Genomic DNA, 72,089 nt, shown 5'->3' with positions numbered 1-72,089 from the left:
AATATATTAAAATGTGTGTGCGTGTTGCTACACATATGTTAATAATGGTGCTGTCAGGTGAGAGCAAGAGGTTGCCAACCACCATTAAATGTGAAGAAGAAAAAGAAAAAAAAAAACAAGAGAAACTGGCGGAGCAACGACACCGAAATTAATTAATTAATTAATTTAAGCTACCATATGAAAATACTGATGTGGATTCTGATCACAGAATTTCCAGTTTGGCATGAAGATGCTGTTGCTATGGTAAGCTTTGACAAGTCGACCACACCCTTTGTCTGCGTAACATTTTTACCAAACTATGTCAATATGTTTGATGTTGCTGACATTAATGAGCAAAGCTGTGTTCACGCTCGAATGTGATTCCATCCAGTAGGCACATTTTTTTGTCCCTTAGCAAAAAGTAGTATACTTAAAGTTCATTTTATTAAGTATGCTTCAGTATAAGTATAGCAAGTATACTACAGACCGTGTACTGTTAGTATACTAGAAAGTACACAAATTTAATACTTTTTCAGACTAAATTGGAACATTTCAAGTTTATAAAAGTATATTTTAAAGTTTGCTTTAAGTTTGCAAAAGTACACTTTAAAGTATACAACAAGTACACTCATCTATATACTATCAATGTACTTGGTATAGCCCTCTTGTATGCTTAAAGTATACCACACGTACACTTATCAGTGTACTTGATATATCCCTCTCCTATGCTTAAAGTATACCACAAGTGCACTTATCGATATACTGCCATTGTACTAGTTGTATACTTTGAGTCCCTATTTTTAGTTTATTATCGTATACTTAAAGTATACTGTTATATACATTGGTTATTTCACTATTTTACTTTTTATACTTTAATTTTGCTTGGCATATTACTTGTAGCTTACTATTTATATACTGAAAATATACTCCTTAAAGTATTCTTAAAGTTTACTCATACTGTATGTACACAAGAGTATGATGCATTTAAAAAATCACAAGACATAATGTTGAAAACAAGTTTGATATATTTTCAAACATTTAAAAATCAAAGACCTATGAAATCAAGTCCTTCCTTTGTGGAAGGACCGAAATCCATCTGAATCTTTCGAATGGTTTCCAACTGGCTGTCTCTAACAGTTTCTGAAAAAAAATTCATGGAGCAAAGCGGCAGCCTCTCAGCCATTTCACTGACAATAAAAATCCGACGAGGGGGGTGGACCAGTGCTCACTCAAAGCCTGCCCACAGGCGAATGAGGCAACCGACAGGCGTGAAAAAACTCACGCATGCGCACGAAGGTTCAAGCTTGTCTGATGCAAGTGCACATGATTCAAATCCATATAGTTTTTGAAAAAAATAAAAAGGTCGGATACTTTTCTCACAGACCTCGTAAAACTGGAATTAAATAATAGATAGACTGTGTGGCTAGGGATGCTGACAAAATTTTGCAACAGGACTGCAAATAAGCATACTGCTGCCACACTAACACTAACATTGCGCTAGAATGTTTCAAAACCAATTCTTAACCTTGTTCCGGAGTCTGTATTTAAAGGAAAACATCACTTTGGTGTTGAAGCCACAAGTGAAAATAAGCCGGAATGCAGCGGTATGCCATACGCGCTCATAAATGGGATCACTCAGACTGGGGGAGCGCTGAGACTGTCTGTCGTCCTCTATACCTCCAAAGAGCAACGTTCACCCCTACACACAATGTCAATTTTCAAGTGAATTTCTCAGAAAAAAATGTAAATCTGATGAATACATAAAAATCATCAACAGAATGTGCCGCCCGTGACGTCTTGTAGAAGTAGATTTTAGTGTGCTGGCTGCAGGACCCTAGAAGCAATCAAAAAGCCTGCACTAACATTACTCTGTGCCACCAGCAGGTGGCAGTGCATTTTTCCTTTCTCTGTTATTTTTTAAAAAAGAACGTAGTGTTGCATTGTTTGATGATGTTAAAGTTCTGTTGTTGTTGTTCCAATGTTATTTCCCAGAAAATTATGTTTGCACTTTACCTGAAAATAAATTACGTTACGTGTCTAACATCATGCACTGAAGGACGTGCACAGAATTTAAGAATCTCAACATCAGAAACGAGCCGTCTTTAATATCTTTGATATGATGCAAATGCGTGAGAAAAAAAATTGTTGAGTAGCACAGTTCTGCAAGAATTTAATCTTACTGAATGAACTGGGATTGCAGTATTTTTGATTTTCTTGTTTTGCATAGCTACAGTCACCGCTGGGTTTGGACATTACTAACACATATGTTGCTTGTTTTTCGAACATATCTGTGAAATAAACTTGCACTGGATTGTGAAGTAGAGCAGAGGTCATTGGTAAATACGTGCAGCATTGTCAATCCTGCAGCTGTGTAGCTGGGAGAGAAAATCTGAGTGCACAGCTGCAGACTGAGGCCTCAGCTTCTCATATTGCTCCTGCCTTAGTTTCCTGCCCTCTATACCGACCAGGCCAAGGCCGGCCCTTATTAGACCCACCCCCACTTTGATAATCCATGATGTCACCTCAACATCCCTTTTCTGGTTTTTATTCTCTTTTCTCCTCCATGCCTACACCTGGTTCTGTCACTATTGCTTGCTAAACATTAACAGGTGCAACCCATTTAGCAAGGTTCTCCCGTTCCTGTCAGTCTGTCTATCCGTCTGTCTATCCGTCCATCTACCGCTATCGCTACATCTGCTTCAGCTTCGACTTCCCCTGGTTTGTTTGTCCATCTGTATTTGTGTTTCTTCCCCCTCCTTTCCCGCTGTCCCCCTTCAGCCGAGGGAGGCCGAGCAATGATCATTCGGGCTTTGATGCCGCTGGCCCCTGCCCCGGCTTTCCACAGCACATGAGCTCAAGCAATTACAAAAGTACTCCTAGGCGGCTGCTATTACTCTGTAACACTCTAGTCTGGAGCAGGAGGAATAGAAAGGGGAGGAGGAGGAGGAGAGAGGGAAGGAAGCAAGAAGGGCAAAGAGGAGAGAAACAATAGCACAAAGAGAGGCATTAGCCGAATGGAAAAGGTTTGCAATTGCATGTAATCTCTTAGTACACAAAGTGCAAGCGCGGAGTTATCGTGAGCTGCTTTTTCATTGGTGTGGTGCAGCACACCCTCGCTGAGGCATTTCCACTGTGCCCTCCCACCCGTGAAACTGTGACCCTGTTAGAGGTCGGAACAAACCGTGACTGTGTCCACCCTCAACCAACCGCGCTCCGACTGAGTCAAATATCTCACATCTTCCTTGTTGAAAGAAAAAAGAATACGAAGAAGAAGGCGTCTCACATTTAATGGTGAGAAACGTGTATTTAGGTTTGTGTTAGGGGTAGAATAACAATAATAATAATGCTATGACAAATTGAATTTTTATTTATTTATTTATTTATTTATTTATTTATTTATTTATTTATTTTGCGGTTGGAAAATCCATGATCTTGTTTTGGGTGATGTCATCAGAGCTTCCCAGCTGTAGGAGATGTTCTAACCTTTATGCATTACGTTTTGTATGTTTCGCTACAGGTTTTGTGAGGATAAACAGGTGGCTACTCAGAGACTCAGATTAGGATTATCACTCACATGGTGAGGAAATACCATTAATGGTATTTTGTGCATATAGCATCTTTCTCTGTGCCTGATCCTGCATGTGGGTTTTGAGAACAGCAGCAAATGGAAAAGGACAAGTGGGCACCCGAGCCAAAGCAGCAAGAAGGCTACTTTTAAGACACGGAAATAGATTCTGCTGTCTGTCTGGGCGGTTGCCATCCAGGGCCGTGGGTGGTTCCGTAGTGTGGTGGGTATGGTCACATGCTGCATCAGTGCATGCTCCCAGACCTGGCCTACAACATGTGATGAGGGGAAGCATATAGACACCACTTCCAGATGCATGGGAAACTATTCAATCAGTACAGTGAATGCAGGTGATGGGAACAGTTGTTCACTTTATGGTACAACTGGGGTGCTTATGGCAAAGCAACAGCTGACATGCCATATATATATATATATATATATATATATATATATATATATATATATATATATATATATATGTGTGTGTGTGTGTGTGTGTGTGTGTGTGTGTGTGTGTGTGTGTATTAAAAAATAAATAAACCAACTCATTAACATACACTGACATGGATTTCCATTATGCATTCAAATCCGGATGATGGTACTTTCAGAACAGCAGTTGTCAAGATGTAGATGATTTTAAATTTGTGCCATACAACAGGGTGCTGACATCCAATGGAGGCTGGTCATCAATGTTTCTGGTGAAGCAACCACCACATCAGCAGTAGCTTCAGCAAAATACTGTAGTAATTAAAGGACAGAATTCAAAATAACTCAGCTTTTGGTTATTAGAGGTCATGTGATGATAGACCTTTATTAATTTGTGCACTGCTGTGAACAGGCTGTAACCCTACGTCAATCAAAACAAGCATCTACAGAAACTGCTGAAAGCAAAAAACTCATTAGTACTCATTTTTCTGAGTGTTTCTGACTGTTTTTTTTTTACATAATTCTGAGCAAACGACCCAGCACATTTTTAAAAACTAGATAAACTGCTGCTAATGTTAAGAATGGAGCCGCGGATTAACTGCAAAGGTTAATCTACAGGAGAGACACAGCTTCATGCACACTCATAAGTGTGACATCATGTCATGATGACTCATTTTTAAAGTGATACCTGTTAAGAGCCAATATTTTTAAAGTTCAGGGAGGTTTGCATTAGGGTGTGATTCAAGCCAACTTGGATTTCAATGAAACTTGGCTCAGAGACGGAACTTACCAAGAAATGAACTTTCCCCAAAAAATTTTGACCAAAAACCAAATGGTGACCTTGCCAGGGGTCATCAAAGTTCAAGGCAAAAATATGCAAAAACTGATATTTCATTAGGGAGGCCTATATTCAGGGCCATTGATCCCCCAACCTAATATGTATATAAGATGAAAGAGTTTGCCTCCCTGTGTCATTTGATAATTAAACTGGCTTGGGGACTTGATGGCACTGAATGTTACACCAGTTGAAAGATGGGAATTTAATGAAATATCAGTTTTTGCATATTTTTGCCTTGAACCTTGATGACTCCTGGCAAGGTCACCATTTGGTTTTTGGTCAAAAATTTTTGGGAAAGTTCATTTGTTGGTAGGTTCCATCTCTGAGCCATGTTTTGTTGAAATCCGAGTCGGGTTGAATCACAGCCGCCTAATTCTTAAAAAAATTGGCTCTTTAATTGCAATGTAATCATGGTAACAGCAGTAGCTGCTCTCCACTGTGGAGACACAGGCTGCGCCATGTACGTTGAGCAGCCATGAACGCAGCAACCACAGTCTCCATGAGACACACAGCTTTGTGCACACTCATAAGTGTGATTTTGCGTCATGATGACTCATTTTTAAAGTGATAACTGTTCATTTCAATGTAGTCAGCAACAGCAACACCCACTCTGCACTGTGAGGATACAGGCTGCGCCGTGTATGTCGAGCAGTCATGGACACAGCAACCACAGTCTCCACAAGACACACAGCTTCCCAATGGCAAGTATAACTGGATTAAAACAGCATCCTGTACAGACACCAGACCCTGTACACATCTGAAACCACAATCTGACAGAATCTCTCAAAAAATTAAAAGTGTCTCCTCTCTGTACGGGCAGTGTGCGTGACACTCGCGCATGTCTGCAAGCCAGTAGAAAGTCCTGAAAGGCCTGAAATGAATGTTTTCCTGACTTTTTCCAAACATTTGCTCACAGGTCCATCTGAGTGAATGCTGAGGCATCATTTTAGTATGAATGGTCATTAATTTCATGATCTGTTTGATATTGTGCTGTTTCCGCATTTGTTTGTGGGAGGTTTAATTAGCAGTAAAGTACATTAGCAAGCACTGATCATGACCACATGTGCACAGATACACTTACAATCATGAATACTGTGATGTGTTGTTGAATGGCACATTAAATAACATGTGACATGTCCTTTAATCAATTATTCAAAACAACTTTTATGTTAGCCGTGTCCACCACTGGCTCTTACTTTTATTTCATTATTTTGTCTCCGAATGAGTTCCATGGTTCTGTAATATGTTGTTGCACATCGCTGTGTGCAGAATGTGTGTGAGTTGTGATCCTGTCAAGTTGTGGCTCCTCTTTATATACCAGAGAAAGACTGTGCTGGACTTTATACCTACTCTGGGCTGGTTTTTGGTGCAAATGCTATCTGCATCCTCACAATCACATTCCGACCTCAGTGCACCCCAGTGCACCTTATTTTTAGACAAACACTCCCATAAGTGCACAGACAACTGAAAGTTTGATATTTAAAGACTGTGAGCACAGAGCACGAAAACCATAACTGCTTTGGGTGGAAACACGGAATGATGACATTTTTGACATTTATGTTCCCGGGAAGCATAAATGTCATTGCTGAGGTAAATACACAACCTGGTCTCATGGCAAGTCGTGATTCAGCAGCACGAAATATACATTAATCTATTGGTTTGTGATATTGTGATGAAAAGCGCCTCATTTTCATCACAGCACAAATTTATTCTAATACATTCTGTGATGGCTGCAAGAAATGAAAGTGAAGCGGGGGGGGGGGGGGGGATGGTTATGGTTTAGGGTTGGGGGTAGGAGCAGGGTTAGGAATAGTGAGTTTAAAAAATAAACCTGTCACGAAAATTTGACTCATTTTGTGATGGGAGCACGAAAAAAAAATGTAAGACTGGGCTGAAATACAAGAGAAATCACAATGTTCTTGTACATTTGGGTATTTTTAGAATTACCAATCATACTCATAAATGGTAACTGGACTGCATTTACAGTATATCGCAGTATACAGTATATTTCAATGATGCCTCACATTCACCAGTTCACACAGACATACTCACTCACCGATGTCAGGGTGCTGCCATGCAAGGCACTCGCTACACACTGAGAGCAACTTGGGGTTTTAAAGACCTTGCTCAAGGGACCGTAGTGATTGTCCGCCCAGATTGGGGTTTGAACTTAGGATCCCCTCGTCTGAATCCCACCGCTTAACCACTAGACCATCACCTCCCCACTCATCAGTCTAAATCAGGGGTATTCAACTCGTTCCAGAAAGGGCCGAGAGGGTGCAGGTTTTATTTGCAACTACCAACTCCACCAGGTGATTTCACTGATTATCATCACTTTGAGCAGATGGAATCAGTTAATCAGTGAAATCATCTGGTGGAGTTAGTAGTTGCAAAGAAAACCTGCACTCTCTCTGCCCTTTCTGGAACGACTTGAATACCCCTGGCCTAACGCATCATACAAATGCAGTAATTATTGCACATGTGGCAACACTGAGTGGCACCAGTCGGAACTTGAAGGTTGAGTGCAGGTGAAGATGATAAAACACTGACTTTTAGGATTTCAACCTTCACATACAAGTGCAAAGCTGTCTATCACTGTCAAGGTTGCATTAAACGTGCATCCATATGATCTGTCATCCACATAGACACGGCAAAACCACTTCATTTTATTTATTTATTTGTCTCGGTCAGAATGTGTAGGATTTGATTTGATAGAGTGTCACAGACTGTATCATATTTTTACAGTCTATTTGACAGATCTGACAGAGAAGGGCTGTGAATTTATAAATATCCAAAATGAGAATGTGTCCTGGTTTGGGACGTGTGTGTCAGTGTGACTGGCAGGTCTCCATCGCTGTTCTTAAACTGAGAGAAGAAAAGAACAAAATGCACAACATCTAGATGTTGCACATATGGCAGGATGTACTTGGTTATAGGGGGGTTTGCAGCAAAGATGACGGCCCCTTTATCCCCCACAATCAATAGACAAGACTCCAGAGGAAGTCAGAAATCACCATTGCATATGATCCATACTTCCTGTCTTCACAGAATACAGGCTGGTGTGTTTTAAAATCGTCTGGAAACAGTGAGGCCACAGATGGTGACGGTCTGCCAGTCAGCGTGCACAGTGGACTGTCTGTGCACCATCCATTAAAAATAAAGAGAATGTGCATCATCTTTCATTCAGGACAATGGCTGCACACTGACAAAGTATAACCACAGTGGAAGAGTGGAAGCAAAGACAAGACCAAATACTGCCTTAAAATATCACCTCATGAAAGTAGAAAGCTGATTTGTTTTATCTTCAGTACACAGTCATTACCAGACACTTTGATAGAGGTCATAAAGAAGATTTAAAATGTGATGGCTTGTCTGTTGCAATCAAGTTTGAATCCTCCAGCAAAGTGTGATGAATGTTCAACACTGGATGGTAACTTTGGGGTTTAAACATGTAGGAAATAAAAGCCAAACTTTCTGCAAAAATGTTTTGCAGCTACAGGAGTTGGCATAAGAGAAGAAAGTGAGGAGGGGTTGCAAGTTTGTGGCATGATTACACAAAAATAAAACAAAATTATTTATTCAAATTTTGTGGAAAAAGTTGGAATAGTAACCATTAACCCTCCTCCTACTGTTCTATTTCACAGATGATGATAAAGTGGTTAATGTGGTGCTGAGCAGGATACTCAGTTCAAATCCCCATCAAACCAGAAAATAGCTCAATTCCTTATCCCACTAATCTACCTGTTCTACATACTTCATGTCAGAGTAAAGTTTTTAATTGGTTGATACACTGTAAATTTAATTATTTCTTAATTTCACAAATTTGGGATTTCAATTCAAATCAATCACAGTAAAAGTTGCCTCAAGGTATGACACAATCTTACCCAACCCCACCAGCAAGCACACTGGCAACAGTGGTAAGTGGAAATCCCAGGATTTTTTTTTTTTTTGATTATAGGAAGAAACCTCAAGCAAGGTGACCATCTGCTTTGGACATACTAAGGAAATAAAACAAAATAACACAGAATTGTCATACCATGCAGTGATAGCAATATTGCAGTTAACCAACCACATATATTTCACTTGGTCACAATGACAGATGGCCTGAAAGGACAACCAGGTGAAGACCTGAGTCTCAGTTTCGCTAGTTAATGCGCCAATGCCAGATCAGTCACTGAAATTAGGATTCTGATTCAATTCAATTAATTTTATTTATACAGTGCCAAATCACAACAAAGCTGCCTCAAGGCGCTAAACAAGTATGGGTAAGGTCTAACATTACCATCCAACCCCCCTGAGCAAGTACACATGTGACAGGTAAGGAAAAACTCCCTCTAATGATTTTGAGGAAGAAACCTCAAGCAAACCAGACTCAGGTGGTTGACCCACCGCTTAGTCCTTGATAGTTACAAGGTTTTTACAAAGATTTACCAATCTGATGAAACAGGAAACAGAAAAAACAGAATAGTATCAAAAACAAAGTGCATTACTGAGGTGAAAATGCACTCAATGGTACCACTGGCAGGGTGTTGTGAGATACGTCTGGTGCCCTGGGGTGCAGGGCCAGTGCCCATCCATCACCTTGTCCGTTTCACTTCAGTTAAAGCTGTCTTCATGGAAGACTGCATTCCAAAAGCAGACTGCAGTGACTCCGAGAGGTCACCCTCAGCAAGGTAGTCCACGGGCCGCTGTGTCAGCTTCAGCCAGGGCATATCGTGGTCAGTCCAGCACCCTGGACAGTTCTCAGTGCCTTGGACAGAGAGACAAAGAGTAGAATCAGACAGGTGGAAATAACTGCACCAAAGATATAGGTTCACCAACAGTAAATCAACAGGGAAGCACAGCCGGTACTAAGGTCATCACTGGCAGCTAGCCCTGAGCTTCACTAACAGACCCAGAAATGAGATGAAATCAGGGTGAGACCTTTTCCACTACTAATAAAATGAATTAAAAGGACAGGAAGCACAGTTCCATACTATGCCAGTGTGCTAACCATACGAGAGGAAGAATAATGTTGAGTCTGGACTCGAATGTCTCTTTTTTGAATGTCTGTTTTATCTCCAAAACATCAGATCATTCTCCAAAACAGGTGCACGATAAGACAAGGCTCTGCGGCCCGCAGACTTTTTATTCACCCTAGGGACATAAAGTAGCGTCCTGAGAACACAGAGCCCGGTCCGGTGTGATTAGGTCAGCTAAGTAGGGAGGTGCTAGTCCATGAATAAAACCTTAAACTCAGACCTCACAGAGACAGGAAGCCAGTGAAGAGATGCCAAAATCAGTGTAATTCTGATGACCATACAAAGATTAGCATTTGGTCCTCAATGACTATATGGCCGTTGTCACACCACCACCTGCATCTGCTTCATCTACAGTGCACTCTGACAGCATGGGGAAGTGTTTGATTTGTAAAACCGCCTGCTGAAAGCATTTGGCCTTTTACTCAAGGCCACCACTCCGTTCATCACTGCAGCTGAGTGACAGCTTTGATGCTCCAGCCAGTTTGATGCAGTGTTGGATGCTGATGACATGGAGGGATAATGATGTAGACAGTTTTGGCACGTCATGTTAGGGGAATTACTTAATTTATTTAACTTATTTAAAAAAAAACCAGCCTATATCGTATTCACCTTTTAAACAGGTCAGTTTATTTAAATCACATTCTCTTTGTGCTTTAGCGAGTTAACAACCAAACTGCATGTCAAATTACTTAATCCAATTTAAATTTCCAAATCAGTTCCAAAAGTGCCCACACATTTGAAACAATAGAAAAGTTGTGTTTAAAAGCGGCCCCGACCTGGCCTGGCTCAGCTTCACACCTGCTGTGTGCCATGAGAGGAGGCAACAACTGGAGGCCTGGGTCGTGTGCATGTGTGCGTGAGTGTTTGGACAAGAACAGAACGAGGCATGCAAGCTCTTGCATGAATGCATGTTTTGTTGTATATGTGTGCATGGATGTAGAAGAATGTGCCTCTGCTTGTGACATGAGGGGCACAGCCTCAGCTCGATTTAACCCTCCACTGACGCCAGTGAGACTTTACATGACCGCATACCTCATCTGAAGAAGACATGGAAAAAATCTGTGGACCAGTGAGGCGTAGAGATTAAATGTTCCCTCTCAGATCAGTGCTCAATAATGCCTTCAATCCGGTGGTGCCATGCCCTGTAATATAGGGCTTTTGTCTTTCAAAAATCTCACCGTGATAAGCGTCTGACACTCTTGATGGGGCTGTTCATGAACAAGTGCATGCCTGAGAAAGCACTGGTGATGTGCGCATCGACATGAAAGAGGGGCGAGGCATGAGAGAGGGGATTATATGTAGAAATAGCAACGGATCAACTGAAACACAACATTGACTTGATTTTTTTTTTTTTAATTGCCTTTGCAGTGTGATAAATGGTTGATGCAGCTGTCTGGGTGAACAGCTGCTCCCCTAAAAAGATTGGACCGAGCAGGCTCTGGGAGTTTGGGAAGAACAATGCGGATGAATCATGGGCAGCCTGAGGTATTTCTTAATTTCACAAGTTTGAGAAACGCACGCAGGATTAAGAATCGCCTTTACTGCAAATTCACATCTGTTCCGAGAAGCATTTCCCAGGGAGCTTGCAAAAAGATGCATGTTCTTCTAGGCTGTCTGGCCAAAGCAGAAACTATGTGGAGTATTACTGCATAAAATGAAGTTTTTCATTATTTCATTCTTTCTGTTTTGGTAATGTGGAATCTGTGAGTTTACAAGCTGCACTTTACAACTGTGTAAGTACCAGGGGGTCTGAAAGATTTGATGGTGCAGTCTGTGCAGATTTCCTGCAGAACATTTGTCAGACTTGAATTAAGTTCTGTTGATTCTCTCTACCTCGCTCGCTCACTCTCTCTCTCTTTCAGCCCCGAAGCCTTGTGGCCGACTACGCCACATCTATAAATCACCGCGAACACATGCTTATATCCCTGGGCGAGCGCTCTGACTCACTCTGGCAAAGTTAATCATATTCACATCTCCTCAGCCTGTTTGGAGCGGTCGGCTGATAACCAAACACATATTAAAGGGCATGATCCCTCTTGTTTGTGAATTCTGCTCATATCATGCCTCTACGGTGAGTCGACACCACATGAAAGAGCTGGATGAAGGTAAAATAGTGGGTGTAGCGTGTTTTGGTGATTGTTACCAAGCATAAATAGCAGCGGGGCAGTTGAGCAGCAAGAAAGACAGAAAGAAAAAAAACGAAATCAAAGAATTGCTGTAAATGTGTGTGGGGGGGGGGGGGGGGGGGGGGGGGGGGGTTGATGGGTGGGGATGAGGATGAGGTGGACGTGGACGGGGATCAAACCGTCATAACAGACAGAAGTCTCATTTACGTTGCGCACATGCTCGGCTTATGCCGGGGCCGATGGTCGTGTGCACTCCCATTACTCTGTCAGTGTTGGATGTTCTTAATATGGGGAGCTTTCCAACTGTGACACATGGTTTGGACCCAGTGAATGTCTATGGATATAACTAAATGCCTGTGGGCGTGTCTGCAAATGTGCATACTTTTCAAAATACATGCATGTGATTGTGGGTGTGTTTTTTTTTTTGTTGTTGTTGTTTTAATTTCCATTCCGTACTTTTATTTTTTGTCTTTCTATTCTCAGAGGTGCCCTACCCAGATATGTAGGAATTAGGTCACATTGCTCACTACCATCCAACTTAATCAAAGTGCCGATTCTTGAAACAGACAGCTGTCGTCATGTGCCATGGTTCTGATGGCTATCTGTCCCTGTAGCTGCTCAGCTTGTTAGTTGGCCAGCTGAGGTTGCCGCGGAACGAGGGTTAACGGCATCTGCCCATTCAAAGTCCTGGAGTTTGCTTATTTTATTTTTAATTTTTTTTTTTTTTTTTTTTTTGCAGTAGTCCAATTCACAATACATCATATACCACAAGCACACGGATTCGAGGTAAGTTTGTTTTCCTCCTCTGTGGCTTGATTCCTGACAATCTGATATTCAAACATGTCTAAATTCCATCATCAGAAACTGCTGAGGGACTCTGAATGCCATATCACAATTTTTCCACAATGCAAAAAATTGCATCTGAAGTGTCGACAACAGCAGCTCAAAAACAGAAGACTTTTAGGCCACTTTAAATGTGATATGCATAATATTGTAGTCAATCTAAGGACTGGATTTTTTTTGTAAACTAAACCTAACTGAGAGAAATATTTGCTGAAATATAACAAACAAGGAACAGTCACGTGGACTTTTATCCACTTAACAGATCAGTGTTCAGGGTGTTAATTCAGTTGTTTGTGCTTTATCACTATGAGGGCACAATGTACACTCATACAATGTCCAAACACTTTTGACTTCCTTAAGCAGAAACAGGAGAGAAAATCCTTTCAATGCATCCTCAGCTAAAATGTAAGTCAGAATGGCTAAATTTATACTCCCAAGAGTTATTTACAATCCCTCCATTTGCGGTTTAGGGCAGTTGTGTGGGTGGGCCGAGGTAGAAACTGCCGCACCTGTTCAGGCTGAAGGACATATTTTTGCAGATTAAGCCTCAGTCCATCAGGTGCCAAATGCAAACTGTTGGAAAGTATGTGGTTAAACATTTGGAAAGGTGAGCAACTAGATTCACATAAAGACTGGTTTAACTGTGTTGAAAAGAAACAGAGAGAAGCGCATTTCTCAGACTATGAAAAGTATAAATTTTTTTAAGAACAAGAAAAGATAAACTAGAGCACTGCGCTCGTAGAGTGCAAATCTCCGCCAACATTAGTTTACAATTCCACAAATTCTTACCTTGGAAAAAATTTTCAAGGTCAAAGTCCTGTTAGAAGTGGCTTTTCATTAGCAAAAATATAATACAAAATATAGACCAAAAGGGCTTTCCAATTTATTCTATTGAGGTTTCAAATCCTGCAAAATCTCGCAAAACTTTGGAGAAGTCGCCGCTCTGCGAGATGTCATTAGCATCGAGAACTGCATTGAGATGCTCTGATCAGGCTGCACTTTAACTGCTGCACACAGACAACAGCATTAACATCGCAACATAAAACTCTGTATATTGTGTTGAAAACTCTCAAGAATATATTATCTGGGTTTTTAGACGTTGTTATTATGTTTTTTTTATGAAAACATGCAGGAAGCTCAGGTCGTCTCTCTGTTATTTCAATTCAGCTTCATTTCATTCTGGAGGAAAGTGCAGTTTGCTCTTTAACGTCCTGCTTATTGTCCTTTATAGCACTGTTTATCCTGTTTGTTCCAGAGTAATATATATAAGATGTCTGAAATTCAGTTTGCGTTTATTAAATTCCACGCAGGTTAAACGTAGCAGACACGGATTATTTGGAATATTTGTTTTTGCAAGCTTTCAGGGTCTCATGCAGCAGTCTCTTATTAATGTGATGAAAAGCATAAAAAAAAAAAAATTTACATTTTGGTAGTATAATGTTCATTTGCAATTGTTGTTGTGGTTTCTCTATGTTGTTTAGACTGCAGTGACTTTCTGCCACGCAAGGGATTAAAATCAAACATCCGCTAAATCCGCAATACGGATCAGGTACAGATCAAACTAATCTATTCATTGAGAGTGCCAGTTTGCACCTCATTGTCAAAAATGAGAGTGATTGAGGCACTTTTGATTGAGATATAATGCAACATGGGCTTTTCAATATTAAATTTAAAAGGACACAAATTCTGTCATGTGGATCAGATCCAGATCAAACTTGGTCAGGCGATACTGAGTGTCAGTCTGCACCTCACTTTCAAATATGAGAGTGATTGCAGCATATTTGATTAAGATATAATGTAAAATATACATTAAATGGGGGTTTCAATGTTAAATTTAAATGGGCACAAAATCTGTAATCTGGATCAGATTGGGATCAAACTTTGTCAGTCGATAAAGGATACCATCCTACATATATGAGATCTGACATGAAAGAAATTTGATCTTTTTTGACAAAGTTATGAATTTTTAAATTTCATTCAATGTTAAAGAGGATTTTTTTTTCTTCCAAATTTCCAAGATTTTTTCCTGTCTTTTCCCTTTGACCTTGAAAATTGAATCAGTTCTTGCCTAGCAGGATGCGAATCTTCAGTAAAAATTTCATAACAATATATGAAAAATTGTGGGCTTCAGGCTGTTTACAAACAGATAGACAAACAAACAACTTCATTGGCAGAGGTAAAAATTAAGGAGCTGAGGATTCGTTTTTGCTTGCTTAGAGAAAGAGACACACTGGCCAGTCAGCCCAAGGTGTAAATTTCTGTGGCTGATGGAAGGAATTTCACATTCAGAGTAACATTAGTAGCCTTTTATTGAGTTTTATTGAGAAAAAAACAAAGCTTGGATGAATGTGAAGTTACCTGTAAAATGAGAAGAGCCGAACAGGTCCTCTTTTTCATCACCTTCGCAGAGACACTTAAATAATTTATTACTTTGAAAACTGCACCCATCTAATATATAAATGTATATACAGTTGTATGTAAAAGTTTGGGCACGTCTGATGATTTCCATGATTTTCATTTATAAATCATTGGTTGTTTGGATCAGCAATTTCAGTTAAATATAATATCATATAGCAGACAAACACAGTGATACTTGAAAAATGAAATGAAGTTTATAGGACTTACAGAAACTGTGCAATAATTCTTTAAAGAAAATTAGGTAGGTGCATAAATTTAGGCACCCCAAAAGAAAAAATACATCAATATTTAGTAGATCCTCCTTTTGCAGAAATAACAGCCTCTAAATGCTTCCTATAGCTTCCAATGAGAGTCTGAATTCTGGTTGAAGGTATTTTGGAACATTCTTCTGTAAAAAACATCTTAGGTTTGTTAGGTTTGTTGGTTTCCGAGCATGGACAGCCCGCTTAAAATCACACCACAGATTTTCAATAATATTCAGGTGTGGGGACTGAGATGGCCATTCCAGAATGTTATACTTGTTCCTCTGCATGAATGCCTTAGTAGATTTTGAGCAGTGTTTAGGGTCGGTGTCTTGTCGAAAGATCCAGCCCCAGTGCAACTTCAGCTTTGTCACTGATTCATGAACATTGTTCTCAAGAATCTACTGATATTGACTGGAATCCATGTGATCCTCAACTTTAACACGATTCCCAGAACCTGCACTGGCCACACAGCCCCACAGCATGATGGAACCACCTCCAAATTTTACTGTGGGTAGCAAGTGTTTTTCTTGGGAGAGGACATAACAAGGGGCGGTATGCCCCTTGTTATGTCCAAATAACTCAATTTTAGTTTCATCAGTCCACAGCCACTTATCCCAAAATGAACCTGGCTTGACCAAATGTGCTTTATCATACGTCAAGCGACTCTGTGGTATGTACGCAGAAAAGGCTTCATCTACATTACAGCATCTCTTTGTGCAAAGTGCGCTGTATAGTTGAACGATCCACAGAGACACTGTCTGCAGCAAGATCATGTTGTAGGTCTTTGGAACAGGTCTGTGAGTTGACTGTGACTGTTCTCACCATCCTTCGCTTCAGCTTATCTGAGATTTTCTTGGCCTGCCACTTCAGGCCTTAACTAGTACTGTACCTGCAGTCTTCCATTTCCTAACTATGTTCCTCACAGTGGAAACTGACAGCTGAAATCTCTGAGATAGCTTTTTGTATCCAATCTTTGTTTGCAGGTCATTTGAGAGTTGTTTAGAGGCTCCCATGTTGCCACTCATTAGAAGAGATGCAAAGAGGGGAAACATTTGCAAATGGCCACCTTAAATACCCTTTCTCATGGTTGGATTCACCTGTGTAAGGAGGTCAAGGGTCAATGAGCTTACCAAACCAATTCTGTGTTCCAATAATTAGTGCTAAATGTATTCAAATCAATAAAATGACAAGGGTGCCCAAATTTATCCACCTGCCCAATTTTGTTTACATAATTATTGTACACTTTCTGTTAATCCTAGAAACTTCATTTCACTTCCCAAATATCAGTGTGTTTGTCTGCTATATGATATATTTAACTGAAATTTCTGATCCAGACAACCAATGATTTATAAAGGAAAATCATCAGAGGTGCCCAAACTTTTGTATACAACTGGAAGCCGGAGCACCTGGGGGGAACCCACAAAACAAAGGGAGAACATGCAAACCCCACACAGAAAGGTCACAGGTGGGAATCGATCCTATGACCTTCTTGCTGTGACGAAACATTGCTAACCACTAATTCACCATACTGCCCTAAAGAGAATCTGATTTGATTTTTTTAACAACACAAAAAAAGCTAAATATTATCTCAAAATTCAATACTGCAAGAGGATGGACCCTCAAAATACCCCCACACACACATGCACGCATGCACACACACATCAGTAGGTCAAAGGTCAAATGGCCCTGAACTTTTTCTCTTGATGCTGAGGACATCAGAGGTCCCTCTATGTGCTGCTCTCCATTTATTTTACCCATCATCCCTCATCAGGCCGGCTGACCCAGTGACCTCACAGCTAGAGTTACCCGTCAGTTGACTGTCTGTTCTTGAGCACAGGGGCTTGATGATCTGTCAATGTTTGTTCTCTGAAATAAGGAGGAAGAACCACAAACAGAAATGTGAGTCAACAAATATCAATTCTCTTATAGTAAATAAACCCATTGAAGCATTATTAATATTGATAATTTTTGCATTCATGCAGCAGACGTGAGGAGCCGTTGAAGTCTCTGCACAGATCGTAAGGCTTGTGCAAAAAGTCCTCTTTACTCAAAGCAGTGCAGTAAAGAGATGCCTCATGGATACCCACAGAGGGGTACCTCCAAAAAACACTCCCCCTCAGTGTGCCGTCAGCTATCAATCAGGGGCATTTAAGTGGGATCCTTGAGTGGAGATGCTATCAGCGCCGCCCCGTATCCACTCACACCACAGTTTCCCTTATCTCCACTGAGATAAGAGCTCCTCTCTGACAGCGAGAGGTCTGAACCAGACACGCTCACTTTCTGCACTGCGCTCTGCCTCAGCTCTTATAGGCCACTTCATTTCAGACAGGAGCACTTAAAGGTACCAAAAAAAAAAGAAAAAATCAAACCAAAACAATAAAATACAGCCAATTTGCTCTTATTTGTGTTTAAAATTCAATAAGTCGGTCTCTTCCAGTGCATCGGTGTGGAGTTAATGGCAACTACACAGGGCACGTGCAACGTCTGATTCCAATCTGTGATGTTATCAGGCTAAAGGAGCAACATGATACATGTTGCAGTTGACAAAACTCGATGGGCATGAAATTAAACAAAAGTCAGAAGCGTGAAACATCAGCCATTTCCTGACACAGCACATTATGTCAACATCAGATTTCTAGAACAACTCAGGAACTACTTTAAGATTTAGAGTCACTGTTAAAAGCCAAAGACAACGGATGGGTCAAAGTTGTGCATTTAAGGTGTTTTGTATGAAACTGTATTACAAATATTTGTACAATTAAAGGAGACACACTGTGTAAAAATGTTTTTATCTCATTTTTATAAATGGTTGTTTGGGACTTCATGTTAAACATTTCTAAAATCCAGTAATTGTCTGTGCATGTGGGAACCCCCCCCATAAACAAAATAGGCCTGAAACAGCTCATTTAGGCTTCTGTGACTTATGTCACTTAAAGTCAGTTTTCACTGTTAGACATGCTACTGCTGCTTTTCCATTTACCTCAGAAAAACTGAATACATTGCAACCGGGAATGACATCACACCCAAGGTAAATGTTTTCCGGTTTCCACACAACACCACAAGTAACAAAAAACCAAAAACAAACCAAAACAAACAAACAAACAACACCTGCCAGATTAGCCAATATTAAGCGGCACCAGTTGATAAACAATACACTAGAAGGTGTTTCACACATAAACAAATACTATAGAATCAGAATTTATTGCCAAGTAAGTTCTCATATACAAGGAATTTGATCTGGTGTCATTGGTGCATAAACAACAATGAAAAGTAAAAGGAAAAAAAATATTTGTGTAAGAAGGAGTCAAATGGACAAATAAACAAATAGGCAAAACTATGTTCACTGTCAAATAAATATAACATAGTGGAATGGGGCTGTGCAAAGGCATGCAGATGTACAGTACATTTCAGTGCAGGGATGTTCAATCTGTACTTTGTGGGAGTGGGGGGGGGCAAACAGAGTAAATGGGGGTATGCACATAGGCAACAATAGGACAACACTGCGTGCATAATTTATTATATTGGACACAAAAAAAATGCAGAAGTGCAAAATTAAAAAAAAACAAACAAACAGCACAGACTAAAGCTTTCATTACTGTTAATGCATGGAGCAGCCACCTTGGATTGTGAGCTTGGGGTATGTAGGGTTCTAATGAGTGGATAAGATGGAATTCTGACTTCAGGTGGAATTCCTGGTGAATATAAATGGGAAACTTGACCTCTGACTATACAAATAGAACAAAGTGTAACATGGTTTGTGGGAGTAGATAGGGAAATACCCGCCCTCTGAAGGGAAAGAGGGCATGGTGACCGATTGTTCATTAAAACACCAGGTGCTGAAAGCCTCTGTTTCATGAAAACCTGAAATTGGGGAATTTGTTTTACCTACTGTATGGTGCATCCAGAAAGTATTCACAGCGCTTCACTTTTTCCACTTTTTTTGTTATGTTACAGCTTTATTCCAAAATGGAGTAAATTCAATTTTTTCCTTCAAAATTCTACTCACAGCACCCCATAATGACAATATGAAAAAAGTGTTTTGAAATTTTTGCAAATTTATTAAAAATAAAAAAGAAATCACGTGTACATAAGTATTCACGCCCTTTGCTCAATACTTTGTTGATGCACCTTTGGCAGCAATTCCAGCCTCAGGTCTTCTTGAATATGATCCCTCAAGCTTGGTGCACCTATCTTTGGGCAGTTTGACCCATTCCTCTTTGCAGCACCTCTCAAGCTCCATCAGGTTGAATGGGGAAAGTAGGTGCACAGCCATTTTCAGATCTCTCCAGAGATGTTCAATCAGATTCAGGTCTGGGCTCTGGCTGGACCACTCAAGGACATTCACAGAGTTGACCTGAAGCCACTCCTTTGATATCTTGGCTGTGTGCTTAGGGTCATTGTCCTGCTGAAAGATGAACCGTCACCCCAGTCTGAGGTCAAGAGTGCTCTGGAGCAGGTTTTCATCCAGGATGTCTCTGTACGTTGCTGTATTCATCTTTCCCTCAATCATGTCTCCCAGTTCCTGCTACTGAAAAACATCCCCACAGCATGATGCTGCCACCACCATGCTTTACTGTAGGGATGGGGCCTGGTTTCCTCCAAACATGATGCCAGAGTTCAATCTTTGTATCATCAGACCAGAGAATTTTGTTTCTCCTGGTTTCAGAGTCCTTCAGGTGCCTCTACTTGCACCCATCTTGTGTGTTTTTAAGAGCTGATGTAACATGTGAATTTCTCCTCTGTGAGATCAATAAAGTTTATCTTATCTTATCTTATCTTATCAAACTCCAAGCGGGTTGTCGTGTGCCTTTAACTAAGGAGAGGCTTCCATCTGGCCACTATACCATACAGGCCTGATTGGTGGATTGCTGCAGAGATGGTTGTCCTACTGGAAGGGTCTCCTCTCTCCACAGAGGACTCCTGGAGCTCTGACAGAGTGACCATTGGGTTCTTGGTCACCTCCCTGACTAAGGTCCTTCTCCCCCGATTGCTCAGTTTAGACGGGCAGTCAGCTCTAGGAAGAGTCCTGGTGGATCTGAACTTCCTCCATTTATGAATGATGGAGGCCACTGTGCTTATTGGGACCTTCAAAGCAGCAGAAATGTTTCTGTACCCTTCTCCAGATTTGTGTCTCAAGACAATCCTGTCTCAGAGGTCTCCAGACAATTACTTTGACTTCATGCTTGGTTTGTGCTTTCACATGCACTGTCAACTGTGGGACCTTATATGTAGACAGGTGTGTGTGTGCCTTTCCAAATTATGTCCAATCAACTGAATTTACCTCAGGTAGACTCCAATTAAGCTATAGAAACTGTGAATATACTTATGTATATGTGATTTCTTCAGGGTTTTTTTTATGTTTAATAAATTTGAAAAAATCTAAAAAGAAAAAAAAACTTGTTTCACATTGTCATCGTGGGTACTGTGTGTAGAATTTTCAGGGAAAAAAAAATTGAATTTCATCCATTTTGAAATAAGGCTGTAACCAGTGGGGCAGCTGCTGGTCTTTCTAAGAGGGGAAGCTCATTGTCAGCTCACATCATAAAATTTGTAAATTAATTTATACGTAAATTCTGCCTTCCATTCCATTACAGAAAGTGGTCTGTGACCCTATGGTACCAAGTCGATGTCTTTTTCCAGGGACTTGACCACTGTCCTCTCAATGGCACATGGACTTCCATGTTCATTGGTCTTTTCATGCCTTTTATATGCCCACTCAAAGTTAGATAGATCCCCAAAACACAATTCTGACCAGACAAGACATCCCTCAGATGGTTTCATCAAGAGACCAACAGTACATTTTCTTTGTCACAGCACTTCCAATCAGCCAGCTAACTTTGTCGTGCCAAGAGAGCTGAAAAGACCTCCTACTTTTTCCTACTTTTTGCACCAAATCAGTCTCTGGTGGTGATGTGCCCTACTGTTTAATTCGAAGTTTGTCCTCGTAAGGAAAACTATCAAATGGCTTTGACAATATCAGGTTGAAAATATCAGCATTGTCTGCCATCGTGTGTGCACCTTGTTAGCTGCCTAGTTTACTCCCACCTAACCAACATTATGAATAACTGATTGAACAAACTAATGAAACAACATTAAACTCGAAAAACAAAATGTTGAAATTATTGTATCTGATGAGTGTTGTTATAACAATAACAGTCTGAGAGACGACCTCAATTTAATGGCTGCTCTCGTGCCCTCAAACACCACACGACACAGAGACCACGCCCCTTTATCGTTAAACACGGACCTTGCAGGCGTGCTGATGGAAGATCTTTAGCGGTGCTGAACCTCACACTCACGGTGTGGCAGCAAAACAGTACTTCAGGTTACAACAGCTACTCAGAAGATTGCATGAAAGTCGTAAAGAACAGTAACAGTTATGAATGTAGACCACATATAATATGCGAGAAAAGGCATTAACTGGTAGTTTTATCAGCAAACATGCTAACCAGTGCATGCTGGGAAAATCTTAAATTCCGCTACCCCAACACACTACATTATGTTAAACTGAAACAAGGAAATACAATGAGTGTGTTTTATTTACAGTGTAAGAAATCAATAATGGAAATGGTCAAGTAATCTTGCCAAGCAAATACGAAAAATGGGTTGCAGTTTGTCTTTCGACTTCACTTGCAAAATCTGCAATGGGAAGTGATGGTGGATGTCTCAAAATAGTTGTCAATCAAAACAGGATTCAGCCTTTTGATTGATCCTCCAATCATCATCCACCCTTTTCAGGTTTCAAATCCCCCAAAACCTCGGAGAGGTCGCCGCGGTGCGAGATCTCAGTAACATTGAGAACTGCATTGAGACGCTCTGATCATGCTGCACTTTAACCGCTGCACACGGACAACATTAACATCGCAACATAAAACTATTTTTATATTGTGCCTAAAACTCTCATGAATATATTCTCTGGGTTTATAGATGTTGTTATTGGATTTGTTTTATGTAAACATGCGAGAATCACAGGCTGTCTCTCCGTTATTTTCAATGGGAGCTGCTGTGAGTTATGCTCGCTTCCTGATCATGTCGTTCTGGGGGAAAGTAAAGTTTGCTCTTTAACGTCTTGAATATTGTTCTTTACAACACTGTTTGTCCTCTTTGTTCAAGACTAATATATATGTCTGAAATTCGGTTTGCGTTTATTAAATTCCACGCAGATTAAACGTAGCAGACACAGATTATTCATTATAATTGTTTTAGCAAGTTTTCAGGGTCAACATGCAGTCTCTTATTAACGTGACGAAAAGCATAAAAAATACATTTTTTTGTAGTATAATATTCATTTACAATTGTCATCGTGTGGATTCTCTATGTTGTTTTGACTGCAGTGACTCTCTGGCACGCAAGGGATTATGGGATACATGAAAACCCTGGATGGGGAAGCTCAACGTCCAGACCCGCCCACAGCTCCATTCACCCGCAGAAACGCTGATCGACAAAATTATGGCAATTATCCAATGACCATTGAGTTTCGAGGCAATGAAAAAAACTGTTCCATGCAGTCCCATTGAAGTGAACAGATGCTCAGTTTCTACAGGCAAATGCACTGACCACAGACCGTATAAGAAAATGACTTATTGAAATCTGTGACATTGACGCTACAGGAATGTATGAGAAGTTAACAAAATTGAGTCAGTCGATTTGTGATAAGTCGCTGATCCTGAACAAACTCATCTTCGAGATGAACATGTTCTAACGCATTTGTAGTCAATGAAATGTTACACAACTGTACTTATTTGACCATTTAATTTCTGACATTTTAGGGGAAGCTGAGCTTCCCTTCCAATCTTAGAGAAATCGCCTCTGGCTGTAACGTGACAAAATGTGGAAAAAGTGAAGCGCTGTGAATACTTTCCAGATGCACTATAAGTATCTCTCTGTTCTGCGGTAAAACCTTCAGTACCCATGTTAAAGGCACCAGGTGACATTTTTCTACATACCAGGAAGGGGCTGAATATTTGACTTTGACATCTGATCATCATTGATAACAAACCCATAAAAACAATGTACCAGCCAAGTTTGATCAAAATCAGATTAGATTGTTAAAGCCGATCACAAAAGTGTACACATACAATGGTGCCACCAATAATATAACTTGTTTCATGTACATTACATTTCATTTGAACTTAATTATACTCAATGCTGACTACATTGAACAGCAGATATGAGATATTTGTAAGGTACGTAAAATTCGTTTTTCACTGGTTTGAGGACTCTTGTCTGAGAAGATGGTCCTGAAGTGGTCCACCAAACCACAGCACATTGGGCCTAATAACAAAAACAAGCATCCCGGTGTGGAGCTGGTCCCACAGTGCGAGGACCTTAATGAGGAACATGTGGAGCCGCCCAGACACACAGTCAGAGGAAACTCAATCCCTCACTCTGGCTTTCTCTCCCCCTTCCTCCTCCCTGCCCCCATTTCTGCCATTCTCATTCTCGCTCATTTTCACTCTACATTTTCTCTACCTCAGATTCAGTCTTGCAACATCTATTCCTAATGTCCTTCCTGTCTTCATCACATACTGTATTTTTAATGCTGACCCCCCCCACCCAAAAAAGCAATCTAATTTTAACACACGGCACAATTTTGCATTATTTTCTTTATTTTGAACTGTAGTTATGGTAACATCTGCTCACACTCACTCAAGACTTTATTTTATTTCTGTTGTATCAGAACCATATTAGAACAAGAGGCCCACTGTTAGGAGGAGAAACATAGTGGCCTTGTAGGTTTTTTTTAGAAAATACCTGATGCATACAGCACTCCACCCACTCACTCCTCCAACATGGTTTTAGTTGGACCATACCTATTTGTTTGTTCATGCAATGCAATGTGCTCATAAGGAAGTGTGGCAAGAAAGAAGTCTTTCTCCACCTATCAAGCCTGACAGGCCAACTAGGATTTTCTTTCACAGCAGGATTTATCTTTACTGACTGTTCACTTGGATCCATTAACTCTTTGCTTCACTGGGCATCAATCGCTGACTTCTGTCACTTATATGACCTATTGACAGAAACTATCATTTATACCAAAGCGAAGATGTTCGTGTCTCATTTTACATAAAACACACACACACACACACACACACACACACACACACACACACACACACACACACACACACACACACACACACACACACACACACACACAGCATTTTAAGTTCAAATTAAACATGCAACCTGTTTTCTTTCCTCAGGAAATGCCATTGGTAACGTCAGAAAACTGCAACAGGTGAGATACACAACTGGCCAGAATTCAGTTCCCTTTTTTTTTTTTTTTTACAAAAATGGGGTGCTTTTTGTAACGGGGTCACAAATTCATTTTGTGATGGGGGCATGAAATGTGGGCTGAAAGGGGGTTATGGTTAGCATTTGGGGAAGGTACACACTTCCGCTATGATTATGGTTAGAGTTAGGAGAAGGGGAAGATTACAAATGGCAAAATTTTAAAATCCGTGTCACGAAAATGGGGTGCTTTTCATGACGGGGAACGAAAAAAAATAAAATGTGAGACTGCGCTGGTGTGCCATAAGGTTAGACATTTTTGCGTCTGTACCAAATCCAAATATCCAAGCTGCCATTGGTAATATAGGGTGTAAACTTGCACGGGGGGCTGGGGGTCCTTACAATGCAACTATAATGCACATTAACAAACCAAACTTCCAAAATTAGTAGAACAAACTGCATAAGGCAGAAGTCTCTGAGGGAATCTAGTGTGACAGAGGCTCAGAACAATCCAAATGTTCCACTTGTGTTGAGCTGTCTTCGTTTCCCCCCTTCTACCGCTATATATATCAGCCCCACATCAACATGAGCTTGTGAAGACCTTTCACGTGACTGACAGGCCACCTGAATCACACAATTGTGTGGCCGGAGGAGCCCGCATGTGTATAGAAGAAGCAGTGATCCAATAACTGTCTGGGTTCACTTCTCTCTCATATAGTAAGGAGGGAGGTGCAGATGGAGACCCACATGCCCAAGCTGCAACAAAACGCAACTCTGCATTTTCATCTATTTGATGAAACTTTGTAGGGTTTTCTTGTTGATTTTTTTTTTTTTTAACTGAAAAATATTATTTTCAGTAATTAGCCTGTACACTGAAATTCTTTATTTGCATGGCACAAAACCACAACATGTGTCTCAAGCTACAAGCTAGTGAGCTTAGTTCCTTGCAGATGGTTCAGCGTCACAGCAGCTGTGCAAATGAAAAATGGAGTGTTGTTGAAGGAGTGAGGGAGATGGAAAGTTGGCTGCAAAAGCAGAAAAAAGTTGCTAATGGGAAATGTAATGGAAAAATTAATAGCATACATAGATTTTGTGAGAGAAAGAGAAAATAATTCAGTGAAAGTATTTTCTCTGAATTTTAAACAGAAGCAGACAATGACCTGGATTTTTTTTTTTTTGGCAGGTAAAGTACTGTCAAGAGACAGGATAAGTATTTGGTACAAAAGAAAAGTCTCATGTTTTAGGCCATTTGTAAAAAGTTTGGTGTCCTTCTTAAAACAAGCAAAGGAATATGACGGATCGCGTCCTTGCAAAGTTTTTGACAAGAACACTGAAAATTCTAAAGGCAAGAGCTCACAACAGCAATGATCTATATTAGCATCCTTTAGGCCAATGCAGTGAAAGGAATTATAGGTAATCAACCACTGTAGAGCCTTCTTGACAGCATGATGTGTGCCCATTCTCAACCTTGTGTGACCATGCTTCTGGTAAAAAAGCTGATTGGTTGAATTTACTGTTGTGGTCAGATGACAGCCTTGAACCATGACAAAGTAATAAGTAGAGCACCGCTCTCGCAGAATGCAAACCTCCGCCAGCACTAGTTTCCAATTCCAGAAATTTTTACCTTGGAAACAATTTTCAAGGTCAACGTCCTGTTACAAGTGACTTTTCATAAGCTAAAATATGATACAAAATATAGATCAAAAGGCTTTTCAATGTTAAAAAGAATCAAATATCTGCTAAATCCACAATATGGATCAGATGCAGTTCAAACTTAGTCTATTCACTGAGCCAGTTTGCACCTCATTGTCACAAATATTTCCTAATTTATGTCCTGAACTGATGAGCTTTGGACAATCAGAAGCCTCAGAAGCATAGGTCTTGGGAGGCAGGCAGACATGCAACTGCCAGCATGTGGAGCATTACTATAATCTACTCTGACCTTGTGATGTTGAGTTTATTGTGAAAACACTTGCCCCACTTTCTCCAATTTAACCAAGAAATGGAAGTCAGGATAATTGAATAAATTAAAATTAGTATCATTTGCTTTACTTTGGAAGAGCATTTTCACTTAACTTGGATATTACTTTAATTGTCTTGGGAAAATTGGCAATCGATTTTCAAACATTTGTCAAGTAAACTCATGTTAGAATTGATAGTAAAGCCATTTGAATGCATTCTTTTTAGAGGTAATTTCTATTTTTTTTTTTTTAAATAATGGCCCTTCTCTCCTTTTATACGCTGACCCTCTTTCAGCCTCTGTAATTGATGTAACTCATTATAGAAAGTCTTTAAGCTTCACATAATAATACCATATTTCATGTCAAAATAATGAGCATTAGGGGTTTATCGGGTTGTGCATTTTGGGACATAGCCAGAATGTTCTGAGAAGGGGTCCTGTAATCAGACGGTCTAGCTTAACAATGTGCACGTTGGCAAAATGATTAAGTACTTTTACATTTACAGCACTTAACAATGCTTATAGTTATTTTAATAATTTCCTCATAAAACATATACACAGCAGGACCATATTACAGTGCCTATAAAAAGCATTCATCCTATGAGATTGTTTATGTTGACACAGTGTGTACCCCCCCCCCCCCCCCCTGCCCAGCACACACAAGTGCTGAAATCTAGCATTGGGGTGTTTATCGAAATGGGCAAGTAGCCTGAAGTCCAGATTACTTAATTTTGCCGAGCGTGACGTGCTTGTGTAACTTTGTGGACATATATCATAAAAGGTGTGCATCTGCTAGATTTTTTTTTTTTTTTTGCCTTACACTCATTGGCTGTCTTGTGCTATGAAAGTTCAATGAATTTGAACTTTCAATGTAGTGCACCTCAATACATAGTCACAATCCACAACATACACAATACACTCTAAAAAAATGAACCGCTGTCTCAAAGAAAAAAGTGATGTAACAATTTGCACAGATTTTTAAGAAGTTATTTCAATTTAAAGTTATTTCAACTTAACTAGAGAAGTCTTAACTCAGCTGAAAGTTGAAATAGCGAACTGAAATAACTTAAAAAAATCTATGCAAATAGTAACATATTTTTTTTCTCATTGACATAGTAGTTCCTTTTTTAGAGTGTAATCAAGCAGATCTGTAAAATATGATTTGCCATAAAAATGTAAACACATCTGAAGTCTGCATATATCAGAAGATGTCATAAGTTGTGTCCTCCTATGTTGCATATACAATGGGACATGTTTACTATTTGTAATACCTTAATCATATTAAAATATTGTTAGTATTCAAGTCTCTCAGTGCTCCACTCACCTTTGACAACTGCATTGTATGATACAGTGAGGAAAATAAGTATTTGAACACCCTGCGGTTTTGCAAGTTCTCCCACTTAGAAATCATGGATGGGTCTGAAATTTTCATCTTAGGTGCATGTCCACTGTGAGAGACATAATCTAAAAAAAAAAAATAAAAATAAAATCTGGAAATCACAATGTATGATTTTTTTTAAATAATTTATTTGTATGTTACTGCTGCAAATAAGTATTTGAACTCCTACCAACCAGCAAGAATTCTGGCTCACACAGACCTGTTAATTTTTCTTTAAGAAGCCCTCTTATTCTGCACTCTTTACCTGTATTAACTGCACCTGTTTGAACTTGATACCTGTATAAAAGACACCTGTTCACACACTCAATCATTCACACTCAAACCTGTCCACCATAGCCAAGACCAAAGAGCTGTCTAAGGACACCAGGGACAAAACTGTAGACCTGCACAAGGCTGGGATGGACTACAGGACAACAGGCAAGCAGCTTGGTAGAAGACAACAACTGTTATGATTATTTATTAGAAAGTGGAAGAAACACAAGATGACTGTCAATCTCCCTCGGTGTGGGATTCCATGCAAGATCTCACTTTGTGGGGTAAGGATGATTCTGAGAAAGCTCAGAACTACATAGGAGGACCTGGTCAATGACCTGAAGAGAGCTGGGACCACAGTCACAAAGATTACATTAGTAACACATGATGCTGTCATGGTTTAAAATCCTGCAGGGCAGCAAGGTCCCCCTGCTCAAACCAGCACATGTCCAGGCCTGGTCGAAGTTCACCAGTGACCATCTGGATGATCCAGAGGAGGCATGGGAGAAGGTCATGTGGTCAGAGGAGACCAGAATAGAGCTTTTTGGAATCAACTCCACCTACCATGTTTAGAGGATGAGAACAACCCCAAGAAAACAATCCCAACTGTGAAGCATGGGGGTGGAACCATCATACTCTGGGGGTGCTCTTCTGCAAAGGGGACAGGACAACTGCACCGTATTGAAGGGAGGATGGATGAGGTCATGTATTGCGAGATTTTGGCAAACAACCTCCTTCCCTCAGTAAGAGCATTGAAGATGGGTCATGGCTGGGTCTTCCAAGACAATGACCCCAAACACACAGCCAAGGCAACTATGGAGGGGCTCCGTAAGAAGCATTTTAAGGTCCTGGAGTAGTCTGGCCAGTCTCCAGACCTGAACTCAATAGAAAATCTTTGGATGGAGCTGAAACTCCAAACCTGAAAGATTTGGAGAAGATCTGTATGGAGGAGTGGACCAAAATCCCTGCTGCAGTGTGTGCAAACCTGGTGAAAAACTACAGGAAACGTTTGACCTCTGTAATTGCAAACAAAGGCTACTGTACCAAATATTAACATTGATTTTCACAGGTGTTCAAATACATATTTGCAGCAGCAGTAACATACAAATAAATTATGAAAAAAATCATACATTGTGATTTCCGTTTTTTTTTTCTAGATTATGTCTCTCACAGTGGACATACACCTAAGATGAAAATTTCAGACCCCTCCATGATTTCTAAGTGGGAGAACTTGCAAAATTGCAGGGTGTTCAAATACTTATTTTCCTCACTGTATATATTCCTTTATATACAAATTGTTTAAAAGTAAATACATAGGTATCAATATGGAAACTGCAATAGAGCTTAAACGAGATCAAACTGCATTTTTATGTACCTTAACGTTGGCATTATTTAGTTATTAACACATTCTTACATTTTATTATTACTGGTGGCATAATTAGATTAATATTGTAACAGTTTACTCACAGGTAGTAGTCATGCTGTAAACTTCAACATTCACTTTTGTTGTTCATTACTCAATAAGATTTTTTTTTAGGTGGGGGGGGGGGGGGGGGGGGGCTCTATATTAGCTGGTTAAGCTAAAGCCAGTATCACACAAGATGAACTGACTGGAAATAAAACCATTCTGATAGGAAATCTGGTCAGTTAAACCGCATCTTCGCATCCTGATTTTACGGTGTGTTGTTGCAGATGTGGAGTTTTGAGAATGTTCAAAAACACCAGAGAAAAATCTTAAGCATTGAAAGCATGACATTGGTAGGAAGAAGCAGAAGCCTAGCCTGGCAGGGTTATAGGGCCTTTCAGAGTCCCATCAGCCCCTGCGCGCCTGGAGTGGTTCCTGTTCGACTAGCCAGTTGTAAATGACAAAAATGGCGTCACCGCTCATCAGGCATGTGGAAGAGAAACGCAAACCACCATGAAATGCGCTCACCGAAGGCATGTAAACACAAGTTAATGTAAGCACTCACTGGCCAGTTTATTAGGTACACCTGTTCAATTTCTTGTTCACGCAAATAGCTAATCAGCCAATCACATGGCAGCAACTCAATGCATTTAGGCATCTAAACGGGGATTTAGGGGAGTTTGAACGTGGCATGGTTGTTGGTGCCACAGGGGTTGGTCTGAGTATTTCAGAAACTGCTGATATACTGGGATTTTCACACACAACCATCTCCAGGGTTTACAGAGAATGCTCTGTAAAAGAGAGGATTTCCAGTGAGCGACAGTTGTGTGGATGAAAATGCCTTGTTGATGTCAGAGGAGAAAGGACAGACTGGCTGAATGGGTGTATGGGTGATGCCATCATGTCAATATGGACCAACATCTAAGAGAAATGTTTCCAAAACCTTGTTGAATCTATGCCAAGAAAAATTAAGGCCGTTCAAAAGGGGATCCAACCCAGTATTAGCCAGGTGTACCTAATAAAACGCCCGGTGACTCTATATAGATTTTGAAATCCCAAGGCGAATCACATCCAGGTTACGTGCCATTCACATTCCCATCCCAGAAGGTCCTTAAATCTTGGCTATACTAAAATACAAAATGGGCGAAATGTAACGAAATGTAACAAAAGGGAGCGAAATGCGGGACTGATAATTACGTATGAAATGGCGGTAAAATATAACGAAATGGAGCCTGATAATTATGAAATCGTGTTAAAATGTAATGAAATGGGGTGCGCCGTTTTACCTAGATTGACCCCAACTAACTCCAAATATGAGTAAATTAAGCACTTTTATTTATTTATTTATTGTGTGTGTTTTTGTGGCATTTAGTACATGCAGAAATGTGCTTCTTACTCAAAATGGTGCATGTATAAAGGGACTGCCATCTGGTGTTGAAGAGGTAAAACTTCAGCCACTGACCCAACAATGGCCCTGTTTTACATTTCGCTCCATTTCGTGACATTTCATATTTCAGTAAATCAAATTTTCAAATCAAATCAAATGTATTAATTTGTATAGCGCCAATTCACAACAGGGTCGCCTCAAGGCGCTTCATACAACACAATTCGAGAACAGAACAAAATGAATTAAGAGATCAAACAGCACAATAAAAGAGTAAAAACATAAAAGAGTAAAAAGAATTAAAAAACACGTTAAAAAACATAATATACTGATGATAAGACTGGAAAAACAGATGGGTCTTAAGTCTAGACTTAAAAGTCTCCAGAGAATCTGACTGCCTTATTTGCGCAGGGAGATCATTCAACAGAATGGGCGTAATACGAGAAAGCTCTGTAACCTGCAACTTTTTATTCACCCTAGGAACACAAAGAAGTCCTGCACACTGCAAACGCAAGGCCTGAGTCGGTACATAGGGCTCAACCAGGTCAGCCAGGTAGGGAGGTGCCAGTCCGTGAACAATTTTATAGGCCAGTAACAGAACCTTAAAATTCGATCTCACAGAGACAGGAAGCCAATGAAGGGATGCCAAAATGGGTAGTATGGCCCCTTAAATCCCGATAACTGCGAGCAAACAACGGATGTCCGTGCAATGCGATGTTTGTGCGTGACAGGAACCACTCCATACGTGCAAAGGATCGTTGGACCTTATAGACAGCTGTTGCCAAAAATGCTGTAAAATGGCAAGAATTGTAAAAAGTCAACTTTTTCTGCAAGTTTTGTTCATTTTGCACCTTCCAACTTTCACTCATTGTGACTTCTGATCTCACCCTGGTTTCACAATCAGCAGTAATACACTTCTTACAAGTCTCCCAAAACTCATTATAATAATAATCAGGGTGATAATCACCGCTTTGCACGCAAATAAGAAGTGTTGGTGAATAATTAGTGTTTGATTGTCCAGCCCCTCGGCCCCTGCCTGGGCCCCCGGCCACACTTTAGACCCCTCCCCCGTAGCGCAGCCCTGAAGACGGGGGCCCCTTTTGAATGACAGCGCTTTGGGGAAAGAAGACGAATTTTTGTCCGCTTTCCCGCAGCCGCAGCGTCGATGAGAAGCAGTCGAGGATCTCCATTCTAAGTGAATGGATTGGTATGGGGAGAAGCGGACCTCCGACCGGGGCTAAGCGGCAGCTTTGGGACTGTGTGACGCTCATCATGTTCTTTCTCTCGCTGCTCTTCCGACCAGGTAAGTTTTTTTTCTTTCTTTTTCTCAATCTGTGCTCTTCCACTGCTGCGGAATGGATTTGGGAAAAGTTCAGCGACCCTCCCGTGTCGATGTCTTTAACCAGTTTATTCTCACGTTACTAATTCATACTTAAGTTTTCAGTAGTTTGCTGATTCCAAAAGTTGTTTTTGTTTGAAGACTGTTACGTCCGCTGCTTAGAAAAAAAAAAAAAAAAAAACAACTCACGACCTGTTTTCTGCCGCTAGCTGAGTAAAACACAACTTTTTTAAAAAATATGATTTTATCACGTTTGCCTCAGAACCTAACAACCAAACATTTAATAACGTCGTCGCCACTAAAAAAGTTTTGAGCAGGTTTTGTCCACTTTGAGCTCACGGTTAGCGTAGCACGTCCAGCAGCCGTGAAAAGAAAAACGCTGTTTTAAAAAAAATAATAAGAAAAACGCCGCTAGAAAAGAAATAAAACGTCACGTTATTGCTTTTAGCCTTTGTATCACATCTGTAACGTTTCTCCGCAAGTGTGGAATATTTTAGAAGTTTGTAGGCTTCAGCTCCCCGCGGTTGGTTTATTAGCTTCGTTAGCTTCCGTTGGAATTCCAACTTGTTGGCCTGTTTTGTGTTCAGCTTCTTAGCAACGAATGTGAAATTAAATCTTAATAACTGTACTCAAAACATGCAGTTACTGGAGATTTGAAAATGGGCATATAACATTTTTATAACGGAAAATTACAAGAAATGTCTGGTCATCCACCAGTGTGTGTGTGTGTGTGTGTGTGTGTGTGTGTGTGTGTGTGTGTGTGTGTGTGTGTGTATCTGTTCTATACATACATATTTTACAGTTTCAGATCTGTAATCTGTGACTAATAATCGTGAATTCTTGTCTGGTTGTATACCTGTAGGCCCTTTATGTCTTCACTTATCCTCTCATCCATACTATTTTCAGTGTAATAAAAAGCAGCAACTGTGCATTTCTCATATTTACACAAAGTGGAAGCAGTCTAACATGAGGGTATTTAAATTAATATTTATTCAGTGGTTGCTGTTATTCTGTCAATCAGCTCATCACTAATCCAATAGTAGTTTCAGCTCTTCTTAAATGAGTGTTTTCCTGCTCCAGAGGATGTTTTAACTGGTTCGTCATCACTGAGTCATTATTGCCAAGGAGGTAATGTTTTCCTTGCTTGTGTGACTCCTAGCAGGATAACTCAAAAAGTGATCAACAGATTTCAGTGGCATTTGGTGAGCAGATACAAAATGTTCAGAGCAATAAGTGATTACATTTTGGAAGTCATCTGGAATATGGGATGGTGCAAGTACATGTCAATTCCGGCGAAGTGGTGAATCCAAAGGCAAGAATTCAGACTTCTGCAACTGGCCACCTGATGAAAACATGCTTTGACTGTATTGCTTGTCTGTTGAAATCAGCTGGTTTTGTTTTGTCTCTAACTTTATTCTGTCAGCCAGCTGACAGCTCTCATTGCCTGGAATGATGATATTTATACACCAAGCTGACCTGAAATGAACCATTGTACATTAAATCGACTTTATTGATGAGTCTGACCCCTTTGAAAAATGACCAAATTACATGTATTTGTACTGAGTTCGCCATTGTTTTCATCGGCCAAAAATGGCCACCAGAGGGTGCTCGGTGTAAAGTCCACGGCAACCCATATTCTGGAGCTGATATCCAGAGGAATGTTTGGTACATAGCAACATTTAGCTCAAAAAGTTGTGAGAAGATTTTGATGAAATTTGGTTGAGCAAATGGATAACACCTTTGAAAATGAGGGATTTCATTTTGAATCTGATCTGGAACATAGTCTCGATTCAGGATCCAGACTATGTTTTAGGAATATTGGAACATGTGGCCTTGGTGGAGGTATGTGCTCTCTGAGTACCTTCTAGACCAAGTAAACTGTTTTAACCTATCAGGAAAACAAAAATGGCAAAAATGAGCTCTGTCTATTCTCAAATATAAACTTTGCCACACTTTCCTGTTAAGTATAATTTCTCTTTGACCTGCTGTGAAGGCAAAAGTGTGATCTACTTTGTTTCAGAAATGTGTTGACTAGAATGTAATTGATTAGTCATAATGAAAACAGTTGCGGCTATACAAGGTAAATTTGAAGAAAAATACAGAAATAACACTTGAAATATGCCACATTGTTGACAGGTGTTGAAAATGTTGCAAACTTGTCTTATCCGTGTGATCGTATGACTGCAAAATATATTGTTTGAACATCATCATCAAGTTGAAGTTTCCATTGTTCAACACCAGTGTATGCTCAGGATTTTTATTGTGAAATGTCAAAAGAGAAAGAATATATTTCTTTTCTTTACATTGTGGTTGACTTTTTAAAACAGCTACTGCATTATGGAACAGAACTACCCTGAAAATGAGCGTGGAACAAGACCCCCATTTATACTTGGCATTAAAATGTTTATCAGATTGGAGATGTGGTTCTGGTTTGAGCAGGTCCAAAACAAAAAACAAACCATCCATGAAGTAAATTTCAGTGTTGTATATTCTTGAAGTTGTCTTTAACAGCTGGAATGTTGAGGAGAATGCATTTAACAATGTGTTTCATTTTTAATGTAGCTCCTTCTGTTTCAGCTGTGGTCAGTACCACTACTGTCCAGAGGATGATCTGGATAAGGGAGCGCGCATATGTGGTGTCAGACCTTAGAATTTATTTGTGGAAGACTGTGCTCAGTCTCGTCCAGAAGAGACCTGCACTTGTGTACCACCCACAGAGTTGTATTTGGATTGGAAACACATTTACATTTACACTGGTGTTTCCTTGCATCCCTGACCACTCCCGGAGATGGTTTGGGCAATGGGATCACAGCCTGTCTTCAACGCCTTTCAGGTGCGTTTATACCTGTACTTTAATTTGATCAAGCATTATCGACTGCATTGCAGCCCAGTCACCCAAACCGCATTTTAATGCCAAGTGTAAATGGGACCAGAAACACCAACACGGTTCTAAATACATCATCATTTGAAGTTGTATGGAATTACTTGGGGTAAAGAAAGAATGATGTTGACCGAGAACACGTACTTTGTTGAGAAAACCTTGCAGAGTCAAAAGAAATTTTTGAATGTTTTTATTATTACTTTTACTATGGAGATGCATTCCCCTCAAAAATGGCCTAAATCTTTCTGGTGAAAGTATATTTTTAAGTGCTGGGCACAGATAATTTGCATGACATTTAACCAAAATTGGAGCACCTTTAACTTTTGACCCCTGTACAAACTGAAATTGACCTTTGTCACCATTTTTGCTGTTTTTACCCCATAACTCCATAACATTCAGTCATAGATAGTGCAAACTATACCTTTTTGGAATATTTATAATCAGACAAATAATATGGTATGGTACTGCCACATTTTTTATATTTTCACCCCTGTGTAATTTTTCATTGAACCCTGTTGGCCATTAGAGGTCTGTCCCAGGATGCCTCAACATCTGAAAGTAAACAGTTAATTTAGAATGTGTGTGCCAAATTTCATGCTTTATCACAAAATGCAGTTATTTTGCTGTGCTGCCCCTACTAGCATTTTTTTTTATATTTTCTATATATATCTATATCTATCTGTCTATCTATCTATCTATATATATTTTCCATATATATATATATATATTATTAATAATGTGGTCCATGTGGTGCACTTGGATATGTTGTGTTGAAAATTCAAATTTTTAATGTCATGTGCTGCATCACATTAAAATACTGCTTGTGTTTTGTATGAAATTTAAACTAATACATACTAATCTATAATCTAATGCTGATGACGTGTCACTTCCCTATTCTGCTCTCATGCTTCCCCACATCATGACATCACATCACTTGTTTGTACTCTAATTGTCAGAGTGTAAAGAGCCTCTAAGGAGATGTGTAGTGGTAGATTGTCAAGAAGTGTCAGTCAAGGCTGATTTCAGTGACCTTGCAGTGAGCTGGGAGATGCCTGCTGGAATTTAGAGTGTGGATGCAGAATGCCTGCAGCCTGACCCCTCTCACTCCTATTAGGGCCTGTGTTGAAATGTAGTAACTGTGAGATGCATTAATCATATGTCATGCACCATCAGTGCTTCCGCAACTAAGGCTTGTGTGAAAATGAGGACGCTGTGCAAAATATTCACATATGCCAGATTCATCATCTGGTCAGAGTATTTTGGGGAATTTGAAAAGTACATATGCATTGAAAGTGACAGATTCGTTTTAGGAATTGGAGAATGAAATTCATCTCATAACGCTTAGACAAGTACTTAGATGGAGAATGAAAGTATTTTTTGTGTGTTTTTTCTACTGTGCACTGGCAGAGCAGAAAGCTCAACAGGATAAAAGTTGCCACTACAGTATCTAGAGCTAAATTCGGTTCCTGATTACTAGTGGTGGAATGGGTCATAGTTGATCTGTTCATCTCATTTCATCTTCAAATGCTTATCCGGGATCAGGTCGTGGTGGCAACAGCTCTAGCAGGGGACCCCAGACTTCCCTTTCCCGGGTCACATTGACCACCCCTGACTGGGGGATCCCAAGGTGTTCCCAGGCCAGTGTGGAGATCTGCTGATCTGTGTGTAATGCCCTCCCCCTTCAAACATAATTGGCACCAGGGTCGGGGAGGATTACTTTGAAAGAATACATGTGGATTACATGTATGTATGTAAAAACATTTGGATTACTTGTAATCTGATTACTTTTGGTTTACATTTCAAAGTAATCCTACCCAACCCTGATTGGCACACATGTGAACTGCAAATTAATTGCACGTTCCATAAGTCATGTGACTTGTTTTTAAAATAACTGCACTAATATCGGTGCAGTTGCAGTAAAATCACAGTCTGAGTGGAGGTTAAAGCAGCATGTTATGCAGTTGTGTATGCAGCATGTTAAAAACAGCCTCGTGCTCTGCTTGCTGCACACTCAGCACGCTTCTGGATTAAAAAAAATCGACAGAATTTCTCAGTAAATTAAAGGAGTTAAGGATAAAGTGTCCATCATCTCACCTGCACTCGAAGCATGTGCACAGTGTAGACATCCTCATCTTTTTGAAAAGAATTTGAAGTTCTGAACATAGATCAGCTTTGCTCCATTTCTTTTTTTTTAATTTTCATGATTTTGACAGACTGTTTTTATTCACAGATACTGCTCATATTACAACCCCTGGCAAAAATGATGGAATCACCGGCCTCGGAGGATGTTCATTCAGTTGTTCAATTTTGTAGAAAAAAAGCAGATCACAGACATGACACAAAACTAAAGTAATTTCAAATGGCAACTTTCTGGCTTTAAGAAACACTATAAGAAATCAGGAAAAAAAAAATTGTGGCAGTCAGTAACGGTTACTTTTTTAGACCAAGCAGAGGGGAAAAAAATATGGAATCACTCAATTCTGAGGAAAAAATTATGGAATCATGAAAAACAAAAGAACGCGCCAACACATCACTAGTATTTTGTTGCACCACCTCTGGCTTTTATAACAGCTTGCAGTCTCTGAGGCATGGACTTAATGAGTGACAAACAGTACTCTTCATCAGTCTGGCTCCAACTTTCTCTGATTGCTGTTGCCAGATCAGCTTTGCAGGTTGGAGCCTTGTCATGGACCATTTTCTTCAACTTCCACCAAAGATTTTCAATTGGATTAAGATCCGGACTATTTGCAGGCCATGACATTGACCCTATGTCTTTTTGCAAGGAATGTTTTCACAGTTTTTGCTCTATGGCAAGATGCATTATCATCTTGAAAAATGATTTCATCATCCCCAAACATCCTTTCAATTGATGGGATAAGAAAAGTGTCCAAAATATCACTGTAAACTTGTGCATTTATTGATGATGTAATGACAGCCATCTCCCCAGTGCCTTTACCTGACATGCAGCCCCATATCATCAATGGCTGTGGAAATTTACATGTTCTCTTCAGGCAGTCATCTTTATAAATCTCATTGGAACGGCACCAAACAAAAGTTCCAGCATCATCACCTTGCCCAATGCAGATTCGAGATTCATCACTGAATATGACTTTCATCCAGTCATCCACAGTCCACGATTGCTTTTCCTTAGCCCATTGTAACCTTGTTTTTTTCTGTTTAGGTGTTAATGATGGCTTTCATTTAGCTTTTCTGTATATAAATCCCATTTCCTTTAGGCGGATTCTTACGGTTCGGTCACAGACGTTGACTCCAGTTTCCTCCCATTCGTTCCTCATTTGTGTTGTTGTGCATTTTCGATTTTTGAGACATATTGCTTTAAGTTTTCTGTCTTGACGCTTTTAATGTCTTCCTTGGTCTACCAGTATGTTTGCCTTTAACAACCTTCCCATGTTGTTTGTATTTGGTCCAGAGTTTAGACACAGCTGACTGTGAACAACCAACATCTTTTGCAACATTGCGTGATGATTTACCCTCTTTTAAGAGTTTGATAATCTTCTCCTTTGTTTCAATTGACATCTCTCGTGTTGGAGCGATGATTCATGTCAGTCCACTTGGTGCAACAGCTCTCCAAGGTGTGATCACTGCTTTTTAGATGCAGACTAATGAGCAGATCTGATTTGATGCAGGTGTTAGTTTTGGGGATGAAAATTTACAGGGTGATTCCATAATTTATTCCTCAGAATTGAGTGAGTCCATATTTTTTTCCCCTCTGCTTGGTCTAAAAAAGTAACCGTTATTGAACATGTTTACTGTAACCGTTGATTTCTTATAGTGTTTCTTAAAGCCAGAAAGTTGCCATTTGAAATGACTTTAGTTTTGTGTCATGTCTGTGATCTGCTTTTTTTCTACAAAATTAAACAACTGAATGAACATCCTCTGAGGCCGGTGATTCCATAATTTTTGCCAGGGGTTGTACAATTTAAAATAGCAGTTAAGTATCTTATTTTTAAATATTGTGTAAAATCTGGGATGCCTTGATTTTATATTTCATATGATCTGTGGCTTAAAAACAGTATCTGACCTCAGCTCCAGATATCCCATGATGATTATGGATATTGGGCTTCTTTTTTTTTTTTCTTGGCATCATTAAAAAATATTTCTGGCCTGGTGGGGGCTTCTGCTTGGCCTGCTTTCTCAGGGGATTGACGATACTGTGCAGTCCATATTGTGGTGCATTATCACGCTGGTGATGACTCCACATGGACAGTGAAAGGTTGGCAACAATACAATAACAACAATAAAACTATGTGTTAAATCTTAAGTGTGGAATGACATTGGGATTTATGGACTACCAGGAGATGCAGCATTAGACATGATGAAATTGGTATGGAAATGTTTTACCAATTTTATGGAGTCCAGTCTGGGGTTCTGAAAGATACATTGACATTTAGCACTTCAGGTCTAAAAGTGTTCTGTTTATTTACTGGGCAAAAATTCTTAGAAAAATTCATATCAGATTGCCAGTGTTTTCTTTTTCAGTTGAGAATTTGTCAATCAATACCAAATTTTATTTTCATGGCCAAGGCTCTTTCTGCATACAGTACATGCTCCAAGGTGACCAATTTCACTTTAACTACATCTCATCTCCAAACCTTGTTCTTGTTCTCAATCATCAGTCCATATTGATTTAATACAGCTTAACTTCCCTTTTACTTGACATTATTTCTGCATTATTTGTTTTGGGATGTCAGATTACTGGACAAGTATAAAATTATTGATCACAGGTTGTAAATAATGCATAATGATTATGCATAATAATGCATAGTCAGGTGAACAGGAGACTCATTTTTGTTAGTCAGCACTGTTATATGATCACCAAGTCGTACAGCAAAACGAACACAAGAACATGATAGTGAGAGTGGCTGTACTGTGTGATCAGCATTATTAACACATAAAAGAAGTGATGTTAGACAAAGAGACTAAAGGAAATGATCACAGCCCAGACTCTGTCGAAGAAGAGTGACGCAATTGTTTTCATCAAGTTGTGTTCTGTGAAAACACATTTTCAGTTTTCAGATGAACACATTCTGGAGATCCTTTTCAAAGAGCTTAGTTTTGGGGCCAGAAAACACTAACTAAGGGTGGACGGAGGGGAAAAAATGGAAAGAAAGGAGATGTACTGTCTTGTAAAAACTACTTACTGTGGACAGGGTGTAAGTTCTAATCATGAGTCTTTCTAATATTCATTAAATCCTCCTCTTAGTTACCTGTTAGCTGCCCTCGTGTGCTGAGCTTTGCCCGACGTGTAGTGTAGCTTAATTGACTTAAATTATCTCAGCTTTAGCCAAACCGCATTCAGCACCCTCAGGCGAACTGCACAGGTTGGATTCTTCTTACCAGGAGATTTAATACTATTTCTGTGGGGGCTGTTTGGAGGAAATAAGTTTTGACTGACTATAGCACAGTGTGGGAGTTTGACCTTGTGAGCTCATGCATTTGGGCTTTAATGACTCTCTTGAGTTGAAGTATATATTGAGTTAAAGTTGATCGTGGAAAGGTTTGGATTTTGCTGCCTCTTGTACTGCACAGAGCCCATGTGTACTGTAAATCAAAAGGATTTTAACATTCTTATTGTAGACAAACAGCCGTGTATTTTACTAAGAGATAACATCAGGTAGTTTATTTGAAAGGTGCCATGGCCACGTTTGTACAGTGCAGATTACTGATGCAACAATAGAGAATTACTGTCATGTAGTTTTGTGGTCATGTGTGGCCTGTTCCCTAAAAGATGTGGAGTCGATTCCAAGTGTTGACTGTACATTTAGCTGTTTGAGCTGACTTTTGACTGTATATGAGATCTAAAGAGGTGTTAATGCAAGTGAAGGAGGCCATAATTAAGCTGGAAATCAAAATACATTTATCCAACACAAAATTTAGCGGTGTCCAATAGGGATGTGAATCGTACAACAACTCACGATTCAATTTGATTCTGATTCTTGGGGTGACGATTCGATTCAGAATCGATTTTCGATTCAAACATTTCTGAGAAATAGTTATATTACTTTAAAAATGTTTATGTTTAAGAAAATGCAGCTTTACAAGGTTAATCAAGTGATTCTAGATGTAAATTTACTTATCTGCTTTGCTCATTCAGAGTTGGCTGGCAGTTTAGCGAAGCACTGGTCAGTAGTCGGCAGAGACCGCTGCTCCGTTCCTTTTAGCTCCGGGTCATAGCGTAGCATGTGGGCTTGCGGAGTTGAAGTGTTTCCGAAGTACTTGACTTTCATTTTGCAGATTTTGCACATAGCATAAGTCATGTCAAGCTCCTTCTTACACAGCAAATAATGAAATCCAAAATGCGCTCAAACATTTGTCTTCAGCAAAGACGGTGCTGGCTGAATTAGCTCTTTGTCCGCCATGCTAAGCTACAGCTCACGAATGTTTGAAGCACGCCAGACCCTCCCCTCGCGGGGACGCTGTAGTACGGAAGCTGTTGCCTGACAAACAGTACATGCAGCGAGTAAGTAAGAAAATGTTTTAAAAAATGCTTTTTAAAAATCGATTCTTGGACATTTTGGATCGATTCAGAATCATAATAAATAAGAATCGCGATTCGGACGTGAATTGATTTTTTCCGGCACCCCTAGTGTCCAAATAAACAATTTATTGCATTCTTATAAAGAAGGAATGTATTGGTGACTTCAGCAACACCAAACACTCTAGAAGACCACAGAAGACAGCAAACATGAATCTTGACAGAATTCTTTCCTTGGTGGAAAAAAAACCCTTCACAACATCGAAACAAGTCCAGAACACTCTGAAGGAGTGAGATGTATCAGTGACTATGTTGCCAACAACAATATTCTGATACTAACAGGGCTTGACATAAACCAATTTGCCCCACTGGCCCACAGCTATCGATTATTTTAGTAATCGAGTATTCTATCGATTATTCTGGCGATTAATCGAGTAATCGGATAAAAAGTACTTTTGCGTTTTAAAACATTAACAGTCCAGGGCTCTCCCTAAGTAATGGCACAATGTCACTGCGTTATCACGGAGATTGTCAAATTTAGTGTATCCCTTTCTGTTTTCCTGGGTAATTATTTATATTTTCACATCTTTACAAGTTTTGGATCTTTCCTGGTGTCAGAAGCTCAGCCAAAGTCGGCCCAAAGTCTTGACATTTTGCTGAAATGGCGATGGGTTGTGGCTTTCTAATTTTTGTTTTCCCCAACTTGTAAAATTTAACCATTTTTTATTTATTTATTAAGGTGGTGGACTGGGTCCCTGCTTGAATTTCTTTTTAATACTCTCTCTGCGATTCAGTCAATGCATTTCATTTTCAGCTGGAGGTTGAACATGCAGCCTCGCAGTCACTGGTTTTTATTATTATTATTATTATTATTATTGTATTTGAGTTCCCGTATTTGTGAAGCATTGTGTGTTTCCCAAAAAAGCGAAAATTAAAAAGAGACACTCATTGCGAGTCACAGAAGAAAGAGCGGACTTCTTCCAGAGACTGTCTGTGGCCGGGACGGAGCTGTGTGAGGGCAGTGCTGAGTCGCTCACACCGGGCAGAGAGAGGCAGCAGTGTTTTTTAAAAAAAACAAACATTGCTTTGGTTTAAATGCACAGTAAAGCCCCTTTCACACCAGAGCTGCTCCCAGTTGCTCCCTGTGGCATCATGATGACGCAGGAATTTCTGCGACAGGTGCGCGCAGCATGGGGCAGAGAGGAGGTGAGAACACAGCCTGCAGGTTCTCTGCACAGAGAAGTCAGAGTGCACAGTTTGGCTGCAGACAGACTGTGCACTCTGACTTCTCTTCTACTTGTTGTGCTGAGCTGCAGGGCTGCGCTCTGAGTTCTGCTATAGTTTATTTCCTCCCTTGACCGCACGCGCGGCAACCGTCCTTGAGCAAGTGTGGAGATGTCTGGAGTTGTACTTGGTGTTGACATGTCCTAGACTTATGTCCTTTTTTAACTGTGATGAGAGAGTCTGGAGAGAAAGAAACGAACTGCCTGCAGACAATTTTTTTTCTTTCCTCCTTTGACCGCGAGATGCACGCGAACGAACCGTCAGGCACATGTGGAGATGTCTAGAGTTCTACTTGATGTTGACATGTCCTGTCTCAGGACTTATGTCCTTTTTTGTCCTTTTTTTAACTGTGATGTGAGAGTTTGAGCAGAGAACAAGGAACTAATGCCTGCAGCCAGACTTTTTTTCTTTTAATTGTTCACATGTGCGCGCGTGAACAAACGTCCATGAGTGGACTAGAGATGTCCGGACTTTTTACTGGATATTTCTGGCAATCAGTCTGCATTTTTTTCTGTGGTCTTTTTTTTTTCAACGTGTAGTTTTTACTGCATTGAGTACATGGTATAAAAACAATTCTGTGTGATTTACGAGGTCTGTCCGTAAAGTATCGTACCTTTTTATTTTTTTCAAAAACTATATGGATTTCATTCATATGTTTTTACGTCAGACATGCTTGAACCCTTGTGCGCATGCGTGAGTTTTTCCACGCCTGTTGGTGACGTCATTCGCATGTGAGCACGCCTTGTGGAAGGAGTGGTCCCGCCCCCTCGTCAGATTTTCATTGTCTGGAAATGGCGGAATGAAAAGGACTTTTTTTCCATCAGAATTTTTTCAGAAGCTGTTAGAGACTGGCACCTGGAAACCATTCGAAAAATTTATCTGGCTTTCAGTGAAAATTTTACGGGCTTCACAGAGAATAAGGACTTTAACTACAGGTTTAAGGACCCCTTTAAAGGACGGTCGGTGCGCCGCGCTGCGAGCTGCGACGATGTGGCACAAACCACTGGATCATTTCTAAGCTGATGGCTCTGTGGATACGAGACCGTCGTGTGCTCTTTCTCTGGTTATCACAAGACCTGGACATCAGCCATTTTCCGGCAGATTTCACTTTTAACAAGAGATTTTGTCATGGAAAGCCGCGCGGAGGCTTTGCGCGTCACGACCGATTCGCTGATGAAGCGAGACAAAGGAACACCTCCGTTTCGGAGTGTTAGAGGACAAGTTGGGACATGTCTATCTCGGCTTTCAGTGCTTACCAGTCGAGTGAGTATAAAAGAACTTGTGGAGAGCTGGACATGTCCCAACTTGTCCTCTAACACTTAAACCTGTAGTTAAAGTCCTTATTCTCTGTGAAGCCCGTAAAATTTTCACTGAAAGCCAGATAAATTTTTCGAATGGTTTCCAGGTGCCAGTCTCTAACAGCTTCTGAAAAAATTCTGATGGAAAAAAAGTCTTTTTCATTCTGCCATTTCCAGACAATGAAAATCCGACGAGGGGGCAGGACCACTCCTTCCACAAGGCGTGCTCACAGGCGAATGACGTCACCGAGAGGCGTGGAAAAACTCACGCATGCGCACGAGGGTTCAAGCATGTCTGACGTAAAAACATATGAATGAAATCCATATAGTTTTTGAAAAAAATAAAAAGGTACGATACTTTACGGACAGACCTCGTATACTGTGGGAACAATGGAACACAGCAGAAATCATCAATTGGCTTCGAGTCACGCCGGGTAATGCCTCTTTGCCCTGAGTTATGCCTCTTTGCCCCGACTTGCGCTGGAACCACTTCCTTTCTGCGTCGAGCACAGGACGCCAAAAAATTAAACAGGTTTAATTTTTCGGCGCCCGGCTTGCTTCCTCCTTTGCGTCCCTTGCGCTGTTGTGGCGCTGAGCTGCATCGTCTTGGCACTGAGTTGCTTCCACGCGGCGTCGTCATAATGACGCACGGCGCAACTGGGAGCAGCCGGGAGCATCCCCGGTGTGAAAGGGGCTTAAGCTATTTCAGATGGTCAGCGTGGATCATCGTTTTCCTAAAAGGCTTTATTTCCCTCTGTTTGTCGCGTTGGAAAGCTGTAGCTTTTGTGCTAATTTGATTAGCGCTTGCTGTACTTCTTCCTCTTCTGTTTGTTTTTCTGGGGACATTACAGCGCCACACACAGGCCTGGCATATGTACTGCAACGTTAAACGAAGCTTCGAGGCACAGAATTTGCCTCAAACATTTTTTGTATTCGAATTACTCGACTAATCGTTTCAGCCGTAGTCTACGCCCAGAGGGGTGGTTCCCGCCTCATCCATGTTGCATTGGATGAGGCGTTTATTGTGCTTTGTCTCATGTTGTAGATTCCATTTCAGATATATGATGATACTAAATAACATCCCAACAAAAGTTGCTCATGTTTAAGTTTACTTTTAGAAAAATTTTTGATGTTAGAGAAGCCCTTTATCTTGCCAATGTTTTACTTTGATGGTACAATGCTTTTATGGTGAAGGACATTTAGGAAGATCTGAGTTATCTGTAATAGTTTACAGTATTTCTGTTGGGAAAGTGTAGTGACACGGACCCACAACAGGGGACGTAAATAAATGGACAATGGATGAGCCAAAAATGTGCACAACAAAATACAATCACAGAATTTGTATGCAGTCAATATACAAAGGTGACGTGTGCCGCCAAGTCCCGAGCCCCCAGGTGGCCACCGTCTCCAGCTGTCAGACCTGGTACTACTGGCAGGAAGCAGAAACAGTTAATGGTGGGTGTGTGTGTACACACCCAGTAAACAGTCAGCAAAAAACGTTCTCTCCTTGGTAAAGTGGGAAAAACACCTCCACCTTTAACACAAGTTCACAGTACTGCAGAGTCAGTCTCCTACTTACTGCAGTTCGGGGTGAGAAGTGAAACTCCCAGTTGCTCCCGTGGGGCGGATGCGCCCTCTCGTGCCTGAAGCCCGCATGTCAGGCAGGGCGCCCTCTGGTGGTGGGCCAGCAGTACCTCCTCTTCAGCGGCCCACACAACAGGACCCCCCCCCCCCCCAACAGGCGCCTCCTGGCGCCAGACCTGGCTTGTCAGGGTGACGGTCGTAGAAGTCGGCCAGGAGGGCCGGGTCTAGGATGAAGCTCCTCTTCACCCAGGAGCGTTCTTCAGGTCCATCCCCCTCCCAGTCCACCAGATATTGGAATCCCCGGCCCTTTCGACGGACATCCAGGAGCCTACGGACTGTCCATGCTGGCTCCTCGTCGATGATCCGGGCAGGAGGTGGCGCCGGTCCGGGGGTGCAGAGTGGTGAAGTGTGGTAGCGTTTGATGCGTGAGATGTGGAAGATGGGGTGAATCCGCAGTGAAGCTGGTAGCTTCAGCTTCATTGTGGCCAGACTGAGGACTTTGAGGATGGTGAAAGGTCCGATGAATCTGTCCATTAGCTTTTGGGATTCCACTTGCAGGGGGATGTCCTTGGTGGATAGCCAAACCTCCTGCCCGGGCTGGTATGCCGGGGCCGGGGAACGCCGGCGGTCTGCATGGACCTTGGCCCTCATCCGGGCTTTCAGCAGGGCAGAGCGGGCAGTACGCCACACCCAACGGCACCTCCTGAGGTGGGCCTGGACTGAGGGCACCCGACCTCTCCCTCCACGAGTGGAAATAATGGGGGCTGGTACCCCAAACATACCTCAAACGGGGAGAGGCCGGTGGCAGATGCAATTTGGCTATTTGGCTATTGTAAAACCGTGAATGGCACCGCAGCTCCCTCCAACAGGTGTCTCCACTCCTCAAGAGCCTCTTTCACCACAAGGAGTTCTCGATTGCCCACGTCATAGTTTCGCTCGGCCGGGGTCAACCTGTGGGAAAAATAGGCACAGGGGTGGAGGACCTTATCGGACTCCCTGCTCTGGGACAGCGCGGCCCCTATCCCTGAGTCAGAGGCATCCACTTCAACAATAAACTGGCGATTAGGATCGGGCTGCACCAGAACTGGCGCAGTCGAGAACCAGCGTTTCAACTCCCTAAATGCGGCTTCGCACCGATCCGACCAGGTGAAGGGGACTTTGGAGGAGGTCAGGCCTGTCAAGGGACTAACCACCTACTGTAGCCCTTAATGAACCTCCTGTAGAAGTTAGCAAAGCCGAGGAACTGTTGCAGCTTCCTACGGCTTGTTGGTTGGGGCCAATCTCTCACCGCCGCAACCTTGACCGGATCAGGGGCGACGGAGTTGGAGGAGATTATGAACCCTTAGGAAGGACGAAGATGTGCGGTGGAACTCGCACTTCTTGCCCTTCACAAACAGCCGGTTTTCCAACAACCGCTGCAGGACCTGATGTACATGCTTAACATGAGACTCAGGATCCGGGGAAAAGATGAGTATATCGTCCAGGTATACGAAGACGAATCGGTGCAGGAAGTCCCGCAAAATGTCGTTTACCAAAGCTTGGAACGTTGCAGGGGCGTTGGTGAGGCCGAACGGCATGACCAGGTACTCAAAGTGACCTAACGGGGTGTTAAATGCCGTCTTCCACTCGTCTCCCTTCCGGATCCGAACCAGGTGGTATGCATTTCTAAGATCCAACTTTGTGAATATTTTGGCTCCATGCAGGGGCGTGAACACTGAATCTAACAGGGGCAACGGGTATCGATTGCGAACCGTAATTTCATTCAGCCCTCTGTAATCAATGCATGGACGGAGTCTGCCGTCTTTCTTGCCCACAGAAAAGAAACCAGCACCCATTGGGGAGGTGGAGTTCCAGATCAGCCCGGCAGCTAACGAGTCCCGGATGTAGGTTTCCATTGATTCGCGCTCTGGACGTGAGAGGTTATACAGTCTACTGGATGGGTACTCAACGCCCGGGATCAGATCAATGGCGCAATTGTACGGCCGGTGCGGGGGAAGCGTGAGTGCCAGATCTTTGCTGAAGACGTCAGCAAGATCGTGGTACTCCTCAGGCACCACCGTCAGATTGGGGGGGACTTTTACCTCCTCGTTAGCAGTCAAACCGGGGGGAACCGAGGATCCTAAACACTCCCGGTGGCAGGTTTCGCTCCACTGAGCCACAACCCCAGACGGCCAGTCAATCCGGGGATTGTGTTTAATCATCCATGGGAAGCCCAAAATTACGCGGGAGGTAGAAGGAGTTACATAAAACTCAATCTCCTCCCGATGATTCCCAGACACCACCAGAGTTACTGGTTGTGTCTTGTGTGTGATTAAAGGAAGAAGGGTGCCATCTAGCACCCGCACCTTCAATGGTGAAGGGAGCGCCACTAGAGGGAGCCCTACTTCCCTTGCCCATCTGCTGTCCAGCAGATTCCCTTCTGACCCCGTGTCCACCAGTGCTGGGGCTTGAAGGGTTAGATCCCCACTCAGGATCGTAACTGGGAGGCGTGCAGATATGCGTGTGTGTCCCACGTGAATGTTGTGACCCACCCTTAGCCCAGTCTCTAAAGGCGAGTGTTGTCGTTTTGGCCGTTTGGGGCAGTTTTTCTGTATGTGTTCTTTTGAGCTGTAGAGAAAACACTCCCCGCGGGCCAACCTTCTCAGTCTGTCATCTGATCTTATTTTGGCCCTGCTTGTTTCCCTAGCAACGTCAGCAGGGGGAGCTGTTACCACACGGAGCACTGAGGCTGTGGAACGTGGGGACGGCGGCGCCTTTTCGGACCCGGGATGGAGAGGGACGGCTCGTGCCCGGCCACGTCCTTCGTCTCGCTCCCGACGATGTTCTTCTAATCGATTGTCTAATCGTATGACCAGGTTGATAAGCCCGTCTAAATCCCGCGGCTTGTCCTTAGCCACCAGATGCTCCTTTAGGACCAAAGACAGTCCATTTACAAAGGCGGCGCGGAGTGCAGCAGTATTCCAGCCGGACCTTGCAGCCGCGATGCGGAAGTTGACTGCATACTCGGCTGCACTCTGACGCCCCTGTCTCATCGACAGTAGCACTGTTGAAGCGTTTTCGCCTCTATTTGGGTGATCGAACACCAGTCTGAACTCCCTCATAAACTCAGTATATATCGATAGAAGCCGTGAATTCTGCTCCCAGAGTGCCGTAGCCCAGGAGCGTGCCTCACCTCGAAGCAAATTAATCACATAAGCCACCCGGCTGGAGTCCAACGCGTACATAACGGGACGCTGTGAAAAGACGAGCGAACACTGCATTAAGAAGTCTGCGCACGTTTCCACACAGCCTCCGTACGGCTCTGGGGGACTTATGTATGCTTCAGGGGATGGTGGGGGGGTTCGTTGAACGACCATTGGAATGTCTATATTTGGCCCCAGGACAGCAGGAGGAGGAGCTGCAGCCGCGCCCTGTATGCGCTTCCACCCGTGCGGTGAGAGCCTCCATCCTACGATTGAGTATGACGTTCTGCTCGGTCATTAAATCCAACTGAGCAGTGAAGGCGGTGAGGATTTTCTGCAACTCACCTACCACGTCTCCTGCTGGCGCCTGTGCACCCTGCTCTTCCATTGGTTGTTCAACCGATGGTTGACACCCCTCGGAATCCATGACGTTGGCCGAGATATCCTGTTGGGAAAGTGTAGTGACACGGACTCACAACAGGGGCGTAAATGAATGGACAATGGATGAGCCAAAAACAACAATTTACTGTTGTGAATGTGCACAACGAAATACAGACAATCACACCACCAATCTCTGGTGGTGGGCCAGCAGTACCTCCTCTTCAGCGGCCCACACAAAAATTTCACTTTATTACCTGCAGCAACAAAGCAGACCCTTAAAAGTCTGTAGCAGTTCTCAGTTTTGCCTACCAATCTTCATTTTTGCCCGAAAATTTAAATACCTTTTCAAGGGAGAAAAATGTGACTTCCAGAATATGTATTATAAGTCTTACTCTAATTCTGCAATAAAGTCTTAATATGGAAATGAAATACTGACTATCTTTTTCTTTTTACTTTGCAGCTCACTGCCAGCAGTGTCGAATCCAGCGTTGTAATGCAGAGTATGTGGCTTCGACATCACCCTCTAGTGGTCTGCAGGAGGACGTAGCTCTGGATGTAGACTACTGCATCGCGTTGCGTGCCTATGCTCTGTGCACCCGCCGACAGGCACGGAGCTGCAGGGGCGACCTCGTCTACCACTCCGCTGTCTTCCGCATTAAGGAGTTATTCTCTCAGCATAACTGCTCCAGTGATGGACCCACCTCCTCAGCCAAGCTCCCTAGTACGTCCCGGCCAGCTGTATTAGAGCTGTGCAACTATGAGAATCGGGCCCTCATGTCAGATTCAGCTGGTCAGCAGAAGTATGCCCATTGTGGATTATTTGGAGATCCCCACCTACGGACTTTCAGAGATGAATTTCAGACCTGCAAGGTGGAAGGGGCGTGGCCTCTGATTGATAACCGCTTCCTGTCAGTACAGGTGACCAATGTGCCTGTTGTCCTAGGATCCAGCGCTACTGCAACAAACAAGGTAAATAGGATTTACAGGACTGGAAACTAAAACCGTTGATCCTAATCAGTTACCTGCTCAGAACTAATATTGCTAGGCATCGGAAAAGCCTAGGCATGTACCGTGTAAAAGCAGGAAATGAATAGATAGATAAGTAAGTCCATCCTCTCTAGTTTAACATGACAACTCAAAAACAGTAAGTGTTATTGTCTTGTAACTCATCACATTAAAATAACATACAATGTGGAGAAACCCTTTCACATCTGGTGAACTTTGATGCACCAGATCAATTGAAAAAGCAACTTGTAATGTCCTAAATACATGTCTGTCACCTGCTAGATGCTTAGTGGATGCTAAATTCAGAGCAGGTGTTGTTTTAAAAGACACATGTTTTCCACATAGAAATGAGGTTAATCAGAGCAATAAATAGGTGTTTTCTGACTAAAAGCTGCAACTGTGGAAAGGTTTTATATGAATGTAACAGAAGCAGGAACTTCTTCCTTCTCTGTCTCTTCAAATTTGCATATCACTTTCTTTCATTTGTAATGTCTGATGGTCACAACTGTGACTGCTGCTTGTTTAGGTAATTTAACAACAACAAAAGCAGGATATCCTCACATCAGCCCCTTAATTATGATGATTTGGCTATTTATTCCATTTTATATTGTAAATATGCAGTAACGTTTCATGTACTGACTGGGTTTTGTCCAATACAAGCAGTTTAAGATTTAAATGCAGTTAGGGGTGAAACGATTAGTCGAGTAACTCGAATAATTCCATTACAAAAAGTATTCGAGGCAAATTCTGTGCCTTGAAGCTCCGTTGTAGTGCATATGCCAGGCCTGTGTGTGGCACTGCAACGTCCTCTCCTCAGAAAAAAAAATCAGAAGAAGACTAGAGCATGCACAAGCCGTGTAAGAGCTAATCTGTAGCACCAAAAGCTACAGCTTTCCAATGTGACACAAAAGAGTAAAATAAACACTTTTAAGAGAAAGCGGGACCACGCTTGTCATCTGAAATGTGCATTTAAAGTGAAACTGACTCCAAATATGACTAAATAAGTACTTTTATTTATCTTCGGAAATGCGCGCCGTTCTCAAAACGGTAAACGCAAACGGCACTTGCCTTTGCAGATGTACAGTGGGAAGCACTGCTGCCTCGTCAGGGCTCGTAACATCAGATCTTAAAGTTCAGAGTCCATGGTATGTGCCCACCCCCCCCACCCCCCCCAAAAAATGCCCAGTACTCACAAACGTATTTAAACATCCCTTATTTATTGTTTCAGCATTCTAAAGAGACGGAGGAGGGAGGGAGAGAGAGTGCTTCATGTACTGTTTTGAGAATGGAGCGCATTTCCAAAAATAAATAAAAGTACTTAATTTAGTCATTTGGAGTCAGTTTGGTTAAATCGTCGCATCCCGTCCAGAGCCCAGTTTTTCCACAGGCTGTGCTCACGTTCACGTGCAGCCTGACTGACTGAGGATTACACCGACCACCTGCGGTTATGGTCCTGTGTCAGGGGAGTCCTGAGCTCCTGACACTGGGAAAGATCCAAAACTTGTACAGACGTGAAATAATAAATAGTTACCCACGAAAACAGAAAGGGATACACTAAATTTGACAATCTGCGTGGTGGTGCAGCGACATTGTGCCATTCCTTAGGGAGAGCCCTGGACTATTGATGTTGTTTAAAAATGCAAAAGTAATTTTTATCCGATTACTTGAATAATCACCAGAATAATCGATAGAATACTCAATTACTAAAATAATCGATAGCTGCAGCCCTAAATACAGTCCTTTGTGAATCAGCACTGTCCTGTCTGGGTTGGGCGATGTCTTCTTAATTGGAAAATCACAATGTTACATTGTGATGGGCAATTAAATCATTGGGGGTTTTGGGTGGTGTACTTGGTATGTACTTCGAATTATGCTCTTTAAAATTGAATGACTATTTCTTTATCATTACAAAGCTTCCCTAACAGGCTGAGTAACAGCACACTCAGGTGAATGTCCAAAGCAGCTGTTGCCTAGTGGTGCTCAGTGTAGCTAAGCTACCTCGTCCACCACTCCAAGTCATTTATCCATAGTCCCCCTCGCATGTCTGCATAACTCCAGGCAGGCAAACTCTTCTTGATATCTCCAATTAATTTTTTGGCACATAATTTTTTTTCTGAGAGTGGCAGTAAAGCTAGTCACTCCTTGCATACCACTGTGGCCACCAGGCTGACCAGCAGCTCACATTGCTGGAGCGCAGTCATCAGCCTGCCTTGATTCATGTTGACTACATCATGTCTGAGCTATAAAGACTTTCCACCATCCCCCATCCCTCATTTGTACAGTCTTTGGCTGACACACCTTAAAGTACATAGTCATCAGTGCTCACTTTGATCTCCAAGAAACTCTGTGATGTGAACAAATAAATATCTTGTAGTGTTACAGTAGTGGGATTGTGGAACTGGTGTATGGCAGGCAGGGAGGTGTGGCATCAAGATGGTGGCTCCACATTGTGATTTCGGTCAGCCATTGGTGATGGGCAATTGAATCTTCCAAATGCTCAACCGTATTCCTGTCCAACACAATATCACTTTGCTTGTTTGCGTTCCTTTTTTAAATTAAATAAATGAAAACAAGGTGTCCTTTTTAAAAAAATAAAATCCTTAATTGTTATATTAAATTGCAGCTTGAACAGTTCCAGTGAATAAAAAATAGCCTTTGTCAAAATAATAAAAAGTAATTAATAAATATCAAAATTTTTTAGATCAAAATTATTTTTTTTAGGCAAAGGCTATAGGCCCAACCGTTGGGCAGATAAGTCATACATTGAACATTACACGCCCAACTGTTGGGCAAATAAATATAATGTCATATCTTATTTGCCCAACCGTTAGGGCAGATAAGCCATACATTGAACATTACATGCAGAACCTTTGGGCAGATAAATATAATGTCTTATTTTAATCGCCCAACTGTGATAGTGTATTTGACATATTTTGTTCATCTAAACTACATTTTTTACACCACTCTTTAAGGCTCTGTTGTGGCGTATGTTTTCACACATTTAACAGCGTTGTGTTTAATTACTGCGACAATACCGCAATGGATCAAAACAGACAAACTTCATAAGCATTTTGAACGGAAACCTGTTAACGACAACGAAACAGTTTTTGAACAAAGTGCTGCTTGTTGGCTGTAAGATGGTGTTAGTTTGACACTGTTCCCTGGATGTGAAGAGCCAAACAGAACCGCTTCAGATCACAGCCCCTCCACAGGCTGCGAACCCTCCCGCAGCCGGCAAAAAAATATCTGCCTTTTTTCCCTCCCCTGTTGAAACTGGAAGTGAGCTTACAAGCGCGCTCATTGGTCGGTTGTGGTTGGGCGTATATGTTCGCATATTTACTTTATTGAACGTATAGCCACTCTCTTTTCTCTTTTTACCACATAAAGATACACAGATTTTAAATTGTTAATGCCATAACAGCAAGAAAAGTCTCAACTATAAATAACTTAGATTTTTTAACTATCAAGTAATCAAAGAAAATAGCACAGTGCAGTTTCATAATTCTTTTTATTTAATGTACACATTACTTTTCCTGCTTTTATTTGTTTAAAAATAAATGCCCAAGGTGCATTATGTTAATCAAGAAATTATCTCAACAGATAAATTTTGGTTTTAATTTACAAATGAACATCAAAGCTTCCTAAAGAATCTTTTTTATTGTTATTAAAACTATTTATTTACAAGTTTTCTAATGTAAGAAAAGTGTTAACTTAAAAATGTACAGTAATCAGAAATTAATCTTGAAGTAAAAACACATTTATAAGGATTTTAAGGTGACCAAGAATTTGAAAAAGAGTATCAATAGCTCCAACGCTCCTGCCAAAACTAGGAAAATTGAGAAGTGAATGAAGATTTAACAAGTTGATGCATTAATGTACCATAAATACTCCAATTGATCCATTTGAATTGATAGTGAGAATTATTATCACTTACTGAGGCGTTGCTGGGCCGATAGCATTGATTTACATTTACGCTACCTGGCTATACCTGCCTGCAGTAACGGGCGGGTATCCCAATACCCACCCGCTGTACATAAACTGATGATGTCATAGCACGCAGCCCAAGAACTGTCCGCAGATGAAAAGGAGAAAAGTGTGTGTTGGTCCCAATATGGATATTACAGATGATTTTCTCATGGATAGTCCAACAATGAATAGCAGCCAAAGCAACCAGCTTGATAAAGGACGCACTGGTGAATTTGGAGAGCAGCGCGCACCAGCCAACACAACAACAGTTAAAGTGAGCCAACTTTTTATGTATGCGTTTTTGCTTGGTGTCGTGCGTTTTGAAATGACATTAAATATTGTTGATGTGATTCCACGTGTTGTGTATCTCAGTAAGTGATAATAATGCAAATAACATGCAGTTGTCATGCGGTATGCATTTTCTGAGTCTAACTCGGGCGAATATCTGTCATTTTGGGCGACTGGGCATGAACGTTGGGTCTCTGAAAATGCATACCGCCCTCCAAAAGCATGTTATTGTATTATTATTTTTTTTTGTTTTTGTTTTTGTTCTTTCAGTTGTCATTTACTGTGTACTTTTCTGAACCGCAATGTATGTTTTTGGATTAAAGGCTGGTAACACAATACAAGTTGTGTGGAAAGACCAGTGGTGGGCACAGCTAACCAAAAAGTTAGCTTCGATAACCATTAATCAGACTGAAAAGTTATCTTTTATGACGATAAACCGATAAACTGTCCAAAAAATGATCTTTATTACAGATAACTGCTAACTATTAGTATTGATTTGGACGCGGCCACATCAGATTACACTGTCGGCTTCAGATAAACCAGTTTCACTTTAAGAGCCACGGGGGCTGCTGAGTAAATTCAAGGATCACAAACACAAAAAGAACGCACAAAAAATGATTGGATAAAGAAAATAAAACCCCAAACACTGTCATCTTTCAAAAGCAGTAAAACACAGTATTAGAAGTCACAGTTTATCTCAGTATTATATACACCGTCATTTACGAACTAAAAGCTGCCGCTTTTTTCACACACTTTGATCCCTGCGGCTTAAACAACCAAAATACATCCATTAATACATTGATTGGCAGAGTAAAATACACGTAGTAAATATTAATTCTTACCTGTTAGTTTCAGTGGGATTTATCTGAATAAATAATCCATGTTTTAAATCCAAAACAGTGTCTAAACATGAAGAAAAGTCCCTCCCTCTGTACACACAGCTGGGTGATTCTTTAACTACGGGCACTATTGGCCTTATAAATGTAATTTCCACCACACCATTGCCTTACAATATAAAGCGCCTTGGGGCAACTGTTTGTTGTGATTTGGCGCTATATACATGTGCTCTGATGTCACTGTTTATCTCCATAGAAACTACCCAAACAATCTTTCATACAAACTGTTTAAAGGGACATTACAGTGTTGTGGTGGAAATTACGGCAATAGTGTGGGACAACTACATTTTGTTTAAAAAAATCACAACAGTTACATGACATTGAATATCCCCAATTATGTTTTGATTATTTTACTGATATTTTATTCAGAGATATTTTAAAACATTAGAAAAAACATTTTTTTACCATTCATTTTTATCATTGAAGATCAAAAGTCTGGGTGTGGGACAAGCACAAAACGGCAATATTTGCATATAATGATGCTGAAAAAAGGTGAAAAAGTCATTATAGACTACTAGAACAAATTTCTTAAAACACTTTAATTGTAAAGATAACTATAAAAGTGTGAAATTTCCCCTTTTTCTGTTTTTCATACAATATGATCAAAGGACATAATAAGTGCCCGTAGTCTAAGAATCACCCAGCTGCGTTGTGAGAGCTCCTCTCCCCCACCGAGTCTTAGCGATTAAATTACACCCACAAAGGAATAAAATAAAATAATGTCAAAATTAGTCTGTTTTGTTTTTGTGTCGAGTGGACAAGTCACTGTAACGTCCAAAGTGAACCTGAACTACACTACCCACAATGCTCCCTGCGTCGACCGGCCAATCACGTTTTGCTCTTAATGATGACGCCATCACCAAACGACAGGCAGCCAGTCTGCTCAGTGGCTATAAACACACAACAAACAGACGAAAATGTTTGATTTTAGGGTTTACAAATGTTTTTGACCGTTAAACTTTACCAGCAAAGAAAATGTTAGCGGACTGAAAGTTATCGGAACTAAATTTATTGGAAGATAATTGGTCCGAGGATGGTTTTAAAACTTACCTGAAACGCTAATCCGATAGCAAAAACATTAGCTTCGATAATTATCTGCTGTTGGATTAGCTGAACTGTGCCCACCACTGGGAAAGACTGGGGTGGAAAACTTGACCTGACCCAAGAAAAAAAGAGATTTTTTTGGGGGGGGGAAATAGACCTGAAAATGCAGCAGAATGGATCTGAGATTTCAGATTTTTCTGGGGGAGATCTCCACAGACCCCCACCAGGGGCTTCAGGCCTTTGACCCTTGCCAGAAATGTTCTTTTTTTTTTCCATGGCCCACTTTCATCACTGCTAATAAATATTTTAAATGTGTTCTCCCAAGCAGGCACACTACTTGGCAAAAGTCAGGACAAGTTTTTTTTTTTCTTCCCTGTGCTCAGCTCTCAGCCACATCAACTCCACCAGTGCTCAGTTTAGTGGGCTCATGATTGCTCAGGGAAAAGGCAGCAGACACTTTGTCCTCAGTTCCTGATGTTTTGGGCAGAATCTTTGGAACCAGAAATGTGGCAAGCTTTCAGCATGCTGCCTCAAGTGGAGCACAAGGCAGCAGAGGCTGTTTGTTTTTAAGAGTCTCCGTTCACAATAAATGCACAATTCATTTTTTTTCTGTTCACACTTTAATTCCACTGCATCGCAGTTTACATAGTTATGACTTTAAACACATCACCATGACAATAAATCTGTGTTTCACATTCTTATGTAAACTTGGCAATAAATCTGCATTTCACATGCGTGCCATGGGCAGCTGTCACGGCTCAACTATGAACCGTTACACAACTAGTACTCAGCGCTTTTAACATTTTTCCACCGTCAGTACTCTGTTTTAACCTCAGTGTCAGTTCCAGTGTCTGTATTACAAATGAATACTTTTACACATGCATGTTTGTAGCTAACGGACTGTGTGAGCAGGCTGAGTGCTTGCTAGCTTAAACACGTGACTTAGTCGTCATTTCATGGTGCTTCTCTAGCCTGTGGAATTCCTTTTGTGCTGCAGCTCCCTCAGATCTATGAGGAGACAAAGAGGAGGGAGTCCTGCAGTGGTGTTGAAGCACAGACGTGGTTGAGTGCTCCACCTTTAACACATGGGTGGTCATATGGTAGTGATTAACGCTCCCTCCAACATTTTCCTCCACTGCCGTGGGGTGGAATGTTTTTTCACCCCTTTGGTCAAATAATTAACTTTTTAGCTTTCTTTGTAAATATGGAATAATGTGGAAAAAAAGAATAATAATTGGAGAGCAACTTCTTGGTCAACTGAATCAGATGAGTTGTTTCAGCTTCATTGCAGAATCCTTCATCATGTCTTGTATTTAGCCACAATTATGTATGTAATTGAAAGTAGGCATGTTAAACTGCTTTTATTCTTGAATATTAAACGTCATTGTTGCCATCTTTACTGAGGTAGCTTATATAATTGCAAAATGCATCATTGTCATGTGATTGGCGACATACAAGTGGTGTAAGGACCATAGTTGATCTGTGAGCCGTACAGACTGTCTCCCCCACCGTTCGGCATATATGTGAACCACAGATTAATTGCAAAGTTTACAAAATTATGATTTTGTGATATGGCGACTTGTTTTTAAAGGGATAACTATATCATTCCGGTAGAATCGAGGTAATATCACAGTCTAAGTGGCGGTTCAAGCAGCTGCACATGCACGTTAACAGTCTTGCACTGTGCTTGCTGCACGTTCAGCGCACTTCTGGATAAAAAAAAACAAACAAAAAAAACAATAGAATCTCTCAAAAATTGAAGGAGTTGAGGACAAAATGTACGTCGTCTCTTCTGTTATTATTTTAAGAAAGGCAATTTTTTTGAATTCATTAGTATAGTTCATGTTGCAATTTAACAATTAAGACCCAGTACACGCTGGAGGGACTACATCTCTCGGCTGGCTTAGGAACGCCTTGGGGTTCCAACGGAGGAGCTGGGGGAGGTGTGTGTGGATCGGGAAGTCTGGGCAGCTTTACTTGAGCTGCTGCCCCCACGACCCAACTCCGGATAAAGTGGAAGAAAATGGATGGATGGATTTTATTTTTAAAAATTGGACACCTTGTTTTCATTCATTTCAGTCCCCAGCTTCACGAACGGAGCATCACGCTCAAAGTGCTTGCACAGCAGAGCTGGTAGAACGTCCAGAGCTCTGGAAAATAAAGCATATTCATGACTTTATCTGAGTATCTACTCAGCAGGACCACTGACCTGAATTCATTTGGATCAGAGGGTCGGAGTAATGTATTTATCCTGAAAGGGTTATAAATAAAGTTACTATTGTTACCCTCCACGTTGTGGAGCCCATGGCAAACCTGTAGTTTTTGGATGGAGCGCTCATATGCTCCAGTGTCACTGTTCTGGAGTTTTTTTTTTTTCAACTGTGAGAGATTCATCTGTCCAGTATAACATCTGTGCAGGTTTAAATGTAATCACAGGCACCACTTTGTCAGTACTCAGTGAGGAACCAGCCTCAGGGCTCCGGTTTTAATGTTTCAAAGGTGAGTCGGAAAACAAATGTGTGTAGGTGACTGAGCGGGATGTGAGGAACAGTCATGTTATGAAATTTAATTGTTTTGTGTGAGGCAGAGGAAGAATAACTGGTATTTGTGTCATTTACAGCATTAGTTATATGTTTTGAATAATACTGGGCTGTAATGGTGAACAACAACATGGTATTTTTTTTACTTTATCATTCTTGTGGACTGCTGTCAGTGGAATTTAGAGATTAATTAACATCAGATAAGAGAGAAAACCACTGGGAGAATGAAAGCGTTGTAGGCTGCTGTTACATTAGTTGTTTCTTGCTGCCACCTTGTGGCTGTCATTGAACCTGCTATTATTTTTTTGGGGTTTGTTCCCAGGGTTATGTAGCATTTCTGGAAAGAAATGAGTAATGCACCACACTTGAAGAGTTAATAGTTCCGAGGTGCAGCGGAACGCGCTAATGCTCTTAGTCACAATACAAAATGTTCTATTTGTCTGTTTCAGATCACAGTGATCTTCAAGTCGTACCACGGCTGCACAGAGCAGAAAGTGTACCAGGCCACCACTGACGATCTGCCCGTGGCCTTCCAGGATGGCACACGCAGCGGCGGTGAGAGCGGCAGCTTAATGATTGTGGAGCGCGGTGGTTCTGGAGCAGGCCGCCACGTGAAGATCCAGGCCCGCTACATCGGCACTTCCATTATAGTCCGGCGCGTGGGCAGCTACCTGACCTTTGCCATCCGCGTGCCAGAGGACACCCTGGACTTTTCAGAAGACAGTGGCGGTCTGCAGCTCTGCCTGCACGGTTGCCCGCGCAATGAGCTCATCAAAGAGCACACGCTGGGCCGTCAGGGCACGCAACCCCGCCCTTCAGGTACCGGTCAGAGCACCAATGCAGAGCTGGGCCCTCTGCGACCGCCTCACCAGACCTACACGGTGGAACGGGCTACAGCCAAGTGTAGGGAGACTCTGCAGGTGGAGGACGTGTACTTTCAGTCGTGCGTGTTTGACTTACTGACCACAGGGGACCCTGAGTTCTCTCTGGCAGCTTACGGCGCTCTGGAGGATTTAAAGGCGCTGCCTCCCAGTAAACTGAAGCAGAACTCCCCGAGGACACCTCGTGTTTACAACCAAGCCGCAGCAGTCAGCAGCACCCACTCACTCCTCTCACTCCTACTCCTTATTCTGCTGCTTTTGTAAAAAAAAAAAAAGACACGTGGAAAGAAACAAAACTGAAGCACTACCAGCTTGAGGAAAGAGTGATACCGTATGACCTCAAACATATATGTTTGTGGATTTTTTTTTTTTTAAGTTTTGGTCTTTTCCTTTTTTGTTCTTTGGCAATTGAAGGATTTCATACTCATGAATTATGACGTGTGCTTGCGTGCGTGTGTGTGTGTGTGTGTGTGTGTGTGTGTGTGTGTGTGTGAGTGTTATAAAGGGGGCCTGTACCTTGTTTGCAGTCCAGTGCAAAACACTCTGTTACTGGTTTAAAACAAAACACTAAACTCATACCTGTGTACTGAAGTCATGGCAGCTAATTGTTTGTGTCAATATCTTCTTTTTTGTTGATACGGTGTCAGACATCACGTTGCACAGACTCACCAAATGCTGAGCCGCATACATATACATAATGTGCATTATGTAAACTGGGCATAACTTTCGTATTCTGTATAATCCAGTGATATCAATAGCACTTAAAAGGTTTTAATCCATGCTTTTTATTTTTGTTGCAATAGTTACACCAGAAATCGTCATTTTGATTACATAAGTTCCAACAACCTTTTGTAAAAACTACCTATCCATAACCAACCATGTGGTGTTCTCAAGTGTTACTCTGTAAAGCGCTCCCTCTTCAAGCTGCAAGGCTTCCAGTTTTTGAAGACAAATGCAAATCTTTACATAATAATATATTAAGAGTGTATATATGTGTTTTATATGATGTACATTTGCCTGTGTATAGATTAACTGTAATATGCTTTACATTTGTTGTGTTTGGTAGATTTTTTTTTTTTTTGAGTTCTTTAATTCAAGCAAACTAATATGTTGTGCCGTGCGTTGTTTTCTATATTAAAGTGTTGGACACAAGTGTTACTCCTTTTATCTCCTCATTTATTATTTAGATTTATTATTAATCTAAAATTTGAAGTTTATAATAAGGATTTTAAAATAATTCTAAATGTGTACATCGTTTTCTACTTGTGCTTAGTGAATATTTGTTTCAGCATTTATAATGTTATAGCATTGTACAATAAGTGCTGTTAGGTGGGTTTCTTTGATCAACCTTGCTCCTGGAGATCACCCATCCTGCATGTTTTCCAAGGAGCAAGAACGCAGCTCATAAACAATAATAGACTTGACTCATCAGCTGCAAGTACACGGAAAATCTGCATACCAGGTGATCTTCTGGAGCAGGATTGATGACCTTAGATTTTCAATTTAAATGATAGTATATCTATTTTGTCAACACAATGGAGTCAACAGCAGAGTTAACTTACACTTGCTCATGATTGTTATATTGTAAGCATATTTACTAATCAACTTACTTTTTTTTAACACAACTGAAGGCATTGACCCTGGTGTGCAATTAGAACACCATTTCAATGATAAGCATTGCGTGAGAGCTGAGGGGTCATTTTAGGTCCTTGGTGAAGGAGGTCCACACACCAACACTTACACTTACAACAGTGCTTACTTCTGACAACATGACTGTGTTATCAGTATTATAAAGTATACGTGTTCAACTGCTCATTAAAACTACTGTTTATGAAAGTGCATATCTAAATCAGCCAATCGTGGTAGAAATTGGTGGTAGACACAGACAATACTAGATCTTGTGAAATTGTACCCAAGCATCAAAATGAGGAAGAAAATTGATTTAAATTACTCTGGATGCAATTTTCTAACACAACAACCACGCTGAGGGTCCACAAAGCATGGTATTTAAAACAAAAAAAATCCAGTGAGCAGTGGCTCAGAGGAGAAAATGCATTTGCACATTTTGCAAAGATGGATGGAGATGGACCACTTTTGTGCCTGGGTGCTTGACATCCAGGAACCGAGGTGTTTGTGCAGGATCATAGATGCACCAGCACATGCTCCCAGATCTGATCTGATCTGGTTACAACCCAAGTGTGCATCGGGCATCTCTGGACACATGCCACACGTTGAAGCAGATGCACTACACTCGGTGGTATTTCAGGTAAGAACATGAACCGAGGTGACAGCGGGCAACAAAATATTAAAACGTCTTTTCTGATGAGTCCCAATATCTGCTGCAACATACATACAGGTGAATTGGTATTTACTAAAAACATGAAAAATATCATGCCTTGTACCAACTGAACATCTCTGAAATGCCATTTACCTCAGTCCATGTCCAGCCATTTACAGCCACACTGTCCATCTTCTAACTACTACATTCAACAAGATGATGCACCATGTTCACAACGCTCATCTGATCTCACATCTTGTACATGACAATCAGTTCTTTATCTATCTGGTCTTTTGGCCCATTTCCACCAAACATGATATGTGAACAATGGTCAGCTCCACAATTGTCCTTCAAGGGTTTGTTTTTTTCAAAGATCACTGGGGTCAATAGTCAAAATTTTGTTATTCACTTTTGATTTCCAAACTTTGCTGACCAAACTTGGCACACATATGGAGGTGGATCCTGGAATTCCCCAGGGGAGAACAAATTAACCAAAGGTCAATCATTGGGGTCAAGGTCTGTTGGAGTACAGGCCAAAATGTTACTGATTTACACCATACATGACAAAAATATGGATGCGGTCTCTGGAATTCAGTAATTACCTAGGGGAGATGAAATAGGCCAAAGTTCAATGTTTGGGGCCAAAGTCATGTCTGCTTGTCTTTTTGTTGTCCTACTCCTCGCAGGTCCTTTTGCTGATTTTTACCTGAGGTCAAAATATGGCCATTGGGTATTGCAAAGGCCTTAGGTCCACCCATCTCTCTGTGCTCAGCATAAATCCAGTCCTGTTACTGCCGGGGTCTTCACATTCACAGGGGCCATTCTTTAGACACAGACTTTGGACAAGTTCAAAGATGGCTAACCTTGACCTATTTTAAAAGGTCACATTTATTCCTATTGCTTTGCTCATACGGCTGAGGGTATTTTAGCATTATGTTATATTTACAAACCTGGTATGTCAGTGAAGGTTGACACCTCAAACTGACCTGAAAAGGCAAAGTCACAGAATTTGATTTGGACTAAATGTGGCAAACACACACATGCAGTAGGTGGATTCCATCATTGGGCTGGACTGGCATCATCATTTGGTTGAAGATCACAATCATTAGGGTCAAATGTCAGATTGCTGTCACACCTTTTCCATTCTGTTAAATGTTTTATTTTCTTTCTTCCCCAGATGTGTGGTTTATTCAGGTTTATATTTGCACTGAAAGGCTTGCACTTTACCTTTCATTGTACTTGTTACAATGACAAAAACGTATCTGTATTTGCTATTTGCATGGGCACAGGTACTCTTACCTACTACCTAGTTTGTACCAAGCCATCTTGTGCTGTTTTCTGTTTAATCTGCTTGCCATGTAATACCGCTTATGTCCTGGAGGGGTCCTCAGTCTATCAAGGCTGACAGAGTTTTGACATGCTGGCTGTGGAGCTGTGGGGATCCACACTGTGTTCTCAGTCTCCTGTGTAAATGTTACCTCTGAGTGCTGAGCTGGCTGCTGGCTGCACTTTTGTGTGCCAGAGCTTTGCACAGCTCCAAATAGGATTTATTCTGCAGTTAACACCAGGTTAAGAATCAACAACGCAGCGGGAGCTCAGGGCGCTGATATCGGCGCTGCACATCAACACTGACTGTGATGATTGGACACAACATGTGATATGCTATTATCGCCATCAAAAATGCAATTAAGAAAGCTTTTCCTCACCCATGATAAAACCATTAAGAATTAATGCTGTACAATTAGTGAGCTGTTGATGCTTTGAATTCAGTTGAAAGTAATTGTTGATATTCCTCTGACGTGTTTCATCTATAGATTGTCTGACCCCTGGACAAAGCCCATGTCAGGTCACCTATAGGTTTTCTTGAACAGCCGATAGAAACCCCGTATCTGGGCATCGCCATGTTCACAGCAGCAGCAGGATGAACTCATTAATGCATAAAGGGGTGGAGCATGGGTGTGTGACAGTGTGTAACAAAAGGAGCCTGAAAACTCCCCTCTCTTCGAGTCTGAACCACCTGAGCTAACAGGTTAACCTCGGTTTGGGTGTTTATTAAACCATATTTTTGGGGACTGCACGGTGGTTCTAACAATTTGGTTTTGTGTGAGCTTTGAAAGTCATAAACCAATTTAATTAGTTATGAGCCAATTAGCCAACAAACAAAAAGTTTGTTTTTTTTTCTGTGAAAACCACAAACATGTTTAACAAACCATTTTTTATAACTTAGAATGAAAATATAAATTGTAAATTGCAAAAACATATGTACAAATGTAGCAAACAACAAAGTTACATACAACTATTTACATTAAAATACAGGAAATGCTTGAGGCATTTTTTTGTACAACTATTTACAAAACAATAAGATGCCACACAAATCATTTACGGCACTCAAAAAACTATTCCTGTCCAACACAAAACAGAAACGCACAACACAGGCCTGATCAGGTGGACAACAGGAGGAGTGACACTCCTCCTATTTTCCACTTGGAGGCAGTGTTGGCACTTCAGTCTGCCTTTAGTGGCTTTTTTTGGCCAGGATCTCCTCAACAACCAAATACATGGGTTGGTGATCATTTTTTATTAGTTTAGGTCATGCATTTTTCCATCAATGATAAAGGGGAAGCCATGTTTTTCCCCCTACAACTGCTTTGCCGAGAGTGGAGAGAACAAGGAAGTAAAAGTTCCATTAACCTGCTCCAAAAATGACCATAATATTAAGGAAAAAGCATGCCGTAAATTATTAATCATGATTCAGGTTATACACAATTTAAAAACTGCTATATAGGCTGAAGTCCACACTTTCAACACACATTCAAACTCAGACTGTGGTGTATTGGATGTTACGCCTGCTTACTTCAGTCATGTGACTTTGACGTGTCTCTGTGTCAGATGAGTTCAGAGAGTTAAACTAAGAAGTTAGGAACAAAATCACCCCCTTATGGTTGTCAAGGAGGAGGAAACACTTATAGAGACCAAAACTGTTTTTGTACCAGGCTGTATACATTTATTTCTGCTCTAAACTTTGACATTTTAACATGGAACTCCCTTTTGAAGCCAACCTCAAGTGGCCAGTCGAGGAACTGCAACTTTTTCTTCTGCTGGTAAGGCTTCATGTGAGGCCATCGAAGATTACCACTTGGTTTTGTCACACGTGCTGTCAAATGTAATCCTTCTTCCCATAAAGACAAAAGACCCCATTTGTGCTGGAAGAGGTCCGATGACAGTGATGAAACGTGTCACCATTTTCACCTGCGTTAAGCACATGCCGCGTGGCCTAAATCAAGTCTTCCAACAGTGACTGTGCTTCATCACCTCATTCTTTATATTAGGAGGGACTGATAAAGAGGAGGAGGGAGGTGATTGTGCAGCAGAGGTAGGAGCTGTCACTTCTAATCTCATCTGGGTTCAGGCAGCGCAGAGCTTCAGTTGGGCCTTTTAATGTTTGTTTTTTAGCTCACACTGTTCGCCAAACCTCCCCCAGGCTGATGTGCATGTTTCATTGAGATACACGTCTGCTGCTCTCATAGTGTGTTTGCAGCAGAGTTTGTAAGCTGAGATGTTGCTGTATAAAATTGTGTACGTCCTATTTGCTTTATAATTTAACAACTTAAAAAAAAAAGCTAAAGGTTAAAAAGCTTCAGGCCTCATCTTGATTCCTGTCATCTGTTGAACCGTAGTCATCTGACAGCACTGTCAGGCAGTAGTCTTAAATAATAACCCCAAGTGAGAGCGCCCTGTTAGTCTGGTGGAACAAGCTGACAGTTTGACAATTTGTGAATGTTAAAAAAACAAAACAACATTTTTGTTTTATACAGTTTGACACTGACATCCACAGTTTAAAAATCTGGATGAATACCATTGAAAACCCTGAAGCAAAAAGTGGCACCAAATCAATACCTTGTACTAGAGCAGGGGTGCCCAACCTTTTTTGAGCTGAGAGCTACTTTTAAAGTTGGCAGTATATCGAGATCTACTATGACATATCGAAAACCATAGCACAGCTGTAATTGATTGTGCACCAATATAATAACACAATTTCACAATAATAATGCATTATTGAAGTAAATATGCATGGTGCAAAGAATAAGCACAAGTAGGCCTGAAACAACACAATAAACAACTCACACAGCACCTAATTAAAGTTGGAAAAGCTGTTCCCTACCTTAGTGGGACTTCTGGCACTGAGAGGAAGCAAGAAATAAAGGCTAAATCCAAAAGATGTGCATATTCAGCATGGTTTGAACGTTTCAGAAATTCTTTAATTTCGGGCAACAACTCAGAAAAGGGCCATATTAAAATACAAAATGGATAAAATAGGGACTGATAATCACAAACTGGGGGTTAAACATACTGAAATAGAGCAGAGTGAACCAGACCGACTCCAAATAATTACTTTTATTTAATTGTTTAGCTTTTGTTTTTTGTGAGATGTGCTCAGTACATGTAGTAGGGGCAGGTGTGCTGTCCGGAGTTCAAGAGATGAAACTTCAGTCAATGGGTCAGTCTGCTCTATTTCGTTACATTTTACCCTCATTTTGTTATTATCAGTCCCCATTTCATCCCATTTCGCAAATAAATAATTAAATTAATAAATAAAATTACTTAATTGAATCATATATTTGGAGTCAGTCTGCTCCATTTCGTTACACTTTACCCCCATTTCGTTATTATCAGTCCCCATTTCATCCCATTTTGCTAAAAAAAAAAAAAAAAAAATTAATAAAAGTACTTAATTGAATCATATATTTGGAGCCAGTCTGCTCCATTTCGCTATGTTTAACCCCATTTCGTTATTATCAGTCCCAATTTCGCTCCATTTCACTTAAAAATAAGTAATTAAGTGAATCATATTTAATCATATTTAGAGGCAGTCTGGGTCAGTCTGCTCCATTTCTTTACTTTTTAACCCAAACCCTAACCCCATTTCATGATTATGAGGCTCCATTTCTCCCCATTTCGCTCCATTTTGTATTTTAGTATAGCCGATCAAAAAACCATTCCAGAAATTTACCTGTGCTGAGCCACCTGTCTGTGTGCCGCAGTCCTCTACCCGCACACGGAATAACGAAAAATACATAAAAAATAAAACCCCCAAACTGTCATCTTTATCAAAGAAGTAAATCTCAGTATTAATAGTCACAATTTATCTCTGTATTACATTTATAAAATGTTACAGGAACGTGTTGCTTTCGTAAACATTACACAAAACGAATGCACAAAAATACATAAATGAAAAATAAAATCCCAAATACGGTCATCATCTTTAACAAAAGCAGTAAATCACAGAATGAATAGTCACAGTTTAACAGAGCTAACAGATCGCTATTTGTGTTCACAAACACAACAAATGCATGAAAAATACTGACTTTTGAACTGTTTACATGCCGTTTTTGTCTACAGTGTAACTTATTTTGACTATTTAAGCTGTTATGTTGGTTCATTCATTTCTCTCATTTTCATTGTTTTCTTCTCTGCATCCTGCACCAAAGAAGTAGTAGAAGTAGTAGTAGTAGTAGTAGTAGTAGTAGTAGAAGAAGAAGAAGAAGAAGAAGAAGAAGAAGAAGAAGAAGAAGAGTCCTCTTCTTCTGTGGCGTTTAACAGCAGCTGGCATCATTGTTGGTGCAGTGCTGCCACCTTCTGCGTCAATCGGTTATAGCAGCACTCTCTGTTACAGCACCAGTGTCATGTGATCAACTGGAACTCAGCCAGCGATCGACTGGTTTGGCACACCAGAACTACAGGGTTCTAGGTTTGATTGCTTCAACCTATCAAGAGAAAGCTGCAATTCATTCATTCAGTTATTTTCTGTCACTTATCCGGGTCCAGGTCACTCTGGCAGGAGACCAAGCAGCTCCACCCACACTTCCCTATCCTCATCCAAGTCTTGTAACTCTTCCTGGGGGATCCTGAGGTGTTCCCAAGCTAGCTAGGTAATATAATCCCTCCAGCGTCTCCTTCTCCCAGCAGCCTCCCCGAGTTGTTCATGCCTAGAAGATCTCCCTGGGGAGATGAGCAGGGGGAATCCTCACCAGATGCCCGAACCACCTCAATGTGAAGAAGCAGCGACTCTACTCTGAGTCTCTCCCAGATAGTTGAGCATCTCACCCTGCCAAGGTGTGTAAGCCAGATAGCCAAAGGAGGAATCTCATTTCCACCACTTGTATCTGCGACTGTTTCACTCATTACCCAAAGTTCATGACCACAGGTGAGGACAGAAGCGTAAATCGACTGGTAAATGGAGAGCCTCATCTTCAGGCTCATCTCCTACTTCACCACAGTGGTCCGGTACAGCATCCGTTAAAACATCAGACGGTGCCCCAGTTGGTCTATCGAAAGCTGTCAGTCATATGTAATGGCTTTGTTGTTATTTATGTTGTCTAATGTGGTATGTTGTGCCACATAAGGCAACATCTGTCTTATGACCGTCTGGAAGTCAAAAGTCAACTTCTACTGAACGTTTTAAGTAGGGGTGGTGGGAAATGTACTGATACCCACGATATTGCAGTATTTACAACGGCTCAACATGGAGTCCAGTTTTCACCTTGAGCATGGAAAAAATTAATCCCAGACTGCAAAAAGAGTTCCCAGCATGATGCGTTGCAGCAGACATCGTGATATATCAATTAAACAGACATTGCGCAATGTTATCAAACTATTTGTACCAGTTTTCAAGCAGCCACATCTAGTTTGAAAGATATTCAGGTGGGGAAGTAGTTTATTTCAAAAAAGTATTTTATTACCAAAAATGCAGAATTTCTCCTGGGGGAAAAAAAAGACACTAAAAAAATCACGTGCATTGTTTTTCTAAGTATGATCTCTAGAAGTGTGTTATTTAACAGAGGTGGGACGAAGTCACCAGCAAGTCACTCTCAAGTCAGGAATCGGCAAGTCACAAGTCTCAAGTCAAGTCCCAAGTCAAGTTTCAAGTCATAATGACCACCATTTGGTGCAAGCTGACTTGAGACTTGAGTTGAGACTTGCCGATTCACGACTTGACAGTGACTTCGTCCCACCTCTTATCTTACTTCTCCACATGGAAAACAAAAGCAACAAAAATATATTGTAATATCAAATTGTGATGCTTGTATAATTGCATTCCTCATGAATTGTGATACATATTGAATTGTCACCCAAGTATCACAATATGTATAATATTGGAGATGTGTATTGTCCAGTGTTAAATCTAAACTTTAAATTGTATTACCTGCACACCAGGTGCCTCAGTGGGAAAAGAGCTGGACTGCCCTTCAAAAGACCGGGGTGTTACTCCTGCTGAAGTGACCTGTTTTTATCCTTGGACAAACCTTCATCTGCTCAGCCAGTTGCAACATGGAAACATCAGACCTGACTAATCAGTTGCGGTTGCAGCAGGTTGACATGGAAAACATGCAGGGCAGCTGATATCTAAGAACAAGGTTGTAACCCCTGACATAACAGTAGGTGACAGCATGTAACCAGTTACCCTGAGAGCGAATGACCATATGTAAATTAAACTGAGCAACTTAAAAAATTTAAAAAATAAATCATTTCTTCCTGATCAACAGAGCCTTTTCATTTGAGTGGCCTGATCATAATCACTGAAGGACCTGAACTGAAATGAATTCTTTGATCTTCAGTTCGATTCACGAATGCATTCATGCAAGAATGAATTTTACCCACGCCATGAGCAAGCACATCACCAACAGCGGGGAGGAAAAACTTCCTTTTTTCAAGCGTGTGAGATCTTTAATTAAACATATTGCAACATTCTAAATCATGCTAAAATTCTGAATCAGGCTGAACCAGAATCAAAGAATTACAGATCAAAGCTCACAATGAAACCATCTCCCACTAAAACAAAAAGGTAACAGAAAAATGTCAATAGAGCGCATCGGCAGAAGTCTTCCTGGTCATCAGCAGCACGGTGGATTAGTGGTTAGCACTGTTTCCTCACAGCAAGAAGGCCATGGATCAACTTAAAAAAATTGATGTAATTTGTTACAGCTAATTTTTTTAGTTTCTCACAATGTATATTTATGATTTTGTAAAGTGATTCCAGCAGATTTAAACTGGAAACCACAATTTTCCATTAGACCAATGTAAATAAGTACTTTGAATGAAGTGCACTGTGTTTCACTTTTTTCAGTATTGAGTTTGCATGTTCTTCCCGTGTTTGCATGGGTTTCCTCCCACATTTAAAGACATGTAGGTTACGTTACGTGGATTGGAGACTTTATAATTGTCCAGATCTCCCTTGCAAAAGAGGTGTGGATCTCTTGCATCTTGCATTTTTCTTTGGGGTTTTTTCTGTGTACCGTTATGTTGCTGTGAAGCACTTTGTAACTACTGATGTATCAATAAATCATTATTATTAGTAGTACAACAGTAATAATAGTATTGGTGCCTTATTAGGTTAGACCTTACTTGTGTGAAGCGCCAAGAGGCAACTTTGTTGTGATTTGGCGCGATATAAATTAATTAAATTAAATTAAATTAAATTACTTATTCAGAAAATAGCAGGAATAAGAAAATATAATTGCTCAGCTCTTCAGAAAAGAATCAGCAGTGACAAAAATAGTGAAATGCAACATCAGTTGGAAGCCTTCAGACAAATAAGAGCACAACCATTTCTGTGCTTTTCTGGAAAACAGTCACTTTGAAAATGCTGATCTGTACATTTATCAGCATCAAAGAATGATTTCTGCATCCAAAAATTACTTTGTTTTTATGCATTGATTGGTTGTCAGCAGGGTTACAGATGGTCTGATCTTCATTAATCCAGATCCAGGAGGCAGGAATCCACCCTCCCCCCCCACCATTTCCATCAATCATCTGAAATAAGACTTTGCTCTTGTGTGCATCGTGAAAAGGAATAAAAATCATATTGTATGGGTGGTTTAACCCCGGCGTTGAAGCCGGGGTTAACAGGGTCGCAATGCCATTCCCACCTAGTCCAGGAATTTCCCCCTTGGTAGAGGAATGTACTCTACTTAAGTGCTTCTCCAGTTTTTCTCTTACTCTTCTATTATTCAAAAGTAGGCCTGAACCTTGTAGCCACATTTGATTTTGAGTTCACTTCCTTCCTTCGTGTCAGATACGTTAGGCGCTAACGTGCGGGTAGATCCCCACCCACTCTGAGGCGCCCTGCCTCGACTTTCTCCTGTAAACAAGGACAATTACCGAGCTAATGAGTTGAGAAAAAAAAAAAAAGCTTGAGTGATTGATACTCTCAATGGGGAAATTAATTTGATATTAATAGAGCACTTGGCAAGATAAATAGATAGTGGTGTGTGAGTCCTCTCCTTGATTGATAATGGACAGATTGATGGCGATCTTAATGCAAGATGTTCCTTCGACTTAAAGGACGTGGCTTTGAAGATGATTGACTTTTGTATTACAAGATGATCAAGTGTTGAGAGCTTCAAATGACTTGGATATTAGAGAGAAGTGATAAGCATCAGCGATACAGACATACGCTATGCACCCGTCCATGCCAGCTTCGGCGATTGCTCTTTTGATTCACGTGTAAGTGCACTAAATGATGCATGTTGTCTGTGGTCAGACCGAGCTGTAAAGACGTCCCTCTATTCTTGAAGGAGAGTGTTTGCCTTCATTCTGGTGATTGGCTCCTGAAACAATTGCTTTGCGTTCTTCCTGCACTTTCTGACGGCT

At 41.0% G+C, this 72,089-nt stretch overlaps 1 protein-coding gene across 1 annotated transcript; it reads left to right on the top strand.

Annotated features, from left to right (window-relative positions):
- Nucleotides 1-32,199: 32,199 nt before the first annotated feature.
- On the top strand, nt 32,200-60,430 carry rgmd (RGM domain family, member D). Its single transcript, XM_034180259.1, has 3 exons — nt 32,200-32,398; nt 50,001-50,509; nt 59,729-60,430. Exons 1-3 carry the CDS (start codon nt 32,200-32,202, stop codon nt 60,422-60,424), a joined length of 1,404 nt encoding a protein of 467 aa, XP_034036150.1. The 3' UTR covers nt 60,425-60,430.
- Nucleotides 60,431-72,089: the final 11,659 nt, after the last annotated feature.

This window comes from Thalassophryne amazonica, chromosome 10, assembly GCF_902500255.1.
Source record: "Thalassophryne amazonica chromosome 10, fThaAma1.1, whole genome shotgun sequence".
In the NCBI taxonomy this organism is placed as follows: domain Eukaryota; kingdom Metazoa; phylum Chordata; class Actinopteri; order Batrachoidiformes; family Batrachoididae; genus Thalassophryne; species Thalassophryne amazonica.
This window is presented reverse-complemented; position numbering and strand designations above follow the sequence as displayed.

Bases quoted from the DNA above. Each gene is read 5' to 3' on its own strand.
- rgmd (XM_034180259.1), top strand. From the start codon at position 32,200: ATGACAGCGCTTTGGGGAAAGAAGACGAATTTTTGTCCGCTTTCCCGC. The intron at 32,399-50,000 runs GTAAGTTTTTTT...TTTACTTTGCAG, and splicing joins CTCGCTGCTCTTCCGACCAG to CTCACTGCCAGCAGTGTCGA. The intron at 50,510-59,728 runs GTAAATAGGATT...TGTCTGTTTCAG, and splicing joins GCGCTACTGCAACAAACAAG to ATCACAGTGATCTTCAAGTC.